General features: G+C 37.7%; 4 protein-coding genes and 2 long non-coding RNA genes across 9 annotated transcripts; 2 read left to right on the top strand and 4 right to left on the bottom strand.

Moving 5' to 3' along the window:
• The first annotated feature begins 1,166 nt into the window (after positions 1 to 1,166).
• Positions 1,167 to 10,534, top strand: LOC131026469 (acyl-acyl carrier protein thioesterase ATL4, chloroplastic-like). Its single transcript, XM_057956346.1, has 5 exons — positions 1,167 to 1,397; positions 1,502 to 1,602; positions 2,261 to 2,352; positions 7,078 to 7,173; positions 10,221 to 10,534. Exons 1-5 carry the CDS (start codon positions 1,210 to 1,212, stop codon positions 10,335 to 10,337), a joined length of 594 nt encoding a protein of 197 aa, XP_057812329.1. The 5' UTR covers positions 1,167 to 1,209; the 3' UTR covers positions 10,338 to 10,534.
• A 6,467-nt stretch (positions 10,535 to 17,001) lies between these two features.
• LOC131026468 (uncharacterized) lies at positions 17,002 to 18,515 on the top strand. Its single transcript, XM_057956345.1, has one exon. It carries the CDS (start codon positions 17,170 to 17,172, stop codon positions 17,779 to 17,781), a length of 612 nt encoding a protein of 203 aa, XP_057812328.1. The 5' UTR covers positions 17,002 to 17,169; the 3' UTR covers positions 17,782 to 18,515.
• Positions 18,516 to 18,859: 344 nt separating this feature from the next.
• On the bottom strand, positions 18,860 to 19,746 carry LOC131026467 (uncharacterized). The gene is made up of 2 exons (XR_009102312.1): positions 19,679 to 19,746; positions 18,860 to 19,085 (listed from the first exon to the last, which is right to left on the bottom strand). It is a non-coding gene; the product is annotated as an uncharacterized LOC131026467 (long non-coding RNA).
• A 2,293-nt stretch (positions 19,747 to 22,039) lies between these two features.
• LOC131026466 (uncharacterized) lies at positions 22,040 to 26,218 on the bottom strand. Of its 4 annotated transcripts, XM_057956344.1 has the most exons (6): positions 25,247 to 26,216; positions 24,870 to 24,929; positions 24,725 to 24,781; positions 24,550 to 24,609; positions 24,301 to 24,342; positions 22,040 to 22,978 (listed from the first exon to the last, which is right to left on the bottom strand). In XM_057956344.1, exons 2-6 carry the CDS (start codon positions 24,878 to 24,880, stop codon positions 22,900 to 22,902), a joined length of 249 nt encoding a protein of 82 aa, XP_057812327.1. In that variant the 5' UTR covers positions 24,881 to 24,929; positions 25,247 to 26,216; the 3' UTR covers positions 22,040 to 22,899. The 4 variants fall into 4 exon arrangements, 3 of the variants coding, with proteins under 3 accessions (XP_057812327.1, XP_057812325.1, XP_057812324.1); XM_057956342.1 differs by having other exon boundaries at positions 22,046 to 22,978; positions 24,725 to 24,929; XM_057956341.1 differs by having other exon boundaries at positions 22,048 to 22,978; positions 24,725 to 25,294; positions 25,579 to 26,218.
• A 2,327-nt stretch (positions 26,219 to 28,545) lies between these two features.
• LOC131026465 (uncharacterized) lies at positions 28,546 to 30,158 on the bottom strand. Its single transcript, XR_009102310.1, has 2 exons — positions 29,365 to 30,158; positions 28,546 to 28,771 (listed from the first exon to the last, which is right to left on the bottom strand). It is a non-coding gene; the product is annotated as an uncharacterized LOC131026465 (long non-coding RNA).
• A 4,829-nt stretch (positions 30,159 to 34,987) lies between these two features.
• Positions 34,988 to 38,996, bottom strand: LOC131026464 (cytochrome P450 CYP72A219-like). Its single transcript, XM_057956340.1, has 5 exons — positions 38,701 to 38,996; positions 36,600 to 36,817; positions 36,274 to 36,521; positions 35,843 to 36,206; positions 34,988 to 35,767 (listed from the first exon to the last, which is right to left on the bottom strand). The coding sequence occupies exons 1-5, from the start codon at positions 38,954 to 38,956 to the stop codon at positions 35,339 to 35,341; spliced, it is 1,515 nt and encodes a 504-aa protein (XP_057812323.1). The 5' UTR covers positions 38,957 to 38,996; the 3' UTR covers positions 34,988 to 35,338.
• Between the last annotated feature and the right edge of the window lie 21,952 nt (positions 38,997 to 60,948).

Below are 60,948 nucleotides of genomic sequence, written 5' to 3'. Positions count from 1 at the left end.
TTATGATTAGTATTGAGAGTGGTGAAAAGTGAAATATAAGAATAAATAAAGTATTATTAGTGGTGTGGTAGTTATTCAAAAATGAAAAAAAAAAAGTATCCACCTATTACAATAAGCGAGAAAACGAAAACAATGCACTGGAAAAACAGCAACTGCTAGAATAGCTAACTCAAAGAAAGAAATTAAGAAGCACCCAAAAAGTCGGATCGATCCGAAACCAAATTCTAGTGCACCAAAAATCTGAAAAAATCAATCACTCTTAGCCCAAACAACCAAAGAGCGCGATCCGCAACACGTTGCATGCAAAGCGGCCAAGAAGAGGGCCACCTTCCTCGGATATGAATCCAATTACTCATATTTGATGGTGTGTACTTCATTATGTTTGAATCCGACTGCAGTTTTTATGGATTGTGACAGTAATTGGTTTCGTATGTACAACACTATCTGTTCGCATTCGTATGCCTAGCTGTATAGGGATGGATGGGTTTTCTGTAAATCATTTTTATTATTCTCATTCATAGATTTTAATTATTAAATGGATGGACAAGATTGATGGTCACACTAAATAATATTTTCTTAACTAATGTAATAATGTTTTTTTATAATAATGCTTGTTATACGAATAATTCTTCTTTATCTCACAATTGTAGAATACACAAACATCAACAATGTAGATTAATTTTTTTTATCTAGAATAAGAAAGAGGGATGAGATTCACTGTGTCACTATATCCCATTTTTATAACTATTAGTACTCGATCTATCTCAATTCAATATGTCATATTTTCTACTTTTTGTATAAATATATCCTCAAAAAAAAAGAAAAAAATCTCTCTCCTATTTTGTAATAAACTATTCGTTTCTTAACATTCCAGAAAATTAAAATTTTTAAAAACTATATACCATAACTTCTAATTTATCAACCTATTATTAGCTAATAAAAGTGAAATTAAATGATTAAAAGTAATTATATAACCTAATTAGATGGAATTAACCCTAATTAATATAATCATAAAATTAAATTAAGCAAACAAAATTGAAATTTGAGAAGAAATATAAAAAAAATAAAATAAATTGAAAATGAGACGCAAAGTGAAACATCAAATGTGGTATATCTGGATGCGAAAGGGAAAGTTAGGTGTGTGCATATATGTATATATATTTGTTCAAATGAGCTAAACCTTGGCGCAATCTCTATCTAGTTGAAATAATGCTGCATAATTCTTTAACTCACATCACCCCACAAACGGCGGTTAGCTTCCCCGTCGTTCTCCGGCAGCATGCAGAACAGCCACCGCCACTTGTTAGAAGCTGCGGTCGGCTTTCGCAGTGGTCGCTGCCGCCGGTGAGGAGCTCTGCAACCGTTGCTTTTATTAACAAAATTGGAGGTGGCAAAGGGTACTTGATATTTACCTTGGATTGCGCTTTTTATTTTATTTTTCTTTTGTATTTTGAATTTAAATGTGTGCACATAGAATTTATGGTAACGTTTGAATTGACAGGATGAGTTGGTTTCATGAAGTGGAACAAGAAGTTCGCGAGTATGAATTGGATCAGTTCGGAGTTGTGAATAATGCTGTATATTCCAATCTTTGTGAAGATGGTATGTATATAGGTTGGATAAAATAAAAATTTATTTTAAAATATGGAAGAATAACTTTCAATCCTTAAATTGCAACTTAAGGTGTATTCATGACTTTATTAAATTAATTTCATGAAAGGTAGAAACTCCATCCATCTTTCTTTCTTTCTTTCTTTTTCATCATTTTTTACAGCGACTTCTTTAACTTACATAAAGAATCCACAATTTGTTCACAGTTTACAATTTACATTTTAAAATAATTTATAATCTAACTTCACCTTTTGTTAACTAACAATCAACTTAATCCATAAATATTGATTGATGGACCTATTGATAGATTCTCAAACGTGATTATATTTTTTACTCATAAATTATGTTTTTTTTTTATCATATAATATTTCTTTCTTCTCATTATTATTATCTCATTTATCATTATGGATTATCTCATTATTATTGTCTCATTTAATAATTTTCGTTATTTCTTTATTAAATTATCAAAAACAAAATACGAGTATTTGATAGACAGGCTGTAATTTTGTAACAAGCATCATCTAAGTCAACAATTTTTCTAGAATGCTTGATCTAGTAGATTAATTAAAATCATTTTACTTTTTTGGACATAAAAAACGTCTATTATTGAATTACTTTACTTGACAATTGACATATTTTGACTGAACAGCTACGTACAAACTTCTTGATGAGATCGGTTTTGATGCTGATATAAAGTTAGCAGTGTCTGAAGTGACAATCAAATACATCTCACCTCTAAAGGTATGAAACTTTTTTCTAATTCACATCTGTATAGTTTTATATTTCTTCCAGGGCTTCCCATTTATAATGTTACAATCTAAAGAAGCTAGAATGGAAATAATACACCATCATTTCTTCTAGGGCTTCCCATTTATATTTCTTCTAGGGCTTCCCATTTCTTCTAGGCATGTCCTATTTTTTGAGACGTTATTATTGGGACGAATGAAGTATATAATTTGATTATATATAACGACAGTCTAAAGAAAACTCATTTTAAAAAATAAGAATTATTTTTTTTGCCTTTAGATAAATAAAAATTAGGATTGCATGATTCATTAATTTGATGGATGAATTCAATGTCTTGAGTTCGAATTTCATATATAAAAAGTGAAAATTTTAATTTTTAAAATTTAGATATGTATACAACAAATTCAGAATATTTTTGTTGGTTTGTTATTTATATTTTAAGAGTGATTTATAGTCTAACATCTCTCTATACACACACACATATATATATATATATGGAGTGTTCCAATGAAATCCCTTATAGATGGTGAGATGTTAGATTATTTTGTAGGTGTTGATTTAATTTATCCTATAGCTGATATTTATTTGGAGGGGGAAATTTTTTACCTGGATTTTCAAATCCAGAAGGGAGCAAAAATTTTACTAATTTTTTTAATATTGTTATTCAACACTGCATATTATCTTATTCAGCACTATATATATCTTATTCATTAGTCTCACGATCTCACGAGTAATAGCAATCTCAATGGAACCTATCCCTATATATATAATATTTTTTTATGTATACATTAATGTTTTTTATATATATCCTTACATTGATGCTTCTTTAATTAATGCCTCTGTTGGGATCGAAACCAAAATATCTAGTTCCAGATATCAGTAGTATTTTATTCATTGTGCCATAGAGTCCTTGTTGACTGTTATTATAAGTTTATTTATAAAATTTTATTTGATTATATATATGAAAAATCTCATTTTTGAATAAAATCTTATTTGCTATTAAGAAAAAATCTTATTTATATTTAAATAAAATCTCATTTACAAATAAAATGTCTTAAATCTTATTTGCTCTAGCTAAATTAATGTCTTATTTGATTTTATGAAAACTCTTATTTGTGGTTACGCAAAGTTTTGTTTATGAATAAAAAGTTTTATTTACTTTTTTTTAAAAAAAAAGTCTTGTTTGATTTTATGAGAAGTATTATTTAGATGCGGCGGCGCCGCACACAAGTTATTGCGAAAAATAAAAATATAGATAAACAGCAAAGTGTCATTTATGAATAAAAAGTCTTATTTATATTTTAAAAAGTCATATATAATTTTATGAAAATTATTATTTACATGTGGCACACCACATAAGTTTTTTTGAAAAAATAAAAATGTAGATAAAATTTAGATAGTGAAATAATAAATTATACTAGAAAAAAATATAAAAATAAAACATGAAAAAAGCCAGGCCCATAATCAACACTTTTTTCGTTTGGCCACAAAGCATTTGTTAATTGTTAGTTCTGAGCCTGAACCGATAGTTTACCTAACCGGCCCGTCTAAGGAGAGGGGTGGTTTTGGGCCGGGCTTTGAACCAAATGTTAAGGATTTGATTCAAAATCGCTCGTTCAAAGGTCGAATCGTCAATTTTTATTTTTATTTTTAAATTTGACTGTTGTGTATATTTTTCTTTTGAAATTACTTAATTTATTACATTACATTTAATTTAATTGTTAAAACTATAAATGAAATAAAATTATAACGTTCAGTTATTATAATAAAATTTACATTTTTCTTAAACATTGTAAAATTCATATTTTTATTAAATTTAAAGTCCTTAACTATTATACCACAATATCTTTATTATATAATTTTATAAAGATTAATTTTATAAACGTTATAAAGTGACACTACGCGACTGATCACGTATTTGCTGGCAATCGCACGCAAATTTTATGCAATAAAGATAAATGATCAGAACTACGTTTTAGTTAACACAAAGACAAAAACCAGGGGGCTTAGCCCACTGGCCACCGGGTCCTCACTTAAGTGAAGTGACCCGGGTTCGATCCCTCTTGGGAGCGAATTGGAGATGGGAGATATAAGGTGGATCTTGGTGAATGGAGAGATAAGGTGGTTCTTGGTGTGGATGGGGAACTAATTACTAACATTTAACATGACTTTGCCCGATCAAAAAAAAAAAAAAAAGTTAACACAAAGACAAAAGAAAAAAAAAATAATCCTCTCCACATATATATAATAACTCTGAGATGATAAATTAAGTACTCCTTCATTCATGAAAGAACTTCCTATCTTCCATTTTAAAAACGTCCAAAAAAAACTTCTTATATGTTTATACTATATCTCACCACTTATAATACTTTATTTACTTTTATTTTTCACATTTTCACCACTCTCAATATTAATTAAAATATTTTTTCATCACTCTCATTACACTCAACAATTTTTTCTTCATTCTCAATACACTTAATAATCTTTTTTTTTTTAAATTGTGTCGCTCCTTTTTAAGAAGTTCTTTCATGAACGGAGGGAGTATATTCTAAATTTTTGGGTTAAAAAAGTTGCCATAGGTATGTAACTACGCCTAGCTTTTATGTTTCGCACATTTTTGTTAACACACACATTACCACGTGTGTTCGTACGATACAGATGCACATATAAACAATAAAGGAGCGTTTATTTTATATAATTGATAAGACGTATGATTGAGTATTTTATCTTTAAAAGTAGGATTTCTTCAATTTCATCTTTTTTATGGGATAAGAATCAAGTAAAAATATCTTAAATGATATAAATAATCAACGGGTTTAGAATATTCCAAAATTTCAATCCATCTAAATAAACAATAGATTAATCTTACTATTTTCTTCTATCAACGCTAATCCTTTAATGTAAATACCCCCTAGTAGGATAAGTGTGCGTTTACACTGCATGGACGTCCATATGAAAAATCTCTTTTTCTGTTAAATTACTAAGTTCTAAGAGCATTCACAGTAGATCTCTCAAAAGTAATCCTAACTTTAAATTTGAGCTAAAATAATAAGAAGTGAGATAAAATGATCATCCAACAGATCACCTATATTAAGTTGCGAAAACAAAAAAATTTACACCCCCTCAAATGTAATCCTAAATTTATACCCCCTTAAATCTAATCCTAAATTTATAAAATAGATAATGAAAATAGGAGAGTTGCTGCGTGCAATTGTAAAATAGGAGTTAAAAATAATTTAGGGAAGACTTTAGGAGTATTTTTAGGAGTAAAATTTTGAGAAATCTGTTGTGGATGCTCTAAGCTCATTAATTTTTAATCTTAGCATAACTTAAAACGCGCGAGATTATTAAGGGAGTGTTAGGCTAATAATTGAGCATTTGAAATGTCTTATAAATGACTTATTTCACAAGCTTATGAGTTTAATGTCTCAAGAGTTTATAAATTATTAAAATGTTTATTTTTGTAAAATGTTTGTTGCTTTTATAATTATGAACTATTTTCAACCGTTAGATCATCAAAATCTACGGTTGATTCATCACCTTGTTGGATGAATTCATGATCCCGAATTCGAATTTCATAGGTAGCAAAAAAATTATTTTTCGCAATTCATACCTTTATGCAGCAAATTCATATGCGTTCTACATAAAATTCATACATTTTTTATGGTTCGTATTTTTTATTTTAAGAGTTATTTTTACCGTAGCCCTTCCATATATATATATATATATATATATATATAGAGAGAGAGAGAGAGAGAGAGAGAGAGATGAGCTAAAATAAAAACACATTTTAGAATATAACATATGAACTATTTTAAGCCCTTAGATCATCAAGATCTACGGCTTATTTATCACCTTGTTGGATGAATTCATGGTCTCGAGTTCGAATCTCATAGGTAGCAAAAAAAATTATCTTTCGCAATTCAAACATTTACACAGTAAATTCATACGTGGTCTACATAGAATTCGTACATTTTAGATAGTTCGTATTTTATATGTTAAGAAGTGTTATAGCGTAGCCCTCCCCTATATATATATATATATATATGTGTGTGTGTGTGTGTGTGGGGGGGGGTGGGTGGGTAAAACACCTTTTAGAATATAAAATATGAACTATTTTCAGTCATTAGATCATCAGGATTTACGGTTGATTCATCTTTTTGTTGGATGAATTCGTGGTCCCGAGTTCGAATCTTATAAGTAGCAAAAAATTTATTTTTCGTAATTCATACAGTTACACAGCGAATTCATACATGTAAAGAATTCATATATTTTAATTAGTTTGTATTTTATACATATTAATTAAGAAGGATTTATACGGTAGCCCTCCCCTATATATATATATATATATATACACACACTCTTACGAACTTTGATATGTAAAATCCAACACAAACCTTTTAAAACATGATGAGTAATAGTTTCTTATTTCTCCTCCTCCCCTATATATATATATATATACACACACACTCTTACGAACTTTGATATGTAAAATCCAACACAAACCTTTTAAAACATGATGAGTAATAGTTTCTTATTTCTCCTCCTCTATTGTGACTCGAACCCTCAATTTAATGATCAGAGAGGTAGTATCTTAACAATAGAGTTGTATTTTTATTTTATTATCTAATGCAACGAGTATGCTATATATATCTCTCTCTGATTAATTTATTCCTTTTTTGTGGTTCTGTTTGTCTCTTTTTCTTTTTGGTTGAAAAGAGGAAAGATAGATACGTGCTAAAATTGAGGTTATATGACTATTCCACTACCCGATTCTTCTTTGAAGACCAAGTCCTCAAGCTACCAGATCACGAGGTTAGTCATCTTCTTTGTCTTTCTCACTTTAATTAATTTGAACATTACTTGGAATTTTAAAATTTTAAAGAAGTTAGTGTATTAAGTTCGAGTTTTTTTATTTGCTTAATAACTATTATTGCTCTTAATTCTAGGATTAAATACAGGCGAACTTAAAGTTCTAGGATCGTTAATTGTAGTTATTATTCTTACCCCCAATAAATAATTACCTGCAAAAAAAATATTGGCTTAGTGAAAAATATATATATTTTTAACATTTTTGGATCGTAATAGTTTGAAAAATTAAGTGAGATTCTGGATTTAGGATATAGAAGTTAAGAGTGGTAATGTCACACATATATACTTAATTTGTGCGATTTGATTTTATTATGTGTTATTGGCAGTAACTATCCTCATGATAAACAAGTTTGCTTGGAAATTTTTATGAGGAGAGAGAGAAATAAAAATATATTTTAAAATTTTAATTTATTATAATTTATTTATTTTTAATTTTAATTTATGATTTTTATATTAAATTAAATACTCGCTTCGTTCCAACTTTTAGTATTCATATTTTCATTTTAGTTGGTCCTACATTTTGGTATCTATTTTTATTTTTTAATAAAAGTAGGTGAGACTCTTACTCTACTTTTAATTACGTTAACACTCACATAAAAAGTGGGACTCTTATTCCACTCACAATACATTTCACCACTTTATTAAAACCCGTACGTGTTACTCTTAAATGAATATTAAAAGCTGGGATGGAGGGAGTATCTTTAACGATCTTCAATTTAAGATACATATTAATATTTTTTTATGAATCAGTTTGATAATTTTAGAAAATAATGAAAATAGAAAAAAGAGAATACAGAAAAAAAAATGGTAGAAAAGAGAGAGAAATTTAATAAGAGAAGAGAGAGAAAATTGGCAGAACTAGTGAGAGAAATTTAAAAGAAGAAGTGATCAAAAAATTGGTGCTAAAATTTTACTGTTGTAAACTAGTACTCCCTCAGTCCCAAATAAAATGTCTTGTTTTCCTTTTTGGGTTGTCCCACTTCAAATGTCTTGTTTCCTTTTATGAAAAAAATTAGTCTAAAAAAATAGAATATTTAGGACCCACATCACCTTTTTTAACTCTACACTACACCACTTAATAATATAATTAACATTTTCCTAAATAACCGTGTCGAAAAGAAACAAGACATTTCATTTGGGACGGAGGGGGTATTATATATTGTCTATGTCTCTCATATTTATGCATACCTTTCAATTTTGGTACGCTTCTCAAATTTGTGCACACCCTATTTTTAGACACTATCCCACAAATAATTTGGATAATTTAACTTTTGTAACTTACACTTATTTACCATCAATCTACTTAACAATACTCTTAATGTGAGATAATTTCTCTACTATCAATACTCTAAAGGGGCAATCTGTTGATGAGATTGAATTAGCACGAAATTACCCGAGATTAAGTTGATCTAAGATTAATTTTGTCATATGGGTATGCCAAGACTCGTAATCCAAGACTATTTTTATGTAGCATTACTCCAAGATTGAATATCAGGCCGTATCCACCCAACCGAACAAGATATCATAAGATTAATCTACTTTAATCATATATCTAACCTTCAAATCGAACAGGCCCTAAACAACTTTTCATTAAAACTCATGCCAAAAGCACATATACATATTTATGGAGTACCAAAAAAATTTAATATATAGATTTTATTTATATGTACAATAATATTTTTATACTCCCTCTGTCCACAAAAAATAGTCCCCTTTTGCCATTTTAGGATGTCCATAAAAATTTGTCCCTTTTCATTTTTGGAAACTATCTATCACGGTGGGCTCTATTCTCCACTCATAATACAATTAACATCATTATTAAACATTACTTTGTAAATGAGACTCCCTCTCCACTCACAATACAATAACCATTTTTATTAAAACACGTGTTGTCCACCTTTAAGACTATTTTTGGTTGACGGAGGAAGTACAATAATATTTTTTATATAATACGATGATGCTTATTTTCATGACAATTATAAATCAAACAAATATCAGCAATTTAAATTAGTTCTAAATTTCTATGATATAAATAGTTTTATACGAGTCCTTCATCCCCAAATAACTTCTTATCTTTTCTTTTTGGGTCGTCCCTCAAGTAACTTCTATCCATTTTAGGACACTAGCCCTTCACTAATAACACTTTATTTATTCTTACTTTTCACCTTTTCACTACTCTCAATACTAATTATAACATATTTTCACAACTTTATAATATTTTTTTACCACTTTCAATACACTCAACAACTTTGTCTTAAAACTCGTGTCCCTTTCTCTTAGAAAGTTATTTGGGGGACAAAGTGAGTATATATATATATATATATATATATATATATATATATATATATACACACACATAGGGGAGCACTCCAATGAGATCGCCTATTTTTAGTGAGATCTTAGACACGATCTCGTGCTTTTATTTTATCAATTTTATGACTGATATTGTATCTAGAGGGCGAATTTTTTTCTCAGGGTTCGAATCCCGGAGAGAACGAATTATTTAAAATTTTGTTATTCATCAGTATATACTGCATTGTTCTGCAATATATATGTCTTATTCATTAACAATTTTTTAAATCTCGTTATTCATCAGTATATATATATGTCTTATTCACTGAAAAATAAGAGTACTCATTGGAGCGCAATAAAAAAACTTCTTAAAATATAAAATAGGAACCATTTTCAACCCTTAGATCATCAAGATCTACGGTTGATTTATCACCTTGTGTACGTATGTTATCTATCAAATACTAAGTTATAATACTAATCTCACTATATCTCTGATAGATATCTTGAATTTTATCTATTTTAACTTATTTCAATAAGACTATCAAACATGTCTTTAGAATTTTTATAATTTTCATAATTAGAAGATTTTATTTGAAACATTCTCTATATATATTTATGTATCAAATGAAGCATGGTATGACGAACTGAAATTAATTAAATTATATTTATGTTCGCCGTTTGATGGAAGTTTTGTACAGCTTGTTGCATGCGGTAAGGCCACATTAGTGCTACTAGACGGGAGACTACGTCCATCTCGTATCACACCTGCCATGATTTCCAAACTCAACCAATTCCTTCAAACACACACCAACTGATGCTGCATTTATTATTATTTTTGACCACATGCTCGCATTTTAATAAACTCGGATTTTGTTATTTGTATTTCTTCTTCTTAGTCGGATATTGTATTTTTTTTGTGTTGTTCTATGCTGCCGGAGACTTTTAATTTCACTAGCAAAACTTACGTCCATTCGGAGAAAAAAAATAATAATAAATTGTTTCTGTAAGTATATTTTACATTCTATTTTGTTTTTATTGCATATATAATTTTTCGGTTTCTAATTCGTTCTTGAATGAAATTCTATATAGTACAATTAATTATTAATTGTTAGGATGTTTAGATAAAAATTGTGATCTAGGGAGACATTTTTTTATAAGAGTGCTTTTAAAATAGTCATTTTGACAAAGGAAACATAATATTTGACCATTAATTAAAAAAAAAATACAAAATTTGACCATTTTTTACACTTTAAGACTGTTTTGCCTTTAATTAGGGTGGACCAAATTCGAATTTGCGCGCGGGTTAGGCATATATGACACTATTAGTGCCAAACGTACCAACCGAAAAAAAAAATCTAAGTAATTAAATTGGTATTTTTAGTGTCATGCACGAAGGTACTAGTGACCATAAGATAGAGTATATATGGCATTAATGGTACTAATATGGCCATAAGTACCATTCGTGCAGCACTACATAAGAGTATATGGCACTAATGACACTAATATGACCATACACTACGCCAAAAACGCGCATACATAACGGATTTTATCCGTTATCTATGCGAAAAAACCTGCGTTAAGTATAGTGGTATGTGACGCGCATACATAACGGATATTTATACGTTATCTATATTATTATACATAACGGTTATCTATAAATAAATAACGCCTGATAATCCGTTATCTAAATCATTATACATAACGGTTCCAACCCGTCACGGAAGTTAAACTTCACCGTTATGTATTCACATATACATAACGGTTGTTTATATATAAGTAACGTTTTATATTCGTTATCTATAGTATTATACATAACGTTTTGAACCGTCATGAAAGTTTAATATTCACTGTTATGTATATACACCTATACATAACGGTTTTTTGATATTAATAACGTTTGATAATCCGTTATGTATAAGTGTTATACATAACGTTTTTTACTGTAATTAAATTTATATTTCTCCGTTATCTATTATTTTATACATAACGGCTATATATCCTTATAGATAACACTAATATCCGTTATTTATAAATATTTTCAACATATTTAATATTTTTTTTTCAATTTTTATGTTATTTATCTCAAAAATAAATAAATAACTTTAAAACAACAAAATGATAATGTAATACCCCGTTTCCTTACAGCTAAGTTTAGAATAATTTTGGAACTTAGAATTTAGATGATTCACGCCAGATAAAAAAAATAAAATTTGTTTTAATCCCAACAAAGTGATTTACAAAAAGAAGTATTTGTAAATTTATTTATTTAAATTATATGCACAGCGTATTTATTTAATTAAGCATTCAAGCATTTACACGAGCTATTTATTTAGCGAACCCTGACGATTATTACAGTTTCGGTAATTTTATCCTGAAGGATTTTAATTGCCCAATCTACTAGCCCATCTACCTACCTAATATATAGCCGCCCAATAGCCACCCAGCAGCCGCCCTACCTACCCCATTCACGCCAATAAGCAAACAACTTCAATTCAGTTTTTCTTTGCCATCACTTGGCAGTCAGAGCAAGCCAAATTTTCTTACGTTCACCTCACACCACTTCTCCACAAATTATTGCAGCCAATTTACTTTGACATTTCTCAAACCTTCATCAAGCCTCCCCTTCACTCATTTCACAAAGTCATCATCGTGATAAATTTCCGATCTCAAGCTTTAGAGTTTCAGCAGACGACCAGAAATAACAGAAAGCTCGTCGAGCTACATTCCCCATCAATTTTGCAGAAACAGCCGGACATTTTAACCTATAATCTCAAAGGTTTACTGTTTTGTTCATAACATTTACAGATTTTGCATATGAACATTCCAACAAAATAACATTCACATATATATATATATATATATATATATATATATATGTATGTATGCATTACAAATCTGTGTCTATATGTATATACATTTGAAGCATTTTTTAAAAAAATGGAGTCTTGAACCCTATTTTGAAAAGAAGAAAATAGAAGAAGTAGAACTTTCAAAGCTATGTTTCTCCTTATTGTTGTTGGTGAGTGTGTCGAGTGTCGAGGGCTGGGAGAGAAAGAGGCAGACGAGGGCAGCAAGCCTTCCGACCGTCGGGTCGCCGGACGGGAGGCGGTGGCGGCGGAAGCTATGGAGGGGAAAGAGAGGCGGTGGTCTTGAGAGAGAAAGGAGGAGAAGTGGAGAGCAGGGAGGGAAAGCAGAGCTGGGAGAGCAGAGTAGAGAAGAGAAGAGCAGAGTAGAGGAGAGGATAGTAGAGCAGAGAAGAGTAGAGAAGAGGAGAGGAAAGTAGAGAAGAGAAGAGTAGAGCAGAGTAGAGCACAGCAGAGCATAGCGTAGTATACCAGAGCAGAGCATAGCATAGCAGAGTAGAGCAGAGCAGAGCATAGCGTAGTATACCAGAACAGAGCATAGCATAGCATAGCAAAGTAGAGCAGAGCAGAGCATAGCGTAGCATACCAGAGCAGAACATAGCATAGCATAGCAGAACAGAATAGAGCAGAGAAGGGGGATGGGTTTTGGGCTTACGTGTTGGGCCTTCTTCTTTTAAAACAGCTAGGCTTTACTCATTGGGCTGTGCAGATTTTTCTTTTTTTCCATTAAATGGACTGCACTTAATTATTTAATTAGACTATTAAATAGTTTGATTAATTATTTTAAATGATAATTTGCATAATAATATTATAATATTATTATTATGTGCATATTTTAAGTAATTACTTATTATAGTTCGACTCTTTAAATACTCAACAAATTCAAATGTTACATGTAACTATCTTTGATGTAAACTAATCAAATATATCTAATAAATAATTACACTTAATATATGCACATAATAATAATATTATTATTATGCAATCATTCTTTAAAATAATTAATTAAATTAATTAATACTCCATGTAATAAAAATTAGTAGCCCAAAACCTTAAATAATCAGCCCAAATAAATAAATTAATAACAGGGCCCCATCTCTATAAAAATGCAGCCCATTCCAATTAATTAAATAGGTGTTTATTGGTGTTTTAATTCTTATATGATTTTATTTAATTAACATGATTATGGACTATTGTTCATAATTATGTTAATATACTAATTAGGATAAGATTAAGAAAATCTGAAGTTTTAAAAATACGAAGTGATTATTATAAGAGTAAAATTTTGAAATACTCAAAATGAATCATAAAACACAAATTATGGCCACTCTTTGAAAAACATAAATTTTGGGCATTTTTATAGCTTTGGGACGTTTTTGCCCTTAATTGGGTGGACTGGGTAGGGTCAGGAACGCGGGTCGCGTGCCGGGTAGGATCAGGCATGCGGGTCGGGTTAGGCACTTATGAAATTTTTTTTTTACTCCCCCTGCCCTGTCTACCCCCCAGACCCCCGACCCCACCCACCCACCCGTAAGCCAAAAAAAAATAAAAAATTTACTCCCCCTGCCCTGTCTACCCCCCAGACCCCCGACCCCACCCACCCCCAAGCCAATTTTTTTTTCTTTACTCCCCCTAGATAAAAATAAATCAAATTTTACTTTTGTTATTTTATTTTATAAGTGCCAACGAAAATTCAAAATAAAATAAAGTAAAATGGTCTTTTTAGCATTTATGACACTATTAGTGCCATAAGTGCAAAACATGCAGAACAAATATAGAAACAACAACATAATCTAAACCCTAAATGGATAATCTAAAACCTAAATAGAACATCTAAACCCTAAATTGATAATCTAAACCCTAAATGGAACATCTAAAAACCCTAAATGGAATATCTAAAGCCTAGGAAAAGTGTTTTAAAAGGTCCTTTTGGCACTTATGGCGCTAATAGTGCCATAAAATAAAATAACAAAAGTAAAATTTGATTTATTTTTATCTAGGGGGAGTAAAAAAAAATTTGGCTTGGGGGTGGGTGGGGGTGGGGTGGGTAGGGTCGGGGGTCTAGGGGGGTAGGCAGGGCAGTGGGAGTACAAAAAAAATTTTTGGCTTGCGGGTGGGTGGTGGGGGGAGGGAGGGGGTGGGTGGGGTCGGGGGTTTGGGGGGTAGACAAGGCAGGGGAAGTAAAACAATTTTTTTTTGTTTGTCTTGGGGGTGGGTGGGTGGGGTCGGGGGTTTGAGGGGTAGACAAGGCAGGGGAAGTAAAAAAAAAAATGGCTTGGGTGGGGGGGTGGGTGGGGTTGGGGGGTCTGGGGGCTGGGTAGTAAAAAAAAATTGGCTTGGGGGTGGGTGGTGGGGGGGAGGTGGGGTCAAGGGGTAGATATGGCACAGAGAATTAAAAAAATAAAAAAATATTTTTTTTTACTTAGGAGTATATTAGGCATATTGCCTAATTAATTGTCATAATTTGTGTTATTCAATTAGTGGTCAAATATTGTGTTTGTATCTTCAATGTGGCCATTTGACACCATTGTTTCTTAAGTACCAAATACCCCCTATCGATGGCGTCCCTATCACGTACAGGACCCTATAGTCAGGGTAAGTGTTGTTTACTACCTCAACGTGGCAAAATCGAACCAATTTTCCCCCTGCGTTTTAACGGTGCTTAACACCATTAGAATATATATATATATATATATATATATATATATATATATATATATATATATATATATATATATATATATATATATATATATATATATAGGGAGAGGTTCAAATAAGAACCACTGATAAAATAAGAACGGATAACCATTTTAAGCCATTCGATCATCAAGATCTACGGTGGATGCATCATCTTGGTGGATGGATGCAGGTGCTGGGTTCGAATCCTGAAGGGAGCAAAAAAATTATTTTTTTCGGATGCATTAAATTTAATAGCGGATGCATTAATTTGTATAGCAGATGCAGTAATTTTATTGGTTCTTATGTTCTCACGATAATTGTGGTTCTCACTATAACCGCACCCTATATATATATATATATATATATATATATATATATATATATATATATATAATATTTTAATTAAGGTGGGCCCCAACTTTCTTCCCCCGAGTCAGAACTCACTCTCGAGTTCTAACGAGTAGGACTCAACTTGGACCAACTCAGTCACGCCTCACCCTCCAATTCCCCAGAAGAAGATGAGGAAGACGCCATCGGCGAGCTCATCATCGGAAGCCTCCGCCTCCTCCAACTCGTCCCGCCCCCTCTTCTTCTCCTTCAAATCCTCCATCGACTTAAACAAAAAAGAATCCCCAAAACTGTGACATCGCTGCTCTCTCTCTACAACTCATCGAAGCCATAGCCGCTGCTCCTCCTTCAACTTCTATGACATCGCCGCCTGCTCCTTCAACTTCTGGCGATGTCACCGCCGGCCCAACACCATAGCCGATATCTATTCACTTTTTCAATTTTTTCCCAATGTCTTTATTCCCCCTCTCTCTCTCTATCATTTTCTCCCCGGTAGATCTATGCTACGGGTTGGGGCTCTAGCAATCTATCTGCACACAAGAGCCGAGCGGTAGGCGGTGACGCCATTGACGGCGGCGGTGCCCCAAATTTCGAAGGAGATTTCGAAGGTGGCCTGGAATTTTAGGGGGAAGAGAGGTTTTTTCATTTTTATTCAATAGATCTGCTTTTTCACTAAAGATTTGAGGTTTTTTATGTTGTTGTTCGCTGATGGTGATGGATGAATTTGGTGAGATTCCGGCGATGAAATGATGATGGAATTTGGTTGCCTGGAATGGTGATGGAAGAATACCAGCGATGGTGAGATTCTGGCTCGGCGGCTCAACGACCTCTTTCACTGTCGCCGAAAAACACAAGATAGGGGATCACCTTAAATAAAAATAAATAAATAAATAACGGTGTTAAGCACCGTTAAAACGCGGGGGAAGGGGGGGAGAAATTGGTTCGATTTTGCCACGTTGAGGTAGTAAACAACGGTTACCCTGACTATAGGGTCCTGTACGCGATAGGGACACCATCGATAGGGGGTATTTGATACTTAACCCTTATAATTATATTTATTTTTATTAATAATATGGAACTATATATGGTCTCAATAAATTGATTTAAATGTAAAGTGATAAATATTAATTAGAGTTCATAATATAATACTCCCTTCGTCCGGCCGAGCTTGATGCGTTTTTTAGGCACGAAAATTAAGGAGCTATTGTTTAGTTATTTAAGTATGTTTGTAAATTTGTGGTTACGCGGTTATTTATATCATTAATTATTTTGAATTATTTTTTAATATAAAATTTAAATTAATTAAATCTTTTTTGTAATTCAAAAACACACCACTACCCAACCCCACCCTCACCCTTGTTGGAATATAAAAATAAACTTGATTTTTTGAGTGAAGATATTTTAAAAGAAAAATATAGAGAATTCTAGAAAAAGTAAGTGAAGATATTTGTATTAGAAATATCTAGAATCAAGATATTTTAAGTAGAAAAATCTAGATAGAAAAAAATCAAGAGAATTCTAGAATTCTCACTTGACTACTATATATATGTGGAGGTTGTATCAATTGTAGAATGAAGTGGAATTGAAGAAAAATTGTGTTAGTTAACAACAATCCTCCCACTCAAATTCCTAAGCACACACACGTCCACAACCAATTTCTCCAAATTTCCTCCTACCAATTAAATAAATTCTCCATTATATATTCTTATATTCCAACAAAGTGGTATCAGAGCCACAAGATTCTACTTGTGGTATGGCGAATTTACAATCGTTTCAAGTCCCCATGCTCAACAAAAGCAACTTCGACAATTGGAGCATCAAGATGAAGGCGCTATTGGGAGCCCACGACGTTTGGGAGATCGTGGAGAACGGCTACGAGGAGCCGCAGGACGAGGCCGCACTATCCCAACAACAAAAGGATAGATTGCGAGACATGAGAAAGAGAGACAAGAAGGCTCTCTGTCTCATTTATCAAGCGCTGGGGGACGACGATTTCGAGAAAATCTCGAACGCGAGCACCGCCAAAGAAGCGTGGGAGAAGCTCCAGAACGCGTGCAAAGGAGCGGAGCAAGTAAAAAAGGTACGACTTCAAACTTTAAGAGGAGAGTTTGAGTCTTTGCATATGAAAGAGTCCGAATCGATTTCGGATTATTTTTCAAGAGTCTTGGCGGTGTCTAATCAAATGAAAAGAAATGGTGAAAAATTGGAGGATGTTAGAATTATGGAGAAAATATTACGCTCACTAACTCCAAGATTTGAGCATATAGTAATCACAATTGAAGAAACTAAAAATTTGGAGGAGATGACGATCGATCTCTTGTTGGGGTCGCTGCAAGCATATGATGAGAAGCAAAAGAAGAAGTAAGAAATTTCAGAGCAACTTTTAAAGTTGCAAGTAAGCTCAAAAGATAAAGAAGAAAGTTCGAGCAACAGCCGCGGACAATACAAAGGAGGACGTGGTCAAGGTCAAGATCGAGGCAGAGGCCGAGCACGTGGACGTGGTCGAGGACGAGGAGGCTTCGTCAACAATGGTGAAAGAAATGAGTTTACAAGTGGTCGGGGGAGGAGCAACCCGCAGTCGAGGTACGATAAATCTTCAATAAAGTGTTATAATTGCCATAAATTTGGGCACTATGCTTCCGAGTGCAGAAGTGAAAAATTAAGGATCGAAGAGAAGGCCAATTATGCCGAAAATGCAAATCAAGATATTGGTAGTGTGCTTCTGGCATATAAAGGAGAAGCCGGAAGACAAGATGACACGTGGTACCTCGACACTGGTGCTAGCAATCACATGTGCGGGAAGAGAAACATGTTCGTGGAGCTCGATGAGTCGGTAAGTGGCAACATCTCCTTTGGTGATGAATCTAAAATTCCAGTTAAAGGAAAAGGGAAAATTTTAATTCGCTTGAAGAATGGAAATCATGAATTTATTTCCAATGTTTATTACGTGCCCAATATGAAAAATAATATATTGAGTTTGGGACAACTCTTAGAGAAAGGTTATGATATTCACATGAGAGATTATAACCTTTCAATAAGAGATGGCAAAAATAATCTTATTGCCAAGGTGCCAATGTCTAAAAATAGAATGTTCTTATTGAATATTCGAAATGACATGGCAAAATGCCTCCAAGCGTGTTACCAAGATAAGTCTTGGTTGTGGCATCTTCGGTTTGGGCACTTAAATTTTGGCGGGTTGGAGTTGTTATCAAAGAAAGAGATGGTAAGAGGTTTACCATCCATTAAGCATCCCGATCAACTCTGCGAATGTTGTCTACTCGGGAAGCAGTTCAGAAAGCCATTCCCAAAGGAGTCAAGCTCAAGAGCTCAAAAATGTCACGACCGGCCTTAATTAAGGATAATTAAGTCGGGAAATCATGACTGGGGAAGGGAAATTAAGAAGCGGGTTTAGAAAGGGGCGCATAAAAGAATACTCAAAGAGCTTGAATACGTGTGAAATATTCCTTAAAAAGGAAAAAGGCATCGTTAGGGGCTTGGCTAAAACATTATCAGAGTTTGCAACGGAAGGCGTAACTGAAATAATCAGTATTTATAGCGGAAAGCATAACTGAGATACATGTATGAAGACATGTATCCTTTCTGAGCCTACTTTAAGTTCGACAAAAGCTCTACTCAGCAACAACACTTCATCGCCCATCACAGCTCAACCTGCACAAACATAAACATCGAAGGGCTAAGTACAAGAGTACTTAGTGGGCAGTTGCCAAGCATATAACATAACATCATTAACTAAACACAACATCGCATAAGAGGCATAAGTTTCTTTCAAATCCTTTGCTCATTTTTCATTTCCAAATTCATAAATAACATGAGCGCATTCTTCATCATCAACAATCATAAACAAGCATCGTGTCGTGGAGAAGGCCTTCCCCAACGAACACGGGCATCGCACCGTGAAGGGGAGCCTCCCTCAGCGGTCACGGCATCGTACTATTGAGGGAGGCCTCCCCCAATAGACGCTGTAACACTGGCATACTGGCATCGCGCCGCGAGAGAGGCCTCTCTCAGCGAACACGGGCATCGTGCCGTGAGGAAGGCCCTCCTCAGCGGACACGGCATCGTACTGTTGAGGGAGGCCTCCCCCAACAGACACAAGCATCAAACATAAGCATAAACTTATCAGTGTAAAGCATTCAAGCGTAAATAAGCGTAATAAAGCATACCACACTTGAAGATCCAAATTTGCATTTTAAAGCATAACACTTGCATAGCATTTTATTTACGCGTAAGAAATTGCCCACCTGATAGCAAAGTTTTGCTAAGGTACTCTAACTCCTTGTGTAGTTCTTACTCTCGCGCTTGACCTTAATCACGAGAATATAAAATGAGACATTGCCTCGAGGAAAATTCTTAATTAATGAGAAAGCGTAATTTAACTATGCATGAATCTGGTATGCATGAACTAATACTCTGAGCGATAATCGGGAATTCTACTATTAATCCTCGTTAATAGATTTAGCTAATTCTCGTCTAGCGCGGTCGAATAAAACTGTGATTCTTCCTTCCTCATCGGAATATTCTAGTCGTGAAATAAACCTCGCATTTGTACTTGATTGAAAAAGGACTAACTCGGCTTTAAACGAGGTGTGACCTTGTAGAAATTATCGGGCTTTTCGATAGAAGCATCATTACTAGCGTAACCTCAAATAATTAATAGGCTCAAAAGAGAGTAGCCAATTAATTAAATAAACCAGTGGCTTAAATGAAATAAACAATAATGGCTTGCTTTAAAGTCGGAAGTCCAAAAACATTAATTAATAAACTGGGCGGCTCATTACTGATAAATAATTGGGCTCCATCAAAAATTGATACTGCTAGGCTTAGCTCAAAGGAGTAACTTCAGCTCAAGCTTTAAAAGAATTAAAGCCCAACTTAAAAAGTCTTCGACCTAAAACAATTAAAATAGGGGTCCAAATAATAATTAATGTGGACTGAAAAGAATTAATCTTAGCCCAAAAAGGCAATTTAATCGGCCAAAATGATGAATTAAACTGGCCCAACGAAATATAAATGGGACTAGAATAATAGCCCATCATAAAATATGCATTAGCCAAACTCCTTAATTAAATCGAGCCCAAACTTTTCTTAAATAATTCGGCCCACACAAATTAAAAGTGGACAAGCCCAAACTCAATTAAAATAAATCAAGCCCAAAGATTAAAAATAGATCAAGCCCACTCTCTCTCTCTTCTCAAAAACTGTCGGTCATCTCTCTTTTCTCTCTCAAGGCAATCGGCCTCTCTCTCTAATCTCTCAAATCAGACGCACGCTTCAGTTCTCTCTCTCTCTCGATCCGTCTCCAGCCGAGGCGGGCGCCGCCGCCGCTGCCGGCGCGGCCGTGCCTGGCCGAGGGCGGCACACCTTGCCGTCTCACTCTCCTCTTCCTCAGCCGTTCAGCCACCATCGTCTCCAGTCTGTTCGCTCGGCGCTCTCCAAAATCCGTTCGGTTCCACCTTCTCCGGCCGTCCCGCCGTCGTCTGCTATCACCGGCGTCAGCCTTCTATCCCTCAATCTACACGCAGAGTTCAAGATCAAGCCCTAACATCGGAAATTCTCGTCGTGGCCGCACCTCTGTCTGGAATCCGACGACTCAGTCGGCGTCTGGGAGCGGCGCCGTTCATCTCCCTCTCTCTCTTCGTCCCTATCGTGAAGGGGATCGAAAGCCCTAATCTCTCCTGTGCTTCGATCTGCTGTCGCCGCCGCGGAACCGGCGAGTCGCTGCCGGCAGCTTCGCTGACCGCCGCCGGTACCTCCCTCTCCCTTCAAAATCGATCGGCCTCTTCTCATCTCTGGTCGGCGTCATCTTCTTTTCCCGTTCGGCAGTAGGTGGTTCGCTGCCCCTTGGGCAGCCGGCCCTTCCCTCCTTTAAAGCTAAGTAACTCCCTCTCAATCCATTTAATCGATTCTTAATCGGACAAGGCAAGGTGAAATCTTCTTGTTTTGCTTACATCTCAAATTATGCTCGTTTACTCAATTCATTGTGAAACTATGGTGTTCTGTAATAGTCTTTGTTTCACTAGTTCTTGCGTGAAGTCTATAAGTATAAACTGAATGAGCTATTCATCTGCAACATATCATGGATTATTCTCTATTACAGAAACTCATGGTTTAGCTATGTTCATAAGCGTATTATCAGAATCTCATAAGAAAACTGATCATCGGTTGTGTTGGGGCGTGAAATGCATATCATGAAAGAAGGCATATGAGATAGTAAATACCTTGATTGTTTTGTCCTTTTGGCTGCCTGTTGCGCTGTTTGAGTTTAATGAGGAGATAGCTGAAAATTTCAGATGTTTATTGACATATGCAGGGGAATCAAGAATGGACAGGTGGAAAACTTTATCCAAAGCTTACCTGTTCGAAGTTTGGCAGCAGTAAATGAAGTCTCTCATTCCTTTGGTTGTTGAAGAACTAAGGAATGAATGAAAGGGCTGATAATAGCCTTAAAGAATCGAAGATGGTGGAGGTGGTTTGAAGAGGTGGGGAGCAAAGGGTGGTGGGCTGAGGGGAAAAAGCATGGCTTTAGCAAAGTTAAAGAAAAGGAGCTGATATGCGTGTACTATGCATATTTCACTACTAGAAAAACGCTCATAGATAACGGATTTTATCCGTTATCTATGAGCAAAAAAACTGTTGTGTATAGTGGTGTTATCTATGATACGTATCATAGACAACGGTTTAAAAACCGTTATGTATGTGAGAATAGATAACGGTACGAGACGCTCATACATAACGGTATGAAACCGTTATCTATAATGATTATACATAACGGTTTATACCGTTATGTATGAGGATTTTTCCGTTATGTTTTGTATTTTTTTTGTTTTTTTTTCCTATCATAGTTAACAGTTTTTTTCTATACATAACGGTATGAAACCGTTATCTATAATGATTATACATAACGGTTTATACCGTTATGTATGAGGATTTTTCCGTTATGTTTTGTATTTTTTTTGTTTTTTTCCTATCATAGTTAACAGTTTTTTTTCTATACATAACGGTATGAAACCGTTATCTATAATGCTTATACATAACGGTTTATTACCGTTATATATGAGAATTTGTCCGTTATTTTGTATTTTTTTTTTGTTTTTTTCCATCATAGTTAACAGTTTTTTTTACTTCTTATAACGGTTTTTACACCTTTTATAACAATTTTTTTGCACTTTATATAATTGTAGTATATTTTTAAATTTTGCAATTTTTATAAAACGACAAAATGATAAAATCAACAATAACAATATTATATATCATCCAAAATATTCATACATTATCATCCAAATTAACCAAATATCAAGTATACATCATCATTGCATATTCCGATTCAAAATTGAAAATACCAATTACCTTATAACTAAAACAAAAATCTATCATACAATGTTTCTAGCACCAAGTCATCAAGAACTAGTTAATCAACCTGCTATGATTCTCTGGTTGTCTTTTGACCTCAAGCCATCCCAAGCTACCATAAATTCATTACGCATTCTTCTAGTTGCCTCATGCTCAAAAGCATCGCCACGGGCGCCAAGTATGCTGTCAACCTGCACTCGGCACATGGCGAAAGATAGTAATGAAGCCAAAGCAGGAATGTCTAAGTTGCACTAAGCTACTGGACAAATTATTATGCACAAGATAATAATGAAACCAAAGCATGATTATTGCCCTTTGTATATCATCTTATGCTATGGACAAATTATTATCCAACCCATCATCTCAATTTTGCAACCAATAATCCACAAATTTGTTTTAAAGTATTGATATATAGCATCTAAAAGTAGCTAACTGGTGCAGCCAAAGGAAATTCAGAAGTCAAAATTGTTACATCTTCTTTTCATTCCATCTTAGTGCTCACCATCTTCACATACAGAAAACATAGGGTATATTTAAATTAAGAATAATTTTCCTCCAAAAAATTAAGTACCGTACATCTCAACAAACCCAATTCATCTTCCAAAACATAAAAATTTCCAGAATAGATAAAAAAAATCTCGAATTTCAGCAATCAAGAAGGGAACTTTTCTACTGACCCATAGAGCAGCTGCGAGATTTTGATGATCCAACCAACCAAAAATCTTGAGATAAAGATCCGTCGCCAAGATAAGTCATAATCTATAAAAAAAATACAGATAAAAACTCCTTAAACATACAAGTCATAGTAATTAAGTCATCACATTAATTGCGCTAAGATAAACGGCCAGCATACAAGGCCTGGCGAAATCTAGACTCTAAAGCAGCAGCTACAACTTTTACGGTACTAAAAAACACACAGAGTGCTCACTACTAGCCTGCATAGTAATTAGATTATGCCATGAACAATGAGGGGAGGGGCAGTGAATCAAAATTGAAGAAAGTTGATGAGACTATAGTTGACATTTGACAGTAGAGACAAGTTAGAAAAGTTGATCGAATATAAAAGTTAAGCTGAAACTTAAGCAACCACAACATGAGCATAAACCAAACTTTATCTCACAAATAATACAGAAATCATATTCATGGGACAGCCACAATAACACCAAACTAAGACTATAAGACTACCAGACTAAGATAATAATTAATAAACTAGTTTAAATGCAAATCAAATTGAATCATAAAATCAAAACAACAGCCACTAACTTGCCAACAACAATCACTACTCTTATAGGCACAAATTCAATTGCTCAAAACAAGAGATGGGCTAAAACTACCGAAGCAAAATGTGATTCAAACATATCCACTCATTAACCGACTTCAGTTTTCATTCTATACATAATTCACTCAGAGTTTATAATCCTCAACACAGTCCAAAATAAGTCACAATTCTTAAATTGAGATGACAGTCTAATAATCCAAAATAAGTCACAATTCTTAAATTCTTAAGTCTCACCTTTCCGACTCTGTTATATATCCACAGTCTTCATACCCCCGCCTGAAAATTAATAGATAAATATAGGGTATGAGAATACATAAATATTCAGAGGATAATCAAGCAGCCATCTTGTGTTAGTGTGTCAAAGTTGTAGCAACCCACAATGAACCCACACACATTGCAGCAACACATCCCTCATTTTAATTACATGTTACATGTGAAATTCTCATTTATAGACTAACTTACAAGAAAAACAAAGGGACTAACCTCGTAAACTTGATAGTAATGGGTTTCTCGTCAAAAGAAGAAGTGGCAATAACATTAACCCTAGTCATTGGACACGGTTGTAATTGCCCAGCACAAGTCAAAGCAACAAGAAAACATAATCAAACAATTGAGCTCCATTAACAGGTGACCTCCACAAAATTTTCACAAGATATACCTGAGAATTCTCCTGTAGATAATTCCAATCGTATCAAGACTTCCAATCGTATCAAGACTGAACAAGTAAATGAACAGGCGGTAATCTAATATAAATTTGCAGAATTTACATAGCTCAATCATACAAAAGATATATATAGTATTACTTGAGCTCCATTAACACGTGACCTCCACAAAATTTTCACAAGATATACCTGAGAATTCTCCTGCAGATAACAAAGCTTAAGAGTTCATATCTAACAATAACTAGCAATATACATAACTGTCTGAGGCAGTATTTCAGAGTGATGTAAATAAGAAGATATAAAATCTAATAAATGCTTGCAGAACTAACCATACCTATAAAAACAAACAAATGCTGCAATAAAAAGAAATTAATAATGTCAAATCACAATAACTTTAGTTTCTTCTCTCCCATAATATAGTATATAATAAATAAGATCAATTATCCAATTATTACACAATGCCCCCATCATTGTCTAATTCAGTGCATACAAAAAAATATAAATGGTGAGCTGCTCACTCGGAATTGTAGATACTACTCCACGGTCTCCACCCATCTGAAATCCATCTGCCAAAACAAACAAATAAATTAAATAGTCAAAGATCAAACTGATCGCCGAAAAGGGGAAATAAGGGGGATCCAAAATTTTTCTCATTGATTATAAAGTGTATTGGAGCTGCCAAGTAATTAAACGAAATACTCAAGAACTATTACAATATACACCACAAATCCCAACTATGAAAATCCATGAATAAATCCAAAATTTGCAAATTTATAACATATAAAAATTAGAAGAACAATATTAGAGAAGAGAAATGACATAGCGGGATTAAAAGCCAAGCAATAGAAACCATGGCCACAAATCTGGGATTTGGCGTCAATATTCCGGGAGCAGGGCGGTGCAAGTCAGAGCGAGGCCGACCGAGGTGGAGCGAGGCAGAGCTTGCTGGCAGGGTGGAGGCGCGAACAGAGGCGCACATACGGAGGCTCACAAAGGAGGCGTGGACGGAGGCAGACCGGAAGCGCGGCGGACCTGGGGAAAGCAGACGGAGGCGCAGAAGACCAGGGCACGACAGACTGGTGTGGCGGACAAGAGAGAAAGAGAGTGTTAGGGTTTGGTTGGGTGGGGAATTATACGCTGATTTTAGGGCAGACGGAGGCTGACCGAGGGCGCGATGGACTGGGGGAGCTGGATGAAGGCGCGGTAGATCGGGTGGCGCGGCGGACTCGGGGAAGGCGCGACAAATTGGGATTTGGGGGAGGCGAACGGCGAACGAGAGAGAGAAGTGTTGGAGCTGATAAGATTTTCAAATTTTAGGAACGAAAATCTTTTTCTTTTTTCTTTTGTTTCATTTTTATTATTCAATTTTGGGTATTTAGGTTTCTAATAATATTTTCAGATTTTATTTAAAGTCTATATCTAGGAACAAAATTTTGGAACCAAATGTTATGATTTTTTTTTTTTTTCAAAGTCTATATCTAGGAATAAATTCAGATTTTAAGATAAACAATTTATTTGTTATTTTTTAATATAATATAATATAATATTATTTGTAAAAAAATTTAAAAAAATTATACATAACAGTTTTTAGAGACGCTCATACATAACGGTTCAAAAACCGTTGTAAATGACTCTTATACATAACGGTTCTTTAGCGTTATAAATAAGTGTTATAAAAGATGGTCATAGATAACGGTGGCGTAACGGTTTTGTAATACCGTTATGTATGCAACTAATAGATAACGAAAAAACATAACGCATTTGTTCAAACCGTTATCTATGCATTTAGACAACACTACATAGATAACGGATTTTCGAAAAACCGTTATCTATTCCTAAAAGTGCGCTCATACATAACGGTTTTTGAAAAAAACCGTTATCTATGTACTGTTATGTATGTAAACTTTTGTAGTAGTGTTTTCTTTTGATTTTGTGTCAATACTTTAGTGAGTGGTATTAAGTGGCCACGTAGAGTCCACAACCTTTATGGTATACTAGACGATTTCCCCAAGCTGGGAACTAGACTGTAATCTGTGAACTGTAAATAAATACTGGCTTCGATTTTAAATCATCGCATTTCTGTATCTGCTTGATATCTTTTTCCTTGCCTGCTAACTTAATAAACTGTAATATAACTTAAATTAAATCCGTAGATTTAATCTGCGTTGCAGTCGGAATAATTCATCGACTTCAATGCACTAATAAATATAACTTCTTCTGTTTCTCGATTAATAAATAACATGACTTTGCTAAGTCAGTTACAACTTGGAAATAATAATTATTGAATGGCTCAATAATCCTCGTCGCGTTTTTCTCATACGTTATAAAAGTATAAAGCTAAAATAATAACTCCGTTTCTGATAAAAAAAAATCAGGACCATAAACTGGATTCATTTATAAAAATTGCATTTACTAGTTTTAATCATAATTAAAAGAGCGGGCTATTACATACTACCCCTCTTAACAAAAATTTCGTCCCGAAATTTGCATATCTCTGCCATCTTCTCCTCTGTGTCCACTTGTTGTGGAGCAAACCTCGACAGGTTGCAGAATTCCTTGTCGTATTCAACCACCGATTTCTTTCCTTGCTTCAACTCGTAAAACTCAGTTTCTTTCTTCTTCCTATAGCTTTTCGGAATATATTTATCATATAATCCTATCTTAAAATCTTCCCAAGTATAACTTGCCCATTGTTCCGGTGTCAGAATTTTTCGTCGTGCTTCCCACCAGAAGTCAGCCGATCCTGTTAGCTGGAATGAGACGCAAGATAGGCGCTCCTCATCAGTACAACGTAGGAAGTTGAAAATGCGTTCCATTGCACGCACCCAAATTTCAGCTTCAGCCGGTTCACTCGTTCCGTCAAACATAGGTGGGTTTTGCCTTAAAAAGAGTTCTTTGACTCTCCTAGTTGGGGGCGGAGGGGGTAGGTTATGTCCTTGATCATCTTGTGGTTCTTCTGGTACATCGTTATGGTTTCTGCGATTGTTATTGTTTCTCACAGGGCATCCTCTCTTAGGCGGCATTCTAATAGCAGGGATGTGTCAATTAGTACACTCTAGCATAATCTAATACAAACCTCAAAAGAATTCTTGTACAGGTTAACTTATTCTAACTTGTAAACAAGTCATAACTCTAATGACAACATTGATGTAGTAAGCTTTAAGGGTCCTTAGCATCTCAAATCCATGAGTCATATCAATTCTTAAGCATATAATATCTCATCATCTAAATTGGATACTTAAGCATAAGTCATGGAGATTTATAGCGGCTATAAAATCATGAGCTTAAGAATTATTCTATACGTATCACTTATCTTGCTGCCTTCACTATAGCCACCAAAAGATACACTCTAATTTCTTCTATGTTTTCTTCTATGTTCTGTAGTAGTGGTGATCTCATATCTTATTAGCTCTATGTTCATAGAGATTCATTCCATAGGCATACTTAATCGCGCTTGCGTAAATCATTTCATTCAATAACAACATAACATAGCTATTAACAGTTACTCACTTTGCTATTACGATAATTCTCACTTTTTGTAAACATTAACTCAAAACTTGGAAGAGCTTACCATTCTGCTTCGTTGAGTGTGACGCGATGAAGTGCTGAGCTTTGTCGATTGAACTCTAGACACTTTAGTGATCCATTCTAAGTTTGGCTTAAATAAACTCTTAGGCTCAGAGCAAACGAACTGCTCTGATACCACTCTGTCACGACCGGCCTTAATTAAGGATAATTAAGTCGGGAAATCATGACTGGGGAAGGGAAATTAAGAAGCGGGTTTAGAAAGGGGCGCATAAAAGAATACTCAAAGAGCTTGAATACGTGTGAAATATTCCTTAAAAAGGAAAAAGGCATCGTTAGGGGCTTGGCTAAAACATTATCAGAGTTTGCAACGGAAGGCGTAACTGAAATAATCAGTATTTATAGCGGAAAGCATAACTGAGATACATGTATGAAGACATGTATCCTTTCTGAGCCTACTTTAAGTTCGACAAAAGCTCTACTCAGCAACAACACTTCATCGCCCATCACAGCTCAACCTGCACAAACATAAACATCGAAGGGCTAAGTACAAGAGTACTTAGTGGGCAGTTGCCAAGCATATAACATAACATCATTAACTAAACACAACATCGCATAAGAGGCATAAGTTTCTTTCAAATCCTTTGCTCATTTTTCATTTCCAAATTCATAAATAACATGAGCGCATTCTTCATCATCAACAATCATAAACAAGCATCGTGTCGTGGAGAAGGCCTTCCCCAACGAACACGGGCATCGCACCGTGAAGGGGAGCCTCCCTCAGCGGTCACGGCATCGTACTATTGAGGGAGGCCTCCCCCAATAGACGCTGTAACACTGGCATACTGGCATCGCGCCGCGAGAGAGGCCTCTCTCAGCGAACACGGGCATCGTGCCGTGAGGAAGGCCCTCCTCAGCGGACACGGCATCGTACTGTTGAGGAAGGCCTCCCCCAACAGACACAAGCATCAAACATAAGCATAAACTTATCAGTGTAAAGCATTCAAGCGTAAATAAGCGTAATAAAGCATACCACACTTGAAGATCCAAATTTGCATTTTAAAGCATAACACTTGCATAGCATTTTATTTACGCGTAAGAAATTGCCCACCTGATAGCAAAGTTTTGCTAAGGTACTCTAACTCCTTGTGTAGTTCTTACTCTCGCGCTTGACCTTAATCACGAGAATATAAAATAAGACATTGCCTCGAGGAAAATTCTTAATTAATGAGAAAGCGTAATTTAACTATGCATGAATCTGGTATGCATGAACTAATACTCTGAGCGATAATCGGGAATTCTACTATTAATCCTCGTTAATAGATTTAGCTAATTCTCGTCTAGCGCGGTCGAATAAAACTGTGATTCTTCCTTCCTCATCGGAATATTCTAGTCGTGAAATAAACCTCGCATTTGTACTTGATTGAAAAAGGACTAACTCGGCTTTAAACGAGGTGTGACCTTGTAGAAATTATCGGGCTTTTCGATAGAAGCATCATTACTAGCGTAACCTCAAATAATTAATAGGCTCAAAAGAGAGTAGCCAATTAATTAAATAAACCAGTGGCTTAAATGAAATAAACAATAATGGCTTGCTTTAAAGTCGGAAGTCCAAAAACATTAATTAATAAACTGGGCGGCTCATTACTGATAAATAATTGGGCTCCATCAAAAATTGATACTGCTAGGCTTAGCTCAAAGGAGTAACTTCAGCTCAAGCTTTAAAAGAATTAAAGCCCAACTTAAAAAGTCTTCGACCCAAAACAATTAAAATAGGGGTCCAAATAATAATTAATGTGGACTGAAAAGAATTAATCTTAGCCCAAAAAGGCAATTTAATCGGCCAAAATGATGAATTAAACTGGCCCAACGAAATATAAATGGGACTAGAATAATAGCCCATCATAAAATATGCATTAGCCAAACTCCTTAATTAAATCGAGCCCAAACTTTTCTTAAATAATTCGGCCCACACAAATTAAAAGTGGACAAGCCCAAACTCAATTAAAATAAATCAAGCCCAAAGATTAAAAATAGATCAAGCCCACTCTCTCTCTCTCTTCTCAAAAACTGTCGGTCATCTCTCTTTTCTCTCTCAAGGCAATCGGCCTCTCTCTCTAATCTCTCAAATCAGACGCACGCTTCAGTTCTCTCTCTCTCTCGATCCGTCTCCAGCCGAGGCGGGCGCCGCCGCCGCTGCCGGCGCGGCCGTGCCTGGCCGAGGGCGGCACACCTTGCCGTCTCACTCTCCTCTTCCTCAGCCGTTCAGCCACCATCGTCTCCGGTCTGTTCGCTCGGCGCTCTCCAAAATCCGTTCGGTTCCACCTTCTCCGGCCGTCCCGCCGTCGTCTGCTATCACCGGCGTCAGCCTTCTATCCCTCAATCTACACGCAGAGTTCAAGATCAAGCCCTAACATCGGAAATTCTCGTCGTGGCCGCACCTCTGTCTGGAATCCAACGACTCAGTCGGCGTCTGGGAGCGGCGCCGTTCATCTCCCTCTCTCTCTTCGTCCCTATCGTGAAGGGGATCGAAAGCCCTAATCTCTCCTGTGCTTCGATCTGCTGTCGCCGCCGCGGAACCGGCGAGTCGCTGCCGGCAGCTTCGCTGACCGCCGCCGGTACCTCCCTCTCCCTTCAAAATCGATCGGCCTCTTCTCATCTCTGGTCGGCGTCATCTTCTTTTCCCGTTCGGCAGTAGGTGGTTCGCTGCCCCTTGGGCAGCCGGCCCTTCCCTCCTTTAAAGCTAAGTAACTCCCTCTCAATCCATTTAATCGATTCTTAATCGGACAAGGCAAGGTGAAATCTTCTTGTTTTGCTTACATCTCAAATTATGCTTGTTTACTCAATTCATTGTGAAACTATGGTGTTCTGTAATAGTCTTTGTTTCACTAGTTCTTGCGTGAAGTCTATAAGTATAAACTGAATGAGCTATTCATCTGCAACATATCATGGATTATTCTCTATTACAGAAACTCATGGTTTAGCTATGTTCATAAGCGTATTATCAGAATCTCATAAGAAAACTGATCATCGGTTGTGTTGGGGCGTGAAATGCATATCATGAAAGAAGGCATATGAGATAGTAAATACCTTGATTGTTTTGTCCTTTTGGCTGCCTGTTGCGCTGTTTGAGTTTAATGAGGAGATAGCTGAAAATTTCAGATGTTTATTGACATATGCAGGGGAATCAAGAATGGACTGGTGGAAAACTTTATCCAAAGCTTACCTGTTCGAAGTTTGGCAGCAGTAAATGAAGTCTCTCATTCCTTTGGTTGTTGAAGAACTAAGGAATGAATGAAAGGGCTGATAATAGCCTTAAAGAATCGAAGATGGTGGAGGTGGTTTGAAGAGGTGGGGAGCAAAGGGTGGTGGGCTGAGGGGAAAAAGCATGGCTTTAGCAAAGTTAAAGAAAAGGAGCTGATATGCGTGTACTATGCATATTTTCTTTTGATTTTGTGTCAATACTTTAGTGAGTGGTATTAAGTGGCCACGTAGAGTCCACAACCTTTATGGTATACTAGACGATTTCCCCAAGCTGGGAACTAGACTGTAATCTGTGAACTGTAAATAAATACTGGCTTCGATTTTAAATCATCGCATTTCTGTATCTGCTTGATATCTTTTTCCTTGCCTGCTAACTTAATAAACTGTAATATAACTTAAATTAAATCCATAGATTTAATATGCGTTGCAGTCGGAATAATTCATCGACTTCAATGCACTAATAAATATAACTTCTTCTGTTTCTCGATTAATAAATAACATGACTTTGCTAAGTCAGTTACAACTTGGAAATAATAATTATTGAATGGCTCAATAATCCTCGTCGCGTTTTTCTCATACGTTATAAAAGTATAAAGCTAAAATAATAACTCCGTTTCTGAAAAAAAAAAATCAGGACCATAAACTGGATTCATTTATAAAAATTGCATTTACTAGTTTTAATCATAATTAAAAGAGCGGGCTATTACAAAAAACCACTGGAGTTGATTCATGCTGACGTGTGTGGGCCGATAAATTCAAGCTCCCTCGGTAAAAATAATTATTTTCTGCTATTCATTGATGATTTTTCTAGAAAAACGTGGGTATATTTCTTGAAGAAGAAGTCAGAAGTATTTGATGCATTCAAGAAATTCAAAGTTGCCGTCGAGAAGGAGAGCGGACGACAAATCAAGGCCCTGAGGTCCGATCGAGGTGGAGAATTCACATCAAGGGAGTTTCTAGAATTTTGCGAAGGAAATGGAATTCGACGGCCCCTGACTATTCCGAGATCCCCCCAACAGAACGGAGTGGCGGAAAGAAAAAACAGAACAATCATGGAGATGGCGAGGAGCATGCTAAAGACGAAGAATCTGCCTAAAGAGTTTTGGGCCGAAGCAGTGGCGTGCGCGGTGTACCTATCCAACCGATCGCCGACAAGGAGCGTGTGGGGAATGACTCCACAAGAAGCCTGGAGCGGGAGAAAGCCAGGAATTTCCCACCTAAAGGTATTTGGAAGTAAAGCCTACGTGCATGTACCAGATGAGAGAAGGAAGAAGCTCGATGATAAAAGTGAAGCATTCATCTTTATCGGGTACGACTCTAACTCTAAAGGCTATAAGTTATATAATCCAAATACCAAGAAAACAGTGATAAGTCGAGATGTGGAGTTCGACGAAGAAGGAGTGTGGGATTTTAATTCTAGTGGTGACTTCACCTTCATCCCACAATTCGATGATGAAAGGACAGTCGAGCAAGTTGGAGAAGTCCAACAAGAGGTAGTGACTCCGCCAGCTTCACCTATACAAGTTACTGAAGACTCGCCACCATCTTTCTTAAATGAAAGAGCCACACCACGAGCAAGGAATTTGGATGAGATATATGAAGACACTGAAAGGTTAGAAGATCTCACCTTGTTTTGCCTATCTGCTGATTATGAACCTCAAGCAGCAAATAGTGAAAATTGGCGAGTTGCAATGGACGAAGAGATCAAAGCTATAAACAAGAATGATACGTGTGAGCTCGTGACACTACCGGAAAGGCACAAGGCCATTGGAGTCAAGTGGGTGCATAAGGTTAAGAAGAATTCCAAAGGTGAAGTTGAAAGATATAAAGCAAGGCACGTCGTGAAAGGATTTCGCCAAATTCAGAAGTTTGCTTGGAACGAAAAATCAAGTTTAAGGGGGAGTGTTGGAATATAAAAATAAACTTGATTTTTTGAGTGAAGATATTTTAAAAGAAAAATATAGAGAATTCTAGAAAAAGTAAGTGAAGATATTTGTATTAGAAATATCTAGAATCAAGATATTTTAAGTAGAAAAATCTAGATAGAAAAAAATCAAGAGAATTCTAGAATTCTCACTTGACTACTATATATATGTGGAGGTTGTATCAATTGTTTAGAATGAAGTGAATTGAAGAAAAATTGTGTTAGTTAACAATAATCCTCCCACTCAAATTCCTAAGCACACACACGTCCACAACCAATTTCTCCAAATTTCCTCCTACCAATTAAATAAATTCTCCATTATATATTCTTATATTCCAACAACCCTCACCCCCCAACCTGTCTTCCCCCTCCCCCCATCCCTACCACCACCAGAACCAGAGGAATCCCCTCGCCCCGCAAATCTGTCTTCTCTCCACTCTCCCTCTCCCCACCAATCCCTACCACCACCAGAGAACCCTCCGCCCGCTGGCCTTCCTTCCCCCACGACCATCGCCGGTCTTCCTTCCCCGATTTCAGAAACCTTCAAATGCCACCAAATATATAACAGTAAAATAAAAAATCGAAAACATATCTCTGCTAACGAAGACAATCATCACCTGGCCGCGAATTTAAGCGTCGGTCGGTGTTGGCTACGGTTGTCACTGCCGGAAATTGAAGCTAGGGCGTGGTCGCCAGAGTAGGGGCTAGAATTTGGGGATCTAGGGTTTCGACTAGCGGTGGTCCTTTTGCTATCCAATCGGAGCGAGTGAGAGGGAAGAACGAGCGAGGCAGTTGTGGCGAGGCGTCTGTGTGTGTGTTCCAGTGAGAGAGAGAGAGGGGTGTTAGAACGGTGACTGGCGTGTCGCCGGAGAAGAGAGAAGTTGCGGAGGCGAGTATCGACCAACCAAAAATTTGGGTGGCAGCGAGTTAGGAGAAAGAGGAGGAAGATGTGTGTGAGTGTTTGAGAAAGAGAAGGGTCTGCATTTGTGAGTTGTGCGTGTGTGGGTGTGTCCAAGGAACAAATGAGGGTTATTTGGGATGATTAAAGAAATATTAATAAGGGATGCAATTAGTTTTGTTAATTAATGTTTTGAATTACTTAATTTTTGCCAAAAAAGGAAATGACTCAAGCTCGGGGGGACAGCCCGAAAAGGAATACGACTCAAGCTCGATGGGACAGAGAGAGTAATATTTTTTATTTTTATAAAAAAATTATAAAATAAAAAAATTATGTGTGATACACGATGGGATACACTAAGAGGGTGTTTGGCTAAGCTTATTTTAAAGAGCTGATCATAAGCTCTTGGAGCTTATAAGATATTTGAAGAGATTATAAGTTGTAGTTTCTTAAGAGCTTATATGTTGTCAAAGTGTTTAGATAATTGAGCTTATAAGCTAGAGATAGAAATTTTAGTTAGAGAGAGAAAATCGAAAAGAGATTAAATTAGAATTATATATAATGAAACTAAAAAAATCATATTTAAATTATTTTGGTAAAATGAGATTTATTAATAAGATAATGAGAAAATAAGTTAGGGTAGAGGAACTTATTTTTTTGGAGAGTATAAGCTGCTAGAACTTATTTTTACAGCTTATAAAATCTGAAGGAATTTACTTTGCCAAACATTTAGGGAACTCATAAGGTCCTAAACAACTTAGACGTTGTTTTAAAGAGTTTATAAGCTCAACTAAACCCCTTCTAAATTGTGGTATAGGTGATCTCTCATCCGATGTGTCACTGCTTTAACCGCCTGAAGGGCCAACCGATAAAGGCCGCTCCAAATAAGCAAAAAAGTCTTTCCACTTAACACAAAGAAAACCAATTTGAATTGAGGTAAGTTAGGTAATACATGAAGAAGGCGATCTAAAGGAAAGAATAAAGTGATGGATGGATCGATCATGGTTTATGGATTAAGGTGAGATGAATCCCGTGCTGGGGTTGCAGAGAGACGACGAAGGAAGGAGCGTGAGCGTAAGACGGGGAAAGCTTGAAAGTGAAGCGTGGAAGGATCATAGCCAGAGCCATCTTGGCCTCCATTAGGGCAAAATTGTTGCCGATGCAGAGCCTTGGCCCCCAGCTGAAGGGGAAGAAGGAGAGGCGGTTCTTGGTTGCTTTGGCGATTCCTTCACTAAACCTCTGCGGCTTGAACTGTTGGGCGTCTTGGCCCCACAGCTCTTTGTCGTGGTGGATCAGAATTATGGGCAGCAACACGTGCACTCCGCCGGGGAGACTCATCTCTCCCACTTCCGTTTCCTTTTCCACAATCCGGTTGAATATTATTGCCGGCGGGTATAGCCTTAGCACCTCGTACAGAATCATCGTCACCTGCATTTACGCATTCAAAATTTAATCATCGTATATTAATCATCACAGTATTATGATGAATGATTGAGAACGTACAACTTTGAGACGATTCAGTCCATGAAAATGGGGGCGTGCATCTCCGAAAACCCTAAAAATTTCATCTCGAGCTTGCTGCTGCCATGTGGGATGGAGGCTCAACATGAGCATCGTCCACGACAAGAGATTGGAAGTGCTCTCTTGTCCAGATAAGTAGAACGTCTTGCATTCCTCTACTACTTCCTCAATGCTCATTCCTCCTTCCTCTCTCTCGTTGCATTTCAACAAAATGCCTAACAAGTCATCATCGGCACTCTCTCCCCTTTTCATGGATTCTTCTCTTTTCTTGATCATGCCCCTCAACTGCCTGCACACTTGATTGTTTATCTCTTTCATTCTCCTGTTTCTCTTTGTTGGGATATACCTGCACTTTTATTATAGCTTGGTAAATATTAATTAAGATGATGAATATATATATAAAATACGCGTACCTCCATCCGGGGATGTAAACGGATTGCAGAACTTGGCGCGTGAGCTCCGACTGCTCTTTCTGGAGCTCAAAAATCCTCCTTCCCTCCTCATGTCTACTCCCAAAAGCAGTTCTTGCTATAATTTCACTTGTTAAGTCCTCCAAATATGGCTGCACGTCTATCTCTATTCCCTTCTTCTCCTCCACCACCAACTTTTCCCACTTTTTTATCATTTCACAACAACTCGTGTGCATCGCAGGCACCATGTGCTGAAATCATATACATATGTATTAATTAATTCTATCAAAATTAAATCAATTAAAGTATATATATATATATATATTTACCTTGAGCTTCTCGACGTAGAAAGCTGGCGTAATTATTCTTCTATGCTTAGCCCACTTTTGATCCTCGTAACCGGATAATCCGCAGACCAGAAATTTGGCGAGTGGGTTGTGTGTTGGCTTCTTGAAAATGTGGTTATTAATCAATATTTGCTTTATAAGCTCAGGCTCCATTATCAAAACTCTTGCAACTGGACCAATCCATATGAAGGATGCTTTTCCTATACAAATTTATTTATTCATTTATTATGACCAAATACTAAATCATCTCAAAAATTTCACTTAAAGTAACTACATTAATAAATATATTATAGTTAACCCTTCAAAAAAACATATTAGAGTTAAAATAATATTATAGCTAAAAAATAAAAATTACTATAATTTATAATATTTTTTTAATACTATATATAAATAGTAGTAGGATACAGTGAGACACACACAAAATTGTGGGACACTCATCCTTAATCCTATGAGTTGATATGCCTATTATTATTATTATTAAGGTATGATTCGCGGAATTAGTTAGATGATTGAGAACCCTATTCTAGTAAAAGAAAATACAATTGAATGTTTATTTTCACATGCTTAATTACATTTCATTTAATTAACGATAAATTAATTAATAATCCGAAAACATTGTTATTATAAAAATTACTCCTGAAATGCAAGGCGAACTTTATAGTCATGACCTCAACGCAATTAATCGAAACTTCGTCTACGTACGGTTTTATGCACCGAATTAACTGTTAAAACACGACCGTAATTTTTAGTGTTTTTCACAAACAAAACTATATGTTACAAAATTTGAAAATAAGGACTATATATTATGAAATTTAAAAATAAGGACTATAACTTTTATTTTTTTACATTTACACTCCTATTTAACACATCGAAATGAGGACTATAGCTTCCATCATGACTCGAAATAGGAGTGTAAATATAAAAAATAGAAGCTATAGTCGCTATTTTCAAATTTCTTAATATATAGCCCTTATTTTTAAATTTCGTAATATATAGTTCTCTTTCTGAAAATACTGAAAGTTATTGTCCTATTTTAACAATTAAATTTCGTAACATATACTCCCTCCGTCTCACGAATCTTGACACGTTTTCTTTTTTGGGTCGTCCCACGAATTTTGACACATTTCCAAATATGGTAATAATTATTACATTATCTCCCCTACTTTATCACTTTTATTACCTTCTCTCTCCTACTTTATTACTTTTATACTTTATTAACTACACACGTAAAACACTAATCTATAACTCCTTAATTCTCGTGCCGAAACTAAATGTGTCAAGATTCGTGGGATGGAGGGAATAGTTCTCTTTCTGAAAACACTGAAAGTTATTGTCCTATTTTAACAATTAGCTCAATATGCACCGGTGGTAATTAAATCGGGTCATACTCTAATCTTGCAATTTCCTTGGTTTTATTTATGTTCGTTGGGATGGATTAATATATTGCTACGTAGTGGGTGTATAAGGCCTGTTGTGGTACTAATTTTATATCTAAAAATTAATTAATTAAAAATTACATCTAGTTATTAGGATTATTCAATTAATTGTCATTTTGGGTCGTGTTGTAACTTTGATTAAATATAAGAGTTGTGAAGAGTTTAGATAGTACTTCATTTTCTTTTTCAATACGAAGATCGTATTAAAGAGCATTAACATATATGCACCACCAATCTCTATAAGGATATAATACAAAAGGTTAAAATATTATATAAAATTATACTCGCAAAAATACTTCTTCTAGGAACAGTCACACCAAAAAAATAAATGCACAGCCTCAGTAATAAGTATTAATTTAGGTGTGATATTGGTACGATAGATATCAAGCTTTATTCTCCAACTCCTGCAGCACAGATCAAGTAGCAAAAAAGAAAAGATTTCTAAAAGAGTTTACTTAATTAAGCAACTAGTGTAGCAGCTAGCATGATCGCTGTCTCATTAATCAGTGCGATCAATCAAGCTAAATATTCCTGTAGCTTAAACAATATATGAAAGAGAAAAATAATATTAATAACAAATCTACACTAGAGCAATCATGCAGTCAGATAATTGCTAGTAGCAAATAATTAAAAGAAATAGTAATGACCGTATTTGTTGATGACGTGGTGGTGGAGCGGCAAGACTCTGGGCACGATGTCGTCGGAGAGTTTGATGGGGTTGGATTTTGCTCGGCTGATCATGGCGGCCATGTCGTTGGTGTCTCCGTACAGCAGCCTGTAAGGGTTCCCAGCGAGGCCTTGCGCCCTCAGCTGTTTCTCGATCTTCTTAGGCCTAATCCACACCCAATTTACAATCTTCCAACCCATATATATCATTGACAAAAATAACAACATTGCAAACATTTTCTTTCTTTCTTCTTCTGGGGAGGGGCTAGGGTTAACTTCTTCATCAATTTATATAGCAATGGCCCATGATGAGAGGTTAGACAATTAATAGGCTTAATTTGTAGCTACTCTCTGCATTCACCAATCATATGTATTTGCGACTTGTGATAAATGGGAATCTCATCTGCTTATTTATGGACCACTTGAGCTGTAATTTGGATATATTTTGGCTTAATCAAATATTTACATCATATAGAATAAGCTGTGTGTTAAGGTGCTACTATACTCTATAGAAACAAGGAATAGTAGTGTGTGATGTATGTGTGCGAATAGATGGGTATAGATATGTAGGTGTACATAGATACATGTCTAGCTCTGGGGGAGGTAGATGCAACAAGTGAATACCATCATTATTAAATACATTACTACTCATGTTTATGGTGATTAGCAAGCTTTAATAAATCAATTAAGCTCACTCCAATAATGAGGTTCCCATATTAATTGGTTCGGAATATTGTAATTTGAGAAAATTTCACTTTAATTAGTTACCTAAACTATTTACATGTTCACAATTATAGGTTCTTATAATAAAGAATATAATAGAGTAATTAAATAATCGAACTACCAAACTTTTAACAATTTCGTCCTGCATTCAACAACGAAATCCTATTTGGCACGCCGAAAGACGAGCTCGACTTAGAGGGTGTTTGACTAAGCTTATAAGTTTTTTAAAACAGCTTATAATTAAGTTGTTTAAAAGTTTATAAACTTCTTCAAGTATTTTGAAAAATAACCTCATGAACAATTTATAAACTCTAAAAATAAGTTTCAATAGCTTATAAGCTCCCCAAAAAATAAGTTCATCTATCTCAACTTAATATTTCATAATCTTATATGTAACAATTATTTATAAATACTTATTTAACTATATTTTTTTATGGGTTAAGTTGCAAATAGGCCCCTGTAGTATAGACCCCTATAGCGTATTGCTCCCCATACTCACTGTGTGTGCAAATAGGCCCCTAAAGTCCGAAAAATCGACAACTAAACCCATTTGACTAACAGCTGTTAGTCAAACGTTAGTAAAAAAAAAAATTAACCCCAAATTTTTTTCTTCTTCCAATTTCTACCCCTAATTTCTATCCTCTATTTCAATTAAGCCCTCGCCGACATCTCTGCTAGCAACTTCACCGACGCCGTCCGCCACTTCACCGACGCAATCAACCTAGCCCCCACCAACGACGTCCTCTACTCAAACCGATCCGCGGCCTATGCTTCCCTAAACCAATTCCCCACCAACAATGAGACCCTCAAGTTGGGCCTTGCCGACGCCGAGGCTGCTCTCGCCAGGAGTTCCAGGGCGCGGTCAGGCCCTGGTCTGAGCCCCTTTGGAGAAGCTTTTGGGCCGAAAATGTGGGTTAAGCTATCTAGTGATCCTACTACCAGAGAGTTTCTTCAGCAACCAAATTTTGTGAAGATGATGCAGGATATCCGGAAGAATCCGAACAATTTGAACTTGTATTTGAATGATCATAGGGTTATGCAGGCATTGGGGGCTTTGATGAACTTCAAGTTCCAGTCGAGAGGACCGGACGAGGGTGCGGAGGCAGCGTCCACGTCGGCTGATGGGTTGCCTGAGAGGAAATCAAATTCAGAAGCAGCGGAAGCCGAGCCTCTGAAAGGGGATAGGAGGCAGGAAAAAGAGGTGGAGGCAGAAACGATTGCCGAATAGGAGAAGGAGAAGAAAAGAATGAAAGAGCAGGCTCAGAAAGAGAAGGAAGCTGGAAATGCTGCATATATAAGAAAAAGGATTTTGAGACGGTGATTCAGCATTACACTAAGGCAGGAAAAAGAGGTGGAGGCAGAAACGTTAGCCTCTTCCTCAGCGGCGTGCTTCTTGCACCTCAGTGGTGGCGTTGGCGATGGCAGCGCCGAATTGAGGAAAAGGCTACCGACGGCGCCGATGGAGATGTCGGCGAGGGCTTAATTGGAATTGAGGATAGAAATTGGGGGTAAAAATTGAAAGAAGAAAGAAATTGGGGGTTAAAAAAAATTGACTAACGTTTGACTAACAGCTGTTAGTCAAAGGGATTTAATTGTTCGATATTTTGTTCTTTGGGGGGCCTATTTGCACACACAGTGAGTATGGGGAGCAATACGCTATAGAGGCCTATACTACAGGGGCTTATCTGCACCTTAACCCTTTTTTTATTACCAAGTTCATCTCTCTAAAATTTTATCTCTCTAGCTTATATATAAGTTCAAGTATCCAAACACTTTCACAACTTATAAGCTCTTAAAAATAACTACATCTTATAAGTTTTTGAGCTAATTGTTAAAATGGTTAAGGTACAGATACCCCCCTAAACATGACCCTCCTAGAACGTATACCCCCCCCCATTCTCCAACTTGGTACAAATTGCCCCCCAAACTCGACGGAAAGTATATAACTAACCCCAGCCCATAGACGGACGTTAGACGCCGTCCAGAAAATAATTTTTTTATTATTATTAAATGCAGGGCCCACCAAAATTGCTGCCTCAAATTTGAATCCGTCCAAGTTGGGTGTGGGTATGGCGTCGGAAGAAGAAAAACCGATCCAAGAAGTGTTGTCCCTCTCAATCCTGCTGGCCGATCGCGTCATCAAATCGACGCAGGAGGCTGAGTCTTTCAAGCCGGAGAACTCCGACCTCGCCCGCCACATCACCCAGCTCTCCCAGCTCCTCCGTTCCGCTTCCCGCGCTCACCGCCGCCTCCCCGCCACCTTCTACGACCGCCCCATCTGTCGCGTCTCCGCCGACCTCACTAAGTCCCTTGACCGCGCCCTCACCCTTGCCCGCAAGTGCCTCCACCGCATGACCAACGTCCTCCACCACGTCCTCTCCATCACCACCGCCGCCAACTTCAAGAAGCTCGCCGCTCTCCTCGACTTCTCCCTCGCCGACATCAAATGGGTCATCTCCATCTTCAACCACAACTCCTCCGACTACGAGACTGCCAACCTCTCCCTCATTTAATAATAAAAAATATATATATTTTCTGGACGGCGTCTAACGTCCGTCTGTGGACTGAGGTTAGTTGTATACTTTCCGTCGAGTTTGGGGGGTAATTTGTACCAAGTTGGAGAATGGGGAGGTATACGTTCTAGAGGGGGTCATGTTTAGGGGGGTATCTGTACCTTAACCCTTGTTAAAATGGGAGCGTAAGTTTTAGTATTTTTCAAAAAGATGATTATATGTTATGAAATTTGAAAATGAGGACTATAGCTTCCATTCACTCCTATTTTGTTGGGAACTTAATGAAATATCTTATTCCTTGTTTTGATGATACCAAAATAAATAGGTTTCTTTTGTAATAGACTAGAAATGTTTGAACTCAAGTGTTAGAGTTTTTTTTCTAGTTTAGCCTGCTGTTCTGAAGACTGAAGACTGAAGTTGCCGACTGAAGCAACAGTCGAAGAATCAATTTTGAACTGATTACTTAATGCGTGCCACGTGGAATCAGCAGACTGATACTAAAGTCAAGTATCAGTTAAACATTCTTCATCGGACTGAACCTCCAACGTTCAAAGGAAGCCACGTACTCCAGAAGTACAGCCGCATTAAATGTAGAGATCTCAGGATCATCCTTTCTCTGCAGAGGACACTCCTCTTTGGTGATTACCTTTTCAGAGATGCCGCATCTCCTGCTCTTCAAGATAGCCGTTCTCACCAAACAAGGAACCTCGAAGATTGAAGCCTCAACCCAAGTTCGAATTACTCTCTAACGGAAGAAATCTTGAAGACCTCATCCGCCAACGGATCTATTCAAGACTTCTCCTATAAATAGCGCTCGAGGATCACTTCAATCTTCACCGATTCAACAACATAAGCTGAAACTCTGCCAAAATTATTTCTCAACTAAAGCCCAGACTCTCCAAAGTTTGAATCGAAGAAGAGAATCTTAAAGCCAAAAATCAGTCACTGCTGATTACATAAATTCTCTTAGACCTTAGGCAAACCCTATTTAACCAAAGCCTAGGTCAAACTAACTACAAAGAACTTGTTCTTTGAAGTTTAGTTGGCAAGTTTTCAAACCTCCCTTCGACCGACAGAATTGAGTGTTTGAGTTGCAAAGGAGTTCAGGAAGATACTCTGACTCCGTGAGATCCTAGTGCACAGTGCGTGCTAGGAGTGAGAAATCCAACAAGGTGTGTTGGTACTGAAGATTGGATCTTCAGTTGTTTCGGTTGTGTGCACCCGCTAGCACACGTTCAGGCTTATTGTGTACCCATAACCACGAGCATCGATTTGCAGTGCACCCGTAAGCACTTGCAGAGTGAAGTTGTTGGTCGACTGATCAACCGACCGTGGATGTAGGAAGTATTTTCCGAATCACGTAAAAATCTCTGTGTTATTTACAGCTTTCAGTACTTACGCTCTTAATTGTGTTCTTCCTCTTGTAAACTGAAAACTGATTAATTGCAAAGAGAAACTTAAAACTAACAACGTGCTCAACTCACAGGCTATTCTGAAACAAAAGTTTTCCGCTGCATGTGTTATCAGTCTGACTGATCTATCTTCTGATAGTCAGTAAGATTTATAACATCTCTGCTTATCAAACTCGACTAAAGCTTTACGTGCATCAGTTAAGTTCCTTTGACTTAACTGATAACTCCTTACTGAAGAGTATTCAGTATCAGTCGTCAACCCTGCTTTGGTCAAAACTCTTTTCAGTAAACAGGTGTCTAAGTTTGTGTTCAAAGTTTCGTTTTGATCTCTGTGTTAAGATCGAAAAATAGCCTATAGGTGTATTCCCCCCCCATACACCTATTCGAGACCCTCCGGACCTAACAATTGGTATCAGATGTTGGGATGGAATATCAGGTTTTATTTTGATGATTCCAAAATCCTTAGGTTTAATTTGTAATAGACTAGAACTGTTTTGAACTTAAGTGTTAGAGTTCGCCTCTAGTTTGGTTAGCAGTTCTGAAGACTGAAGGACCGAAGGACTGAAGGACTGAAGACTGAAGATACCAACTGAAGTATCAGTTGAAGAATCAGTTCAGAACTGATTAGTTAATGCGTGCTCCGTGGACTCAACAGACTGATACTAAAGTCAAGTATCAGTTGAACATTCTTCCTCGGATTGAACTTCCAACGTTCAAAAGAAGCCACGTGCTTACACAGTACAGCCGCATTAAATGCATATATCTCAGGTTCATCCCTCTCTACAGAGGTCATTCCTATTTGGTGGCTACTTTATCAGAGACGTCACATCTCCTGTCTTTCAAGAGAGTCGTTTCCACCAAACAAGGAACCTCGAAGATTGAAGCCTCAGCCCAAATTCAAAATGCTCTTCAACGGAAGAAATCTTGAAGACGTTCTCCGCCAACGGATCTATTCAAGACTTCTCCAATAAATAGTGCTCGAGGATCAACTTCAATCACCACCGATTCAACGACCTAAGCTGAAGTTCTGCCGAAATCGCTACTCAGCCCAAAGCTTGAATCGAAGAAGAGAATTCCAAAGCCAAAATCAGTCACTGCTGATTACACACATTCTCTTAGACCTTAGGCATATATCTGTTCACTCAGAAGCCCAGGTCAAAACTTGCTCCAAAGAACTTGTTCTTTGAAGTCCAGTTGGCAAGTTTTTCAAACCTCCTTTCGTAAGAAAGAAATCGAGTGTTTGAGTGGAAAAGGAGTTCAGGAAGGTACTCTGACTCCGTGAGATCCTAGTGCAAGGTCGTGCTAGGAGTGAGAAATCCGACGCGAGTGAAGCGTGGGTACTGAAGAAAGGTCTCTTCAGTGGAACGGTTGTGTGCACCCGACAAACACACGGTTCGGTTTGCAGTGCACCAGTTAAGCACTTGCGGAGTGGATTGTTGGTCTGATCAACCGACCGTGGATGTAGGAAAGTGTTTTCCGAACCACGTAAAATTCTCTGTGTTATTTACAGCTTTCAGTCTTTACATACTTATTTGTGTTCTTACTCTTGATAAACTGAATACTGAATAACTGCAAAGAGAAACCTAAGACTAACAACGTGCTCAACTGAGGCTATTACGAAACAAGTTTATTTCCATTGCGTGTGATATCAGTCTGACTGATCTATCCTCTGATAGTCAGGAAGACTTATATCATCTCTGTTTTAGCAAACTCGACTGAAGCCCTTACGTGCATCAGTTAAGTTCCAGTAACTTAACTGATAACTCCTTAATGAAGAGTTTTCAGTATCAGTCGTCTACCCTGTTTGGTCAAAACTCTTTTCAGTCAATAGGTGTCATAGTTTGCGTGTAAAGTTTCGTTTTGATCTCAATCTTGAGATCCCTCTATTTTTAGAGGAGAAAGTGAAAAATAGCCCATAGGTGTATTCCCCCCCCTCTATACACCTATTCGAGACCCTCCGGACCTAACAATTAGTATCAGAGCAGGTTGTTCGCAAGAACAGTCTATCTCTGACTAGGTTCTAATTGAACTAGATCATTTTTCTCAAAGGTCTCGAAAAACTTTTCTCTCTTAAGTAGTGTTTGTTATTTGCTCTTATCTGACGTTATATGTTATTATGGAGACTAACCATGGCTGGTTATCTTCTTTACCTATGTTTAGTATTGAAAAATACGACATATAGAAATTTCGGCTTGAAAGCTTCCTCGTTGCCCAACATTGCCGAATGTGGGAAGTCATCACCAATGGACCAATCATCATCACCGAAACTGTCAAAAGAATATCCGTTGATCCTACTCTAGATCCATTCGATGAAGTCCAGATCAAGCAGAAGGCAGACTTCACCACAGAAGAAAGGAAGCAAGATGAGCTTGACAATCTCGCCAAGAGTATCATCTCCAGCACAGTACCAGACAAGCATGTCACCAAAATCATCAAGTGTCGAAGTGCAAAGGAGATGTGGGACATTCTTGAAAGAATGTCCGTAGGCTCTGAGGAAATTAAGGAGAACAAGTTATCCATTGCATGCCAGAAGTTCGACTCCTTCCTCATGCTCAAGAATGAATCTGTCGAAGAGATGGAACTTAGATTCAATCAAATCCTGAATAAAGTTCAATCCATCTCGAAGGACAAGTACACTCAACGAGAAATCAATTTGAAGATTATTCGAGCACTGCCACGAGGAGAATGACAGATCTACTCAGTCGCTCATCAACATAAGCCTGGATCAGTTAGCTCCCGACAAACAAGCTTTTCTCTTATCTCATGGCAAATGAGTTCGACCTTCAGAGAAATGTTGGAATCAAGAAGGCTGGAGGATCAGACGAAGATGGTCCATCAACCTCAAAAGGAGCAACACTGAAAGCTTCAGCAAGAGAAAGCAAGAAGCAAACAAAGGAGCCAGCGGAACTTAAGCCAGAGGACTTCTTCAGTCAATATGCTCTGTTGACTGAAAGATTCAACAAGATGGAGTCCAAATTTCGCAAGTACAGAAGGTTCCACAAGCAGCACTACAAAGGAAAGGAAAGAGAAAGCAACTCCAGACATTCCACTGATTGAAGCGGAGAAAGAAAGTCAGTCGCCTACGACATCAAAGATATGGAATGCTTTGGATGCAAAAAGAAAGGGCACTTTCGAAATGAATGCCCTGAACTGACACAGTCTGAGCGGAAAGAGTTGAAAGCCAAAAGAGATCGCAAGTATGCGAAGAAGAAGGCGATGGTTGCTGATGATGCTGAATCTTCTAAGGACACAACAGAATTATCTGAATTCGACTCTAACAGCTCAGATGATGGGAGTCAAGCTCTGATGGCCAACGAAACTGAAAGCGTGGCTAACAACAGCTACGACAATGGAATCAATGGCTCAGAGGTAAATTCTCATTCAAAAACTCCATATACTGATAATTCCCTGATTTTTACAGGAGATCATTCAGAATCTGAAGAAGGCTCAACCTATGAAGCTGACGAGCTTGATCAGCTCATGACTGATCACTGTCAGTTGAGGAAAACGTTCAAAAATCTCCTCAAGCAGAATCAAATTATGGAAAAGGAGATTAATGATGAACGAGCCAAGAATCAGACAGTCATCTACTTTCCGGATGAAACTTGTCTTGATCAGCTAATCATGGAGAACAATCAACTGGAAGAAAAGCTCAGAATCTCCAACTCAGAATGTGATAGAGCATCTCATGAAATCAAGAGGCTCAATCACAAACTGGAAGAAACTGTCAAAGACTGCATCATGAAGTCTCCCATGATAAACAACTTTCCATCGAAAGGTCTTGTTGAAAGCATTGGAGAAAAGGTTGCAGCTGATAAAGGAAAGAATGTCATGATCAATTCAAAGGACGATACTTCTGAAATCACCACATCAGAAGAATCAAGAGATCATGATATGGATGAAGTTCCCAAACGCATACTGATGGCAAGAACAAATGTTCCACCTCCACGAAGCTACAGACGAGCAAAGGAGGCCCCCAACCAGATCACTCTACTGAGAAGACTGGAAAGCAGATTTCAGTCAAAGATCGGGGAAGGAACATTCAGAATCAAGAAGAATCTTCCTCATCAGTCCAGGGGGAAGAACAGTCACATCAGTCAGAAACTGAAATCAGTTCAGTTTCAAAAAGAACAACATCCATGGAGACAAAGCAATGATGAGTCCAGACAAGCTAAGCGACATCCACGACGACAAGCGACTGGACATCACATGACTCATGTCCCACGACATCAGTCAAGTCTCCATCAGTCTGGAATGACTCGAGTATCTCAAGGAAGATACTTTGCCGAGCAAAGAAGACCTCAACCTCTCATCAGACATAACAACTACAAGAGTGAGGCCTTCAAAAGGAAAGCTCAACATAAGAATGCTCATGTGCCAACCAAAGCTACGACTACCTCTGTCAGACGACCAGCAAAGTGCAAGAGATCAGCAAAACCAGTTCTAAAGTAGATATGGGTTTCAAAGGGAACTCGAGCTAACATCGAAGGACCCAAATCTTGATTGGGTACCTAAATTGACTCTTCCTTGCAGGTCAAGAACAGAAAATCCAAGAAGAAGGAAGAAGTCAAAGGATCAATCAGAACGTGGTATCTTGACAGTGGATGTTCAAAGCACATGACGGGCTACAAAGAATATCTATCCCAGTATGTTGAGAAAGCTGGATCCAAAGTTGCATTCGGAGACAACTCAATCGGAGAAACAAAAGGCTATGGTGTGCTCGACATGGGTAATGCCAATATCAGTAATGTTAGCTTTGTTTCTGGTCTTAAACATAATCTGTTGTCTGTGAGTCAATTTTGTGACAGCGGTTTCACAGTGAAGATAAAAAAGGATGAATTCACTGTTAGAAATAATCAAAAGAAGGTAGTTCTGAAAGGATTCAGACAAGCGAGTCTCAATGTTGTCTCATGGGATGATAGCCCTCCAGAAACGTGTCTCATCAGCAAGAGTAGCTCGGAGCTCAACTGGCTGTGGCACAAGAGACTCAACCATCTCAATTTCAAGACGATCAACAAGCTTACTAAACATCAACTGGTAGAAGGTTTACCTTCTATTGTGTTCCAGAAGAAGCAAGAATGTGAAGCATGTCAAAGAGGAAAGCAGACGCGAATAACATTCAAGTCAAAGTCAGGACACTCCTCTGGAAGAATTCTTCAACTTCGTCACATGGATCTGTTTGGCCTAATCTCTCCAAGAAGCTACAACGGTAGAAAGTACACCTTAGTTGTTGTGGATGATTATTCACGATATACTTGGGTTATCTTTCTCTTTACCAAGAAGGAGACACTGGAAGAACTGCCAAAGCTGTTGAGAAGACTGAGCGTGGAAAAAGAAGTCAACATCATCAGCATCAGATCAAATCGTGCGACTGAGTTCCGCAATACTGTCATTCGTGAGTATTGTGATGAACAAGGAATCAGTCATCAAACTTCTGCAGCAAGAACTCCTCAACGGAACAGAGTTGCTGAAAGAAGAAACAGGTCTTTGAAGGAAGCAGCGAGGACGATGCTAGCTGAATCAAAGCTTCCCTTGAAGTTTTGGGCAGAAGCAGTCAACAACGCATGCTATACGCAAAATTGCTCCTTCCTCACTCAACGACATGGAAAAACTCTATATGAGATATGGAAGAACAGAAAGCCTTCAATCTTTTATTTTCAGGCTTTCGGTTCTAAGTGTTTCATTCACAACAATGACAAGAGGAGATTAAACACATTTGATAGCAAGGCTGATCCAGGAATCTTTCTTGGATATTCTGGAACTGAAAAATCCAGCAAAGCCTATCGAGTGTTTAATTCTCAAACTCTCTGTGTTGAAGAAACACCCCATGTTGTCTTTGATGAGTCTGCTGATGAATTCATGAAACAGAAAACAGAGAATGCTGAAGTTTCCAGAACTGAAAAGCAGGACACCGAACTCTCTACAGTCCTGGTGTGGGGACCCGAAAAAGATGAAGATGCTGAAAAGCTTCAGTATCAGAAGATCAGTCAAAGGTCAGAAGTTCAGACTCGAGCCAATGCAGATGGCATCAGTCAAGTGGGAACTCCTACTGTTAAGAACATAGTTGAACCAGCCGAAGAAGAACCAACTCATCTCTCTCCAGTTCAGAACAATGCTCAACACCTCAGAACCATTCTGACCGAAGAAACACCAGAAGAGATCAAGAAGTATCGAAGATGGTTTGAACTCCATTCAAAGGAGAACATTATTGGAGAACCATCAGACGGTGTCAAGACTCGAAGATCTATGTGCAATCTCGTCTTTGATATCAACCAGAACTGCATCAACGAAGATAAGAATTTGAGTTGTTTCTTATCATCTACAGAGTCCAAGGATATTGAAGAAGCTCTGAAGTCCACTGAATGGGTCATTGCAATGCAAGAAGAGCTCAATGAATTCAATCGGAATTCAGTTTGGGAACTTGCGGATCGACCAGATGATGCAAAGGTGATTGGCTTGAAATGGATTTTCAAGAACAAGAAAGATGAAGAAGGTCACGTTGTGAGAAACAAAGCAAGGCTAGTTGTAAAAGGGTACAGTCAAGAAGAAGGAATCGACTACGATGAAACTTTTGCACCAGTGGCCAGATTGGAAGCAGTCAGGCTCTTCTTAGCCTTTGCAGCTCACAAAGGATTCAAGGTACATCAAATGGACGTGAAGTACCCTTTCTAAATGGAGTGCTTACAGATGAAGTCTATGTTGAACAACCTCCAGGGTTTGAGGTTGCAGGTCCAGAAAAGGTGTACAAGCTGAAGAAAGCGCTCTATGGACTGAAACAGGCTCTAAGAGCATGGTATGATACTCTCTCTGAGTATCTCATTGAACAAGGGTTCAAGAAAGGATCAGTGGACAGAACTCTGTTCACTCTCAAAGAAGGAGAAGATCTCCTACTTGTTCAGATCTATGTCGATGACATAATCTTCGGATCCAAGTCCGAACGCATGTGCAAGAAGTTCGCTGACATCATGACCAACAAGTTGCAGATGTCCATGATGGGAGAAATGAATTTCTTTCTTGGATTGCAAGTCAAGAAGACCAGCGAAGGAATACTGATCAATCAGTCCAAGTACGCCAAGGAACTGAAATCAAAGTTCGGTATTCAGCACATGAAATCAGTCAAGATCCCAATGAATACAAACTGGAAAGTGGATCCAGGATCAGAAGGGAAATCTGTATCTTCAACCAAGTACAGAGAAATCATTGGATCATTGTTGTATTTGACTGCTAGCAGACCAGATATTACGTTTGCAGTCGGGGTTTGTGCGAGATATCAGTCAGATCCAAAAGAAGCTCACATGGATGCTGCAAAGGAAATCTTGCGATATCTTAAAGGCACACCCAATTTAGGATTGTGGTACCCATATGACGACGACTTCAAGCTCACCGGATATTCAGACTCAGATTTTGCATGATGCAAAATTGATTGCAAATCAACATTCGAAACCTGTCAATTCCTAGGCAACAAGCTCATCTCTTGGTTTTCAAAGAAGCAGACTTCAGTCGCCACCTCCACAACTGAAGCTGAATGTGTTGCTGCGGGAAGCTGTTGTTCACAACTCCTATGGTTAGTCCAACAATTGAAGGACTATGGGATCGAAGAAAAGGAAGTCCCAATCTATTACGACAGCTCCAGTGCTATTGCAATATCCCAGAATCCAGTTCATCACACCAGAGTCAAGCATATTGCAATTCGACATCACTTCATACGTGATCACGTCGAAAATAAGGATATCTCTGTTGAATGGATTCCGACCACAGTTCAGAGAGCAGACTTGCTAACCAAAGCTCTTCCAGAAGAAAGGTTCAACGATCTTTGTGGAAGGATCGGCCTCATCAACCCTGAAGAGTGATGTTGTGTTTGAAGATTTCTCTTAAACAGTCATGCTGACTGGTGGTCAACCAACTGCTGTTCTACGACCGCTGACGTGGAAAGCAATGAAGAAAACTCATCCTGATGAGTCAACCAGGATCAAGTGGTATCGACTGACTACAATGATCAGTCGATCAGTAAGTATTGTTTTAAAACTTACTATTTAATATCAGTTATTTCAGTCAAGTTTTGTGAGTTTTCAAATCAAAATCTTTCTCTGACTGATTAGTACTTTTCAAAATCTTTAACTGATTTGTTTTCATTGTTAGGTCATGGAATATCTTTGGAAGACGGGGATTTGATTAGATTTGATTTGATGTGATCTGCCCTGATCTTTACCAAAAATATTTCCAACATTTTTGCCTATGTGGTCAAACTTCTTGAGAATATCATTCGACAAGATATATCTCACCTTTTGAAGCTTCCGTCCCCTACAGTGACAGCGGACGTGAATTTTTCTTTAAAAACATTTTTTTAGGCACAGTTTCCGAAAACCTTTTCATTTTCTCACTTGGTAATTGTGTTTATTTATACCATGGTGTCTTCGATAGCTTTCTGCATCAACTAACAACTCTCCACAACCTTCACTGTGAGAAAATTTCAAATTTCTTCAAAATTGCAGAGAAAATTTCTGTTCCAACTTAGGAGAATTCAATTACTGCAAAGTCATGGAGTGGAAAATTGACGCTCACATACCTGGTCTTCACCGGACCCTTCCACTGGAACTCAACGTCCCTCCGACGTCAAAGCTTGCGTTGTTCTCACTTGTATCCATCGACGCGAGCGTCTTCCATCCTCATGCCCGGACCATACGGTTTGAAGTACCTGTCTCAAGAAGACGGCATTCACCTGTTCCTCAGGCGAGCTTATCACCCTTTTGTAAAGCTCCCGTGTGGTGCAACAACAATGAGCAAGAGCTCGTTGTCAACCGGCGCAACCCATTGCACAAGGTCTTCTCCTCATGGGCCAAGTGCTGGGTCATCGACAGTGTCTATCCTTACGATAGTCACTGATTCGATTCTCCTTTCCTACACACTTCTCTCTACTTCCCTCTCTCTCCTCCAGAAATGTCACAGCCCGTAATCCCTAAGGATGGTTTAACCGGGGTTATGACTCGGGAAGGGGATTAAGAAGCGGGAAAAGAAAGGGGCATTTACTTAACAATCATACATTTTACGAAAAGAGACATTTATTATATAACACTAGGATCATAACTGATCACTTGGGCAAATACAAGACGTTTGTTCGGGAAGGCCCGTCAAAGTGGATTACCCAACAAAAGAGTATCATACTTAAAATAAAACATTAACATAATCAGAGTATCTTTCAGCGGAAATACGTGTGAGTTATACATATGAAGATGTATACTCAAGGTTACATTATTGTTCTATGTCAAAAGGTACATCCGCTCAACTCCACTCCATTCCATCACCCGCTCAACCTGCACATTAGGGAAAACAACATGCAGGGCTGAGTAAAAATACTCAGTGAACATATGCCGGAAATATAACATTTTATATCATTTATTGTACTGCCAACAGTAACACACAGGGTTTTACTTGAAGGACCTGTGCTTACTAAACATTTTCTTTCATTTCATAAAGTTGGATGCGCATCCCATTTTCAGTCTATATGATCCATATCTGTTCCTTTTACGCGCCGGGAAGGAGGCCTCCTTCCACGGACGCTAAGACCGGTCGCAAGCGACACACAGTCTCCATGAGTGTACACGTTAACCCTTACTAGCAAACCTTCGTCTAGCGTAGGGTCCGAATTCGATTTCCTTTATAGTTGGCGAACCAACACAGATAGGATACATACATAAAACATAAACATTTTTGGCAGACAATCATTTCATAAACATTTCATTTCCTTTCATAAGAACCATTCATCAATTAATCATTTCCATAAACATTTCATTTCATAATAATCATTCATCATTTGAAATATCACAGTTATATCATGTCATTCATTTCATTTCGTATAAGAGGCCTGTATCCAGGGGATCTCTATATACGTGTTTTAAGAAAGCCCACCTTATTCGTTCCCACAACGGGCGTAGAGTTACTTCCCTCTTTAGCTATCACTTCCCGCCTGGACCTTTATTGACGAAGAATCGATAAGTTTGAGAAGAAGTCGTGAAGAAAAGGAAGATAGGTCTCTAAATTAAACTATCTCCTTTTTAATGATTTTAGGGTACTAGCATCCATATTAATCTTGTCTCGTTCAAAACCTTAAACTCAAAACATTTATCACATAACTAACATTTAGGTTCAAAACTATTTATTCGCACATCAACGTGCGCATTAATCATAACTCGTTCTACTCACGTCATCAAGTCAAATATTCCATTTTTTAACAACAAATCAAACAATATCACATAGACAAATTAAATCATCATAGATCATTCTTTCTCATACTTAAAATAATTTAATCATTTTCAAATAATCCATATTAATAAGTCATTTGAAAAGAATTAATTTAAATAAGAGTTTAACTCAAAATATTTTATTTTAAAGTCCACTTATAAAAATACTTGAAATAAAAGAATTCCATTTAAATAATTAATTTAAAGGTTAATATATAATTAAATTAATCAAGCTCAATTTAAATTAATAATTAAGAGCTCAAATAATTTAAATAGATATAAGCCCAAATTAATTAGATAAATTAAGCCCATCATATTTCTTTAAAAACAGCCCAAACAATTAAATTGTAATAGGCCCAGATTTTTATTTAAAAATAAGTCCATCAGATTTTTTTTTATAAAGGGCCGAGCCCAAACATTTAAATTTAAGCCCATCAGTAATAAAATAAAAACAAGGGCCCGAAGCCCATTCTCATTTCTAACCCTAAAATAAACACACACACAACACATTCAAACACACACACAAAGCATGCGCCTCTCTCTCTATCTCTCGGCTCTCTCCCGACTCTCTCTGCTCTCTCTCTCGGACGAATCTCGTCCGCCTGCCGCCGCCTCGCCGGGACGCTCGCCGGACGGAGGCTCCGGCGTCGGCTCCTCTCATCTCTCCCTGAACTCTCCTCTCTCACCCTCTCGCCTCTATCTCTCTCGCTCACTCTGCCGGAAACAGGACAGCAGACACCATTAACGCGGTGGGCCGCCGCCTGTTCCTCATCTCCGGCCACACGGCCGCCTTCTTCCACCGCCATCGCCGCCCCTGCGTCGACAGCAGCACAGCCCAGCCGCCACCCCTCCTTTTCCAGATCTAGCACCGCCCATCCGCCATGGCAGAACACGGCTCTCGCCGGTTGCCATCGTTTCCCGGCCGTTCTCGACCCTAGAACAGGTCGGCAGAGGTCACTCCTCCACTGCATGTGCCGTCTTCGGAGTACCAGCCGCCGCCTCGCCGTCGCCGGCAGCCTAAGGTAAGCTCTAATCCTTCATTTTCTATTTTTCCCCTTTTCTAAATAAAAATCTGAAATCCCTCTCTCTTCTTTTTCCCTTTGGCAGAACGAAAACAACGGCAGGTTCACCGCCGCCGCTCCGCCGCCGGCGACGAGCCGCCGCAGCTGCTGCCTCCCTCTGATCTCGACTCACACACACACAGCAGGGTCAGCCCCCCCCCCCCCCTCAAAGGTTTCAAGCCTCAAATTCAGTTCAAAAAGACATAGAGAAATTAGCACAAATTCAATTACTAAACTGTATACTCTTTGTATTTTCTTTAAAAGTCTGTAATTCAAGCAAATCATTGTATCCTTGCATGTATATCTGTAATAGGTTTCAAAGAAAAATATACACGCATATAAGAATTACTAAGCAATTGTGTGTGTGGGTTGAAACCGTGAAGTAGGCATAGAATGAAGGATGTAAAACCTTCAATATTGGAATTTGATTTGTATTTCTGCGAAATCTGGTATACATCATAAGTTAGATATGTGCTGTGAAGAAATATTGAAAATGATAGTAGTAAACATCAGCACTATTACCGTGAATCTTGCTGTTGAAAATGGGTTGCAGTTGTTGAAAATGGTGAAGATGGTGAAGGCGTGGGGTTGGCTTTAAAGAAGAATGAGGATCGTGGAAATTCAGCTTGATTGGTATGAATGTGGAATTCTTTTTCAGCATGCTTAGTATGATTGAAATTCTTCAGCATGCTGAGTATGACTGGGGAATTTCTTCAGCATGCGTAGTATGACTGGGGAATTTCTTCAGCATGCTTAGTGTGACTGGGGAATTTCTTTAGCATACTTAATATGGTTCCAACTTAATCATCAAAATATCTAAGAGATTAATACATTAATCATATGGTTCCACACTCATTTAAATACATCGACACATACAAGACAATTTCTTATTTGAAGTATAAAATTCATTTGGGCTTGTCAATTTAATAAATTAACTAACCACATGGATCAACTTTAGTAATTAATAAAAATTCATTTTTAACACTTCAATGTTAAATCCTCATTAATAAATTAATGGACTCAAAATATATTTTGAGTGCATCGTCCACTGGAAACAAAAATAAAATAACTCATCACGTATATAAATCATCAAATTCATATAAGTCTGTATTTTATTTATGGATGCCGAACCCTAATTATCATAATAAATCCTTAAATCAGTCATTAGAAGAATTTAATCATTAATTAAAAGTCGGGTCATTACAAGAAACCTCTCCTCAACCCTCTTCGGTTTGCATGATAGCAGCTCTCATCTCTTCCCATTCTGAGAGCCATGCAAATCAACCCCTGCCCTTTCTTCGTCTCCCTCATTTCTCTCTCCTCATCTCCATCTTTTTTTCTTTCTCTAAACCTCCGCATTCTCCATCCCCATCCTACCCAAGGCATCTTTCTCTGGACCATTCTGTGATTTTGTTTCCTCGCAATGGTCTTAGCTTCATCCTTCAGTCAATTCTACCTTTTTGATGTTGCCAAAAAGGGGGAAAGTTCATAGAGACTTATTCTCGAAAGACTGAAGTCGATTAAGCAAAATGATCATCACAATGATCATGAGGAAGATTAGCCTGGAAGACCTCATCTTGAAGGAAAACAAGTGGGAATAGAACAAGCTTAGGAACATGAAGACTGAAGACAGAAGATGAAGATCAAGAAGTTCAAGGCGCAGCCAAGCAGACTGCTGGAGTCCATGGGTTTCCCATGATGTTTTTGTTTTTGTATTTTTTTTTTTGTACTCCAATGTAAGTTTGCTCTGTACCTCGACGGATTTCTCATCAATCAGTTTATTGAAATGAAAAGAACTTCTTTTTGATCTCAACCTAAAGACAATAACTTTTTGTCCAGGCTCTGATTATGGTTTAATGTCATTTCCTCGTTCCTTTTTGAACTGTTGTGTTCATAACTCTGAAGTACAAGTTATTAGGTTCTATTGTTAAGGGGGAACTATTTTCACCCTGTTTTAGAACTTGTGCTCTGAGTTCAGTCTTTGTTTTGCTTAGAACTGTTGTAAGGTTTTGGCATCATCAAAAAGGGAGAAATTATTGGGAACCGCATGGAATATCAGGTTTTATTTTGATGATTCCAAAATCCTTAGGTTTAATTTGTAATAGACTAGAACTGTTTTGAACTCAAGTGTTAGAGTTCGCCTCTAGTTTGGTTAGCAGTTCTGAAGACTGAAGACTGGAGACTGAAGATACCAACTGAAGTATCAGTTGAAAAATCAGTTCAGAACTGATTAGTTAATGCGTGCTCCGTGGACTCAACAGACTGATACTAAAGTCAAGTATCAGTTAAACATTCTTCCTTGGACTGAACTTCCAACGTTCAAAGGAAGCCACGTGCTTACACAGTAAAACCGCATTAAATGCAGAGATCTCAGGATCATCCCTCTCTGCAGAGGTCATTCCTATTTGGTGGCTACTTTATCAGAGACGTCATATCTCCTGTCTTTCAAGAGAGCCATTTCCACCAAACAAGGAACCTCGAAGATTGAAGCCTGTTAGGTCCGGGGGGTCTCGAATAGGTGTATGGGGGGGGAATACACCTATAGGCTATTTTTATGACTATCTATGAACCTCAATCAGAGGGATCTCAGTCAGAGATAGAAGCGAAACTTTACAAGCAAACAAGACACCTGTTTAACCGAAATAAGTGTTGACCAACAGGGTTGACGACTGATACTGAAAGCTCTTCAGTAAAGAGTTATCAGTTAAGTCACTGGAACTTAACTGATCCACGTAAGGGCTTCAGTCGTGTTTGCAAAGATGAAGATGATATCTCTCTTCCTTACTATCAGAGGATAGTGAGTCAGATTGATATCATACGCAGCGGAAATTAAACTTAGTTTCGAATAGCCTCAGTGGAGCAGATAGTTGGATTAAGGTTTCTCTTTTCAGTTAGTCAGCATTCAGTTTTATCAATTGAAATAACACAGTTATGAATGTAAAACTGAAAGCTGTAAATAACACAGAGACTTTTACGTGGTTCGGAAAAACTCTTTCCTACATCCACGGCTGGTTGATCAGACCAACAATCCACTCCGCAAGTGCTTCCCTGGTGCACTGCAAACCGTGAACTGAAGATAAACTCTCTCTTCAGCACCTACACACCTCGCGTAGGGTTTCCCTACCTACACACCTCGCGCAGGATTTCAGCACGTACACAGCTCGCGCAGGATTTCCTTGCTAAGCACACCTCGTGCTCAGACTTCCCTATCAGAGTTCAGAACATCTTCTGAAACTCCGAGTCACTCAGACACTCTTATGGGGGAGAGGTTTAAACGAGTGCCAACTATACTTACAAAGAACGAGTTCTTTGAAGCAAGTTTGACCTTTGGCTTCTGGGTACACAGAATATATGCCTAGGGTCTAAGAGAATGTATGTAATCAGCAGTGACTGATTTTGGCTTTGGAATTCTCTTCTTCGATTCAAGCTTTGGGCGGTTTAAGCTTTAGGCTGAGTAGCTATTTCGGCAGAGCTTCAGCTTATGTCGTTGAATCGGTGAAGGTTGAAGTGATCCTCGAGCGCTATTTGTAGGAGAACTCTTGAATAGATCCGTTGGCGTAAATCGTCCTCAAGATTTCTTCCGTTGGAGAGCAATTCGAATTTGGGCTGAGGCTTCAATCTTCGAGGTTCCTTGTCTGTGTGGAAACGGCTCTCTTTGATGGACAGGAGATGTGACATCTCTGAAAAGTAACCACCAGATAGGAATGACCTCTGCAGAGATAAGATATTGAGATATCTCTGCATTTAATGCGGCTGTACTTGAGCGTATGTGGCTTCCTCTGAACGTTGGAAGATCAGTCCTAGGAGGAATGTTCAACTGATACTTGACTTTAGTATCAGTCCATGGCGCGCATTAAATAATCAGTCTTCAACTGATTCTTCAACTGATACTTCAGTTGGTAACTGCAGTCTTCAGTCTTCAGTCTTCGTTCTTCAGTCTTCAGTCTTCAGTCTTTGACACCGCAACTAAACTAGAAACGAACTCTAACACTTGAGTTCAAAAACGATTCTAGTCTATTACATTTAAGTCCTATGAATTTTGGTATCATCAAAACAAGGGTTAGGATATTCCACAAGGTTCCCAACAATTTCCCCCTTTTTGATGATGCCAAAACCACACAGCAGTTCTAGACAGCAAAAAGACTGAGCTCACAGTACAAGTTCTAGACAAGGGGTGAAAACTGTTCCCCCTTAACAACAGAACCTAAATAACTTGTACTCAGAGCAAGAACGAAAACAGTTCTAAACACAGAACAGCAAGAAGACAGAAAAACCATAAATCAGAGCCTGGACAAAGAGTCATTGTCTTCAGGGTGAGATCAATAAGAAGTTCATTTCATTAAACGGACTGATAAGCCATTAGTCTAGGTACAGAGCAAGACTTACATTGGAGTAAAAAGTAAAACAAAAACATCATGGATAAACCATGGACTCCAGCAGTCTGCTTGGCTGCGCCTTGAACTTCTTGATCTTCATCTTCTGTCTTCGTGTCTTCAATGTTCCTAAGCTTGTTCCACTCTCACTTGTTTTCCGTTGAATTGAGGTCTCTTCTGAAACGTCATCCTTCTAACTTCTGGTGATCCTTTGCTGTTCCATCATCAGTCAAGAGTTAGAGGACAGGAGCAACCTCAAGAAAAGGTTTCTCTCTGACTTCTGACTTTCCCAACTTTCCCCCTTTTTGGCAACATCAAAAAGAGAGATGACGATGGAGGCTATGATCAGACGGTACCCAACTCCTAGTCTCAGAACCTCGTGAGAAGATTTGAGAACAGAGTGAGTCCGGATAAACAGAAGAGGAGGACGTCAGTGGTGGGGTGAGGAGATGAGGGAGACGGAGAAGTGGAAGAGGACAAGAAAACGTAGAAGACGGAAGATAGAAGAAGGCTGCCTTGGAAGAAAGGAGAGGGCTGCCTTATGAGGAGAAGGATCAGGTTAGTGAATTGGAAAGAAAGATTAGAAGAAGAAGGGTGTGAGAAGGAAGAATCGAAGCGGTGGCAGCTGAGAAGACTAACACCGTCGATTCGCCGACCCAGGGTCTGTGAAGAATAGACCCAGTGCGGCTGAAGATGCCGGCCAACAACAAGAGTGATCTCGTTGTTTGTTGCAAGCCAGGGAGGAGCACGAGATATGCGATACGGTATATCTCCTCCAGAAGCAGTGAAGCTTCTTGGCGCCAGGCATGAGAATGGAAGACGCTCGCTTCGCTGGATACAAGTGAGGGTAGAGCAAACTTTGTCGCCGGAGAGACGTTGTGATCCAGTGGAAGGGTCCGGTGAAGACCAAGACTATGAGCGTCATTCTTCCACTCCATGACTTTGCAGTCATAGATTTCTCCTTTAGTCGGAACAATTTTTCTGCAACTTTGGAAACAATTGAAACTTTTTCTCACAGTGAAGGCTGTGGAGAGTTGTTAGTTGATGCAGAAACACTATGAAGACAACATGGTATAAATAGACAAGATGTGAACCATGTAGAAGATGAAAAGGTTTTTCGAAAACTGTGCCTTAAATGCAATTGAAGAAAAATTTCGCGTCCGCCGTCACTGCGAGGGACTTCAAAAGGCATCATTACATATGTCATGTCAATGAGCGTTTCAAGAAATTTTATTGCAGAGGCAAAAAGGTTGGAAGGATTTTTGGCAAAAAGATCAGGACAAGTTCAATCAAAACAGATTTTCACTTTATAAAAATCTTGTCCTATTTCGGATATTCCAATTCCAACAATTCCAATAATCAGTTAAAGTTTTTGAAAGAAACTGATCAGTTAGAGAAAAGATTTTGAACTAAAAACTTAAAGCTCTAAACTGAAATAACTGATTTTGAAAAGGTAAGCATTTTAAAATACTTACTGATCAACTGAACATAGTAGTCAGTTGATACCACGTGATCCTGGATGATTCATCAGGATGACTTCCTCTTCAGATGAGCACTCGGACTTCATTGCTTTTTACGTCGACGATCGTAGAAGCAGCAGTTGGTTGACCACCAGTCAGCATGACTGTTTGAGAAAATCTTCAAACACAGCATCACTCTTCAGGGTTGATGAGGCCAATCTTTGCACAAAGATCGTTGAACCTCTCTTCTGGAAGAGCCTTGGTCAGCAGGTCCGCTCTCTGAATAACAGTGGGAATCCATTCCACAGAGACATTCTTCTTTTCGACATGATCACGAATGAAGTGATGTCGAATCTCAATATGTTTGACTCTGGTGTGATGAACTGGATTCTGGGAGATTGCAATAGCACTGGAGCTGTCGCAATAGATAGGAACTTCCTTTTCCTCGA

Source organism: Salvia miltiorrhiza, chromosome 5 (genome assembly GCF_028751815.1).
Source record: "Salvia miltiorrhiza cultivar Shanhuang (shh) chromosome 5, IMPLAD_Smil_shh, whole genome shotgun sequence".
Classification (NCBI taxonomy): domain Eukaryota; kingdom Viridiplantae; phylum Streptophyta; class Magnoliopsida; order Lamiales; family Lamiaceae; genus Salvia; species Salvia miltiorrhiza.
The sequence above is the reverse complement of the archived record's forward strand: the minus strand, read 5'-3'. Positions and strand labels throughout refer to the sequence as shown.

What these genes read in the sequence shown, in the direction of transcription:
- LOC131026469 (XM_057956346.1), top strand. Translation starts at nt 1,210, where the DNA reads ATGCTGCATAATTCTTTAACTCACATCACCCCACAAACGGCGGTTAGC. An exon ending in TTCCAATCTTTGTGAAGATG is followed by an intron (nt 1,603 to 2,260) that starts GTATGTATATAG and finishes TTGACTGAACAG; the next exon opens with CTACGTACAAACTTCTTGAT. An exon ending in AATACATCTCACCTCTAAAG is followed by an intron (nt 2,353 to 7,077) that starts GTATGAAACTTT and finishes TTGGTTGAAAAG; the next exon opens with AGGAAAGATAGATACGTGCT.
- LOC131026468 (XM_057956345.1), top strand. Translation starts at nt 17,170, where the DNA reads ATGGCGAATTTACAATCGTTTCAAGTCCCCATGCTCAACAAAAGCAAC.
- LOC131026466 (XM_057956341.1), bottom strand. Translation starts at nt 24,846, where the DNA reads ATGATTGAGCTATGTAAATTCTGCAAATTTATATTAGATTACCGCCTG. An exon ending in ATTACTATCAAGTTTACGAG is followed by an intron (nt 24,343 to 24,549) that starts GTTAGTCCCTTT and finishes ATTAATTTTCAG; the next exon opens with GCGGGGGTATGAAGACTGTG. An exon ending in TATATAACAGAGTCGGAAAG is followed by an intron (nt 22,979 to 24,300) that starts GTGAGACTTAAG and finishes TGCCGAGTGCAG; the next exon opens with GTTGACAGCATACTTGGCGC.
- LOC131026464 (XM_057956340.1), bottom strand. Translation starts at nt 38,956, where the DNA reads ATGTTTGCAATGTTGTTATTTTTGTCAATGATATATATGGGTTGGAAG. An exon ending in CCACGTCATCAACAAATACG is followed by an intron (nt 36,818 to 38,700) that starts GTCATTACTATT and finishes AAATTTGTATAG; the next exon opens with GAAAAGCATCCTTCATATGG. An exon ending in GACTGAATCGTCTCAAAGTT is followed by an intron (nt 35,768 to 35,842) that starts GTACGTTCTCAA and finishes GCGTAAATGCAG; the next exon opens with GTGACGATGATTCTGTACGA.